At 36.0% G+C, this 69,518-nt stretch overlaps 2 protein-coding genes across 3 annotated transcripts; one reads left to right on the top strand and one right to left on the bottom strand.

The window, feature by feature from the left end:
* Window positions 1–18,427: 18,427 nt before the first annotated feature.
* On the bottom strand, window positions 18,428–22,284 carry LOC107648619 (serine/threonine-protein kinase PCRK1). Of its 2 annotated transcripts, none has more exons than XM_088491675.1 (5): window positions 21,945–22,284; window positions 21,222–21,622; window positions 20,218–20,478; window positions 19,858–19,980; window positions 18,428–19,233 (listed from the first exon to the last, which is right to left on the bottom strand). In XM_088491675.1, exons 2-5 carry the CDS (start codon window positions 21,606–21,608, stop codon window positions 18,718–18,720), a joined length of 1,287 nt encoding a protein of 428 aa, XP_088347801.1. In that variant the 5' UTR covers window positions 21,609–21,622; window positions 21,945–22,284; the 3' UTR covers window positions 18,428–18,717. The 2 variants fall into 2 exon arrangements, with proteins under 2 accessions (XP_088347801.1, XP_088347800.1); XM_088491674.1 differs by having other exon boundaries at window positions 21,222–21,625; window positions 21,945–22,273.
* Window positions 22,285–41,901: 19,617 nt separating this feature from the next.
* Window positions 41,902–49,631, top strand: LOC107646784 (putative white-brown complex homolog protein 30). The gene is made up of 14 exons (XM_016350942.3): window positions 41,902–42,122; window positions 42,253–42,326; window positions 43,197–43,469; window positions 43,902–43,965; window positions 44,070–44,216; window positions 44,327–44,361; window positions 44,967–45,040; window positions 45,279–46,123; window positions 46,285–46,581; window positions 47,376–47,867; window positions 48,216–48,364; window positions 48,476–48,765; window positions 49,046–49,179; window positions 49,415–49,631. The coding sequence occupies exons 1-14, from the start codon at window positions 41,902–41,904 to the stop codon at window positions 49,569–49,571; spliced, it is 3,252 nt and encodes a 1,083-aa protein (XP_016206428.3). The 3' UTR covers window positions 49,572–49,631.
* Window positions 49,632–69,518: the final 19,887 nt, after the last annotated feature.

Below are 69,518 nucleotides of genomic sequence, written 5' to 3'. Positions count from 1 at the left end.
TAAGTGTGTTGACTCTCCTTCAATCCTTGGCTGAAATAGCATCAGAAATGAGTTGGATTGGGCCTAAAGTGCTTCAGAAATCGCTGGGGACGAATTCACCTTAATGGGCCATGACAGCATCGGTGCGCGCGCGCAAAGTGCGCGTGTGCGCCCCTGAGCGCGAAGTAACATATGGGAAATTTTATATCATTTCGAAGCTCCGAATGTTAGCTTTCCAATGCAACTGAAACCGCCTCATTTGGGCCTCTGTAGCTCAAGTTATGGTCGATTCAGTGCGAAGAGGTCGGACTTGACAGCTTTACGGTTCCTTCATTTCTTCATGAGTTCTCCCACTTTGCATGCTTTCTTTCCTCATTTTTTCCATCCGATACTTGCCTTATGGATCTGAAATCACTCATCAAACACATCAAGGCATCGAATGGAATTAAAGTGAATTAAAATCACCAATTTTTTGGCCTAAAAAACATGTTTTCACATTTAAGCACAAATCAAGGGAGAATTACAAAACCATGCTATTTCATTGAATAAATGTGAGAAAAGGTGATAAAATCTCCCAAAATAAGCACAAAATAAACCATGAAATTGGGGTTTATCAAATCTCCCCACACTTAAACTAAGCATGTCCTCATGCTAAAGTCAAGAAAGAACAAAGGGTATCAACATTTATTCAATGTAAATAAACTATATGCAACCTAAACTATATGAATGCAACTAAATGCAAAATGATTCTACCTACTTGGTTAAAAATAAATCAATCCTCCAAGAGCATGTATAAATGGTTAGGGCTAAGGTCATATGACGACTCATGAATCCCACCAATTCAAGTATAAAAATGAAGTTCAAGTAGACTTGCAAGAAGAACACTCATGAAAGCCGGGAATCATGGAGTTGAGCATCGAACCTTCACCGGAAGTGTTTGCACTCTAGTCGCTCAAGTGTATAGGGTCGATTCTCTCAATGCTCTCCTAATCATGCTTTCCAAGATTTATTTTTCATCTAGCAATCAACATTTATTTCATGCATGCATACAACTATCATGAGGACTTTTCATAGGTTGTAATGGGGCTAGGGTTAAAGTAAGGATGTATATTTGGTCAAGTGGACTTGAAATTTGAATCTTTGATTACCTTAAACTTCCCACCTAACCTGTATAGCAACCTATACAATTTAGGCTATCTTAACTACCCATTTTTCACTTTTTCACATACTCATGCATTCTTTTTTTAATTCACATTCCATATGCATTGATTTTTATTAAACTTTACTTTGGGGCCTTTTTGTCTCCTTTTTATTTCTTTTTCTCTTTTTTTTTCTTTTTCTATTTTTTTTTTGTATATATGTTTTTTTTCTACATTTTTTATTTTTTTGAAAAATATATACAAACATATCAATGCATATGATTTTAGATATGGTGCATGAATATGTACCCAATTCCCAATATTTTCAACAAAAATAAAAATTACACTTTTACCTCAACCAATGTCCCAAGTTTCCCATACCCAAATGATACACACTCTCACTAGCCTAAGCTAATCAAAGATCCAAATTAAGGACATTTATTGTTTTTCATTTAAGGCTTGTAATGTGCTAAAATTAAGAACAAAGTGGGTTAATCGTAGGCTCAAATTGGCTAACAATGGATGATAAGAGGTAGGGCTATTTGGGTAAGTGAGCTAATGAAACAATGGCCTCAATCATATAAATGCATGAATACACAAAATAATGGACATAGAGAATCAAACAAATCAAATATTACAATCATAGAAAGAGAATACTGCACACAAGAAGGAAGAATAAGTGGTTATAAAATGTAACCAGGCAGTTAGGCTCAAATCTCACAAGCTTGTGTTCTTAGCTCAAAAACCATGTTCCAAAATAAATTCTTTCAAGCAAGTTCAATAAAAAAAATTTTCCAAATTGGTAGGTTGCCCTAAAACTATAATTTCTTAGAAGAAAATCATCACCATAACCAAGTAGTCCTAATATGAAAGAAGTGTTAAAAATATGTACAAATTATAACTACATGCAATCTATCATGCAATGCAACAACTAATCTAACAAAGACAAAAATTGAAAAATTGGTGTTGAAAGGAAATTGTTACCCATGGAGATCGGTCGGACGACCTCCCCACACTTAGAAATTTACACCGTCCTCGGTGCATGCAAAGAAGAGCAAGGTGGACGGGTTGCTACAATTGATGAGTTTCTTCAAAAGGTTGTGCGGATGGACGTGTTTATTGCCCCATTTAGAAGTCTTTCCAATCCTTTCCTTCTTGGTGGCCAACCTAAAAGGAAAGAAAACGAAAGATAATTACGCCTACAACAAAGATAGCAAAGCAGGTATAACATAGGCGGGGGCTAATGCCAAATAAAATAGGGTTTTCACTACATGTTAGCTACGCATGTGAGTGAGAAAGCAATATAGGCAAAGGGCATATCAACTAATACTTGATGCAAGAACAAATTAAAGCATGAAGAGCATATTGAGCATCAAGCTTAATCAATAATTGACACAAACAAGATTAGTGGTAAGCGTGAGAGCATTTGGTCCCATCCTAACTCAATGATGATGAAGTATAAAAACAAGGGATCATGAGTCAGGAAGGACTAAAGCACTAATCTTGTGTGTAGAGCAAATATTACAATTAATGTCAAACAAGTCACAAAGCACCAAGATTAACCAAGAAATCCTCAACAATTGAATATAAGAATCCAACACCATTATTAAAACAAGAACTTAGAAAAGAAAATAAGAACAATTTATAAAAATAAAATTAAAATGCAATGGGTGATAATATGCAAATGCAACATATAAAAGAAGATGAAAATAAGAAAAATAAAGAGTGAAAATTTTGAAAAGAAAGTAAGAAAGGAAGAAGGAAGAAGAAAGAAAGAGGAAGAGACTAGAAGGAAAAGAAGAGAAGAAGGAAAAAAGAAAATAGGGCAGAACAGGGAAAAAACAGGACGCGGAGGGCGACGCGTACGCGTCACGCACGCGTGCGCGCGGGTGGGCAAACGGGACAAGCGACGCATACGCGCATAGCACACATACGCGTGGATGTGAAGATGGCGACCGACGCGGACGCCTCATGTACGCTGGCGCATCAGGTTGCGGCGCAAAGTGGGCACAACTTTGGCACAACTCTCTGGTTTTTGTACCAGGAGTGCGATATGCACCGCCGGCGCGCGCGCGCACAGTGCGCTCGCGCACGGATGCCCTTTTTTTTTAAATAGGGCACTCCCCTAATCTATAAGCATTCTAAAATAATCAAAAATCAAATTTAACAACAAATCTTTTTAGTTTTGAAAAATTTTCAAACATACTAAAAACAAAACTTATACTACAAGCAAAACGCAATTCATCAACAACTAAACTAATAAAAACAAACTAAGAAACAACTAATCAATCAAAGAAAAATGTATAAGAGTATAGAAAATAACAAAAACTACCTACAATGGCAACTCCAATCACTTATTAACCAAATCTAAAAGAGAGTGGAAAGAGATTTACCATGGTGGGGTGTCTCCCACCTAGCACTTTTAGTTTAAGTCCTTAAGTTGGACATTTGGAAAGCTCCTTGTTATGGTGGCTTGTGCTTGAATTCATCTTGGAACCTCCAGCAATGCTTGGTTTTCCATTATGCTCCAAAATTTCTAATGAGTTGCAACAAGTCTAGATGGAGTCCTTCACAAGCTAAGGGTTCCCAAAATTGATCCTCATATATACCCGGATCCCAAATCTTGTTTCTACACCCATCTTCAAGTTGATCAAGACAATTCCATTTGGGTGGCAAGTGATCCGAATTCTCAAGTAAACACCAAAGCACCTTCCTAGACCCCTTTATTTGAGAACTATACCAACCATTGCACTTAGACTTTAAGCTTCCAACCATAAGGAATCTTGATTGGCATTTCCACCCACTACTCAATTTCCTTTTGTTCTTAACCCTACAAAGAGCTCTAAGTTGCCCATCCGTCTCAATCAAACCATATTCAAGTGGGAAAGTAAAGATTAGAGATAAGGATTTTACCCACTTGAATGTTATGTTGGATGGGGACTTAGGAAGGGACATCTCCAATGGTCTTGTAAGTTCCATTCCCTTGTGCTCTTCTTTGACTACCTCCACTTCTTGGCAAGCTTTTTCAACTTCAATTCTTTGCCCACCAACTTCTTCCACACATTCTTCATTGGTGGAGCTTGCCTCTTAATCACCCTCTTCCAATCTTTCATCATTCATACTATGCCTTGGAGGTTGCACATTATCCTCCTCAACATCAAATTCAAGCTCATTGGAAGAAGGTTCAACAACTTCCACAAAATCATCAAAAATGTCACTTGGTGTGGAAGTGCTCTCAAGTTTGAAATTCACCTCTTGTTCAGCTTCCTCTAACTCTTCAACCACTTCTTCTTCTTTAACAATCTCTCCCTCCTCCACTTGTTGCAAAACATACCCCATCTCCTTGTCCTCATGTTGAGATTCTAAAATCTCCTTCATGCTCCTTTCTTCGGTTGATTTCTCACATTCATCCGTGGAGATGCTTTTCTTGTTGCATGAGTCCCATGAGTCCAAGTTGGCTTTAATTTTGGCAAGGTTAGCCTCAATAGCTTCATAATTCTTTCTTTGGGCTTCCTCTTGCTCCTTTTGACAGATTATTGCTTGAAGCTGATCCATTTCTTCCTTGAGACGATCCGTTTGCTCTTGGATGGATGGATATGGGTGTTCTTCCATGGAGGGTTATGGTGGTAAGGGAAATTCATTATGTGGTTGAAAGTTATCATACATGGGAGGTGATTCATCTTGGTAATAGTATGGAGGTGGTGGTTCTTGAGGGTATTGGTGGTGGAATTGGGGTGGTTCTTCATATGGTTCATATGGTTCACAAGGTGGTTGGTATGGTGGATATGGGTTGGGATCATATGGAGGTGTTTGGTGATATGAGGCTTGTGAGTATGGTTGTTGAGGGCTATGTTGAAGGAAAGGGTCATATGTATATGGTGGTTGTGGTTGACAATCACAATAAGGGTCATCACATACATTAGATTGGTATGCATTAGGATTAGGATTATACCCACAAGAATCCGGAGGAGGTTGTTGCCAAGAAGGTTGTCCATAAGCTTGGGGCTCCTCCCACCTTTGATTGTTCCATCCTTGATGCACATCCTCATTGTAGCTCCCATTTCCTACAACATAATTTGAACCAAACTCATAGCCAAAAGGATGAGAATTCATGATAGCAAATAAAAACAAAAACTAGCAAAAATAAGCAACAAAGTTCTAAGACTAACAAAAACTAACAAATAAGCAAAAAGCAAACATATTCACAATATTCACAATAGCCAACAATATAACACCATTGCAACTCCCCGGCAACGGCGCCATTTTGATGAACGAATTCTTGACAGTTTAGAATTTATCTAATGAAGTCTTGTTGTGAAGTATAGTTTCCAAACCAATCAAGAATTCTTTCATACAAAAATTTGGTTTTGTCACAAATAACAATCCCCAATAAGAATTAACCGAAGTATTAAGACTCCGGGTCGTCTCACAAGGAATTGCAATGAAGTGCTTAATTATTGGCTATGAAGATGTCAAGGGGGGTTTTGTTGATATTGGCAAGAAATTTAAATGACAAGGAAAAGTAAATTAAGCAAGTAACTAAAGAAAGCGATTAATAAAGAGAGACATTCATGGCAATGAATTGAGGTCATAGGCTTTCTATCCTAGTCATGCATGATTAATTCATCTTATCTAGTCAACTCCAACAAATAGGGAGAAAGTCAAACAAGATTAATCAATCATATCGCAATAATAACAAGAATTTATCTCATTATGTCATCTCATGAGAGAAAGTCTAACAAGACTAGCTAATCTCAATCCAAAAGTCCTAACTAACTTACTAATAAAATTAGCAAAAGATTAGCATCAATGGAAACAATATTCCATAAATCCTAATCAACTCACTAATGAAATTAGCAAAAGATTAGCGTCAATGGAAACAATACTAGCTAACAACTCTAGATCACCAACATAGGTTGGGTTTTCATGACTCAAGATTGCCTAATTACTCTTTCCAAGCCAAGAATGCTCAAAATCTACTCTAACATCCTACCAAGCATTTTGTCAAACACTTGGAAGGCATAAAAGCAAAGCATAGTAAATTGATGACAAGAGTAAAATCTAACAACAATTGAATGTAAGAAATCAACAACAACAATCAAAGGAAACAAGATCTAAATGAATTACTTCAAATTACACTAAAAGAAAATAGGATGAACAAAAGTAGATCTACAAACAAAGTAGAAGAAAGTGATAACAACAATGGAAGAATGATAAATGTAACAACAAGGAATTAAGAAGAAGGAGTAGAATAAAACATGAATTAAAACTTAGATCTAAGAGCTAAACCTAATCCTAATCCTAATTCTAGAGAGAAGTGAGAGCTTCTCTCTCTAGAAACTAAGCTAAAGCATAATGAAACTAAACTATGACTAAGTGTGTTGACTCTTTTTCAGTCCTTGGCTGAAATAGCATCAGAAATGAGTTGGATTGGGCCCAAAGTGCTTCAGAAATCACTGGGGACGAATTCACCTTAATGGGCCATGGCAGCATCGGCGCGCGCGCAAAGTGCGCGTGCGCGCCCCTGAGCGCGAAGTAACATATGGCAAATTTTATATCATTTCGAAGCCCCGGATGTTAGCTTTCCAACGCAACTAGAACCGCCTCATTTGGGCCTTTGTAGCTCAAGTTATGGTCTATTGAGTGCAAAGAGGTCGGACTTGACAGCTTTACGGTTCCTTCATTTCTTCATGAGTTCTCCCACTTTGCATGCTTTCTTTCCTCATTTTTTTCCATCCGATACTTGCCTTATGGATCTGAAATCACTCATCAAACACATCAAGGCATCGAATGGAATTAAAGTAAATTAAAATCACCAATTTTTGGGCCTAAAAAACATGTTTTCACATTTAAGCACAAATCAAGGGAGAATTGCAAAACCATGCTATTTCATTGAATAAATGTGAGAAAAGGTGATAAAATCCCCCAAAATAAGCACAAAATAAACCACGAAATCGGGGTTTATCAAGGAGAGAATGAAGATCTTTGTGCAAGCAGTAGATTACAGACTTTGGAAAATTATCCTGGAGGGTCCTCAATATCCAACCATCACAAGTGCCAAAGGAGTTGTCTCTCTTAAACCAGAAGCAAGCTGGACCGAAGAAGACAGAAAGAAGGTTGAGCTCATCGCCAAGGCCATCAACTTACTCAACTGTGTTATCAGCTTCAAGGAATACCGACGGGTATCACGATGCACAACGGCAAAAGAAAATCTGGGACAAACTTCTAGTTACTCATGAAGGAACCACCATTGTAAAGAAGACCAGGATATATATGCTAAACAAAGAATACGAAATGTTTGCAATGAAGAAAGGAGAATCTATTGATGAATTGTTTGAGTGATTCAACATCATCATTGTCGGCTTGGATGCTCTGGGAATCAAGTATCCTGAATCTGTGCTTGTGATAAGAGTGTTGAGATGTCTCACAAAAGAGTGGAAAACAAAAGCTTTAATAATTTCTGAGAGTAGTGGTCTTGACTTTATGACATATGATGACTTGAGAGGAAATTTACTTGCTTTTGAAAACACTTATTTGAAAAAAGATTCAAAAAATAAAGGAATAGCTTTTTCATCTATTACTAACCCCAGAATGATGAATCCAGTGATAACTCATCTGAAAATGAATTTGTGTTGTTTGCAAAGAAATTCAGGAAAATGGTGAAGCTCAAGGAGAGAGGCAAGGGAAGCAGTTCAAGAAAACAAAAGAAAGATCTCAGCAAGGTGACATGCTACAATTGTAAGGAAACGGGGCATTTGAAATCTGACTGCCCTAAGTTGAAGTAGGAAGAAAAGCCGAAGAAAGGAAAGAAAAAGGGATTGATGGCGTCATGGGAAGACCTTGAAAATGACTCAGAAGATGATGAAGATTCTGAAACAAAGTATCAACCTTGTCTCATGGCAAATCACATTGAACAGGTAGTCTTTCATAACCCAAACACTGAAGATCTTCATCTTATGATAGACCACCTTTCTGAAAAAATAAGATGTTTTTTGCTTGATAACCAAGATCTTGAACAACAAATCACCATCCTTAAAACTGAAAATGGTTTTCTCAAAGAAAAACTAAGGGAGGCCGAAACTGCTTGTGAACTTTTTGAAGAAAATAAGCAGTTAAAAGCCCAACTTAGAAGCTGTGAAAGTGATCATTCTGTTGTTGCATATGTAAACTGTTTTAAGAAAAATGAAGAGTTGCTTAAAGAGGTCAAAAAGCTTAAAGAAGACTTAGCCAAGTTCACTCAAAGTTCTAAAAATCTGAATCAAATCTTGGCTAGTCAAAAACCTCTTTATGATAAAGCTTGCTTGGGATTCTATAAATCTGTTGAGAAACCTTATTTTGAAAACATTGCCTCATCTTCTAATAATACAAGGTTTCAAAACCCAACAAGCTTTAACAAAATAGAAACTCCAAGATTTTGTAGATTATGTAACCGAAATGGACACTTTCCCATTCAATGCTTTTTTGGTGAGAGGATGATTGGTGATAAAGTTTACAAAGTTGTTTTTGATTATAATGGTTTAGGACATAAGAGATGGTTTAACGTGAAAGGATCCAAGAAGATTTGGATACCTAAGGTCACTTGAGCTTGTTTTGTAGGTGTGCCTAGCATCCAAATGAAAGGAGAATATGTGGTACATGGATAGCGGATGTTCTAGGCATATGACCGGAAAGACAACCTTCTTCATAAAGCTTGATGAGTATGATGGAGGATTTGTCACTTTCGGTGATGATGGTAAAGGAAAGATAGTGGCCGTTAGGAAAGTTCGTAAAAGCTTTTCATCTTGTATAAATGATGTTCTTCTTGTAAATGGTTTGAAACATAATTTACTTAGTGTAAGCCAATTGTGTGATCTAGGATATGAAGTTGTTTTTAGAAAGTTTGCGTGCTTAGTTGTTTGTGAAAAAATTTGGGATATTTTATTTGAGGCTAGAAGGTGCAATAATGTGTATGGATTGACTCTTGAGGACTTGAAAGAACAAAATGTAACATGTTTTACTTCTCTTAAATCTGAAAAATGGCTATGGCATAGAAAGTTGGGTCATGCTAGCATGTACCAAATTTCTAAGCTAGTTAAGAAAAATCTGGTTAGAGAAATTCCAAATATCAAATTTGATAAGGATCTTACTTGTGATGCTTGTCAATTAGGTAAGCAAGTAAAATCCTCTTTTAAACCAAAAGATGGAATTTCAACCAAAAGGCCATTAGAGATGTTACACATTGATCTTTTTGGTCCAACAAGAACTTAAAGTTTAGGAGGTAAACACTATGGTCTAGTGGTGGTAGATGATTACTCTAGATTTGGTTGGGTACTTTTTCTTGCTCCTAGAACCCCTCAACAAAATGGGGTGGTTGAGAGAAGGAATAGAAGCCTTCAAGAGATGACTAGGGCCATGCTTTGTGAGAATGAGATTCCAAAATTTCTATTGGCTAAAGCTGTAAATACAGCTTGTTATATTTTGAATAGGACCATTATTAGAAAAGGGTTGAAGAAAACTCCCTATGATCTATAGAAAGGAACCCCTCCAAATCTTAAGTATTTCCATGTTTTTGGATGCAAATGCTTTGTACTTAATAATAGAGAAAACCTTGGTAAATTTGATCCAAAATCCTATGAATGGATGTTTGTTGGATACTCCACCACTAGTAAGGCCTATATGATTTATCTCAAAGATCATAGGACCATAGAGGAATCCATACATGTCTCTTTTTGTGATTATAATTTAATTCCCATTACTGTGATAGATAATGATTCAGATTGTGAAGAAGCTGTCAACAAAGGAACAAGTGAAGAAAATTTCAAGTCTGCTCAAAATGAAGAATCTGCCAGTCCAATTTTATCTCGTCAGAATGGAGGAGACATTTCCATTTTGTCTCCTGAGCCAGCAGGAGAACTGGAACAGAACAACCCACAGAAACTCATCAAAGCTCAACACTACTCCGAAAGCCTAGAGAATGGAAGTCCATGAGGGGTTATCCTCATGACTTTATCATTGGTAATCCCTCACAAGGAGTAACAACAAGATCCTCATCCAAAAGGCAATCCGAACAAGCAATTTTGCTCTCTTGTCACAAATAGAGTCCAACAATGTAAAACAAGCTCTTGAAGATCCATCATGGGTCAAAGCCATACAAGAGGAGCTTGCTCAATTCGACAAGAATGAGGTTTGGACAGTAGTACCTCATCCGAATGGTAAGAAAGTTACGGGTACTAAATGGGTGTTCAAAAATAAATTAGGTGAGGATGAAAAAGTTGTTCGTAACAAGGCTAGATTAGTGGCCCAAGGTTACGATCAAGAAGAGGGGATAGATTTTGATGAGTCTTTTGCTCCGATAGCTAGAATGGAAGCAATTAGGTTGCTTCTTGCCTATGCTGCCCACAAGGGTTTTAAAATGTTTCAAATGGATGTAAAATGTGCTTTTCTTAATGGCTTTATTGATAGAAAAGTGTTTGTGGCACAACCCCCCGGTTTTGAGGATAAAGAATTTCCAAACCATGTTTTCAAACTTTCAAAGGCTCTTTATGGCCTTAGACAAGCTCCAAGAGCTTGGTATGAAAGGCTTATTGCCTTCTTGTTGGAAAATCAATTTCAAAGGGGTACCACCGACACTACTTTATTTATTAAAGCATCTAATGATGATATCCTCCTAGTTCAAGTCTATGTGAATGACATTGTGTTTGGATTGGCCAATGAGTCCTTGTGTGAAGAGTTTGGAAAACTCATGACTAATGAGTTTGAGATGAGTTTAATGGGAGAGCTAACTTTCTTTCTTGGCCTCCAAATTAAACAAACTCTTAGTGGTACCTTTATTCACTAAGGAAAGTATGCAAAGGAACTTATCAAAAAATTTGGCCTAGAAAGTTCCAAACCAATGGGAACACCTAGGCATCCAAACACAAAACTTGAAAAGGATGATAATGGCAAAGATGTGGATGAAACAAGGTATAGAGGAATGATAGGTTCACTTATGTACCTTACCTCCTCTAGACCGGATATTGTTCAAAGTGTGGGAGTATGCTCAAGGTTTCAATCTCACCCAAAAGAATCCCATCTTTCAACCGTTAAGCGCATCATTAGATACATTAAGAGAACTAGTGATTATGGCTTGTGGTATCCTAAATCTGATGACTTTTCTGCAATAGGGTTTTGTGATGCAGATTATGCGAGAGATAGAGTGGATAGAAGGAGCACCTCCGGCATGTGTTGCTTCCTTGGAAGCTCACTCAACATGTGGTCAAGCAAAAAGCAAGCCACAGTGGCTCTATCCATAGCTGAAGCTGAATATATTTCTGCATCTGCATGTTGTTCACAATTAATTTGGTTAAAAATACAGTTAGAAGATTACAAATTAAAGATCAATAGTATACCCTTATTTTGTGATAATATGAGTGCTATAAACATCTCAAAAAATCCTGTTTTGCACTCAAGAACTAAGCACATTGAAATTAAATATCATTTCATAAGAGAACATGTGCAAAAGGGTACTATTGATATTCAATTTGTAAAATCTGAAGACCAACTTGCTGACATTTTTACAAAACCCCTCTGTGAAGACAGATTCTGCACTTTGAGAAAAAGTCTGGGAATGATTGATTTAAGTTCTATTGATAACTTGTGAAATTTTTTATTCTGCTCAGTTTTGTCTCGTAGGAAAGCAGGATATAAAAATCAGGGTGTGTTGGAAGGGCTATGATCAAGGGGGAGACTGCGCAGAAATTAATACTTATGGGCCCCACCAAATTTCTTTGACCCCACTCTGACCATTTTGTTAGTTTCTCTTTATGTAAATCACAATCTCTTTTTGTTGTCTCATTAAATCTTGTTGGAAGTGGTTATTGTCAAATCAAATCTTTTTCCTCCTCTAATCCCTTGATTCTAGGAAACCACTTTTCAGTTTATTTCAAATAAAAGGAAACTCCCTTGGTTAATAACCGCCCACTAATGGTCATTAAACTCCCTTCAATTCTCTCTCCACTTCATATTTAATGCGTCCCTAACCTCCCTCCTCCCTCACCCAATTCAGTTCTCTTCAACTCTCCCTATTCCACTTCTCCATTTTCTTTATCATGAAAAGAAAATTGCCCCTAGAAAAAGTGAAAGAATTCTCTTCTCTCAAAAACCTTCCACACCTCAAACTCACACCCACATACATATCCGTTCAAGGAAAAGGAAGGAGAAGGTTCTCGTGGCGGAAGAAGAAGAATCACACACTTCACCCATTCCATCACCACCACAATCACCACCAAAGAAGACCACACCCAGACGGAGTACTCAGAAGGTTCACCTTGCATAACACCAGGGAGCCAGAAAACTTGGAGTCATTGGATTTCAAAAACAAGTTCAACAACTTACATTCTCATTTTGATCCGGCCAGGTTCAACTCTTGTGCCTCTTATGAGTTCCATAAGGAGGTTTTGGAAAAACTCCACCTTTGTGCCACCTATCTAGTCAATCTCGACTCACTCACAAATAAAGGTATCAACGTTGCTCCTCTATTTGAACTTCTTCAATGGACACCACTGCTTCATATTCAGAAACCGGTCTACCCCGGTTTGGTACATGAGTTCTATGCCAACATGCGGCTGATTGATGGCACCATCTACTCCTATGTCAAGAAGGTTTACATAACTCTGAACACTGAGGCAATTAGAACTGCCCTAGGCTATACGGATGTGGGGCCAAGAGCTTATATGACTGAGAAGTGGGACTCCCAGGTTGGAGTCACCTACAAGATTGTCCTACAACACATTTGTGAAAACTTATCTGGATTGGACGGCACAATTCCAACCCACAAAGCCCTCGGCCCTACAAACTCTCTGCTTCACAGGATCATCACTCACATCCTGACCCCTCAAAGTGGTTCCCATAATAGAGTAACCTTTTATGACTCTCTCATACTTTTTGCTCTTGTTACATCTACTCCTATATCATTTGGTTACCTTATGATCAAACACATGTGGAAATCAGTTAAGAGCAACAAAAAGGTGAATCTGCCTTATGGCATGTTTTTAACAAGTATTTTCGAATATTTTAAAATTGATCTCCTAAATGAAGTTGTAGAAAATAAGGTATCTATGATCAAAGGAGGAGGAGCCATGAAGGGAACCAAGGGGAAGAAATCTGTAGCCTCAGATAGTGACTTTGAGGGTCGGCCTGAGTTCTCCAAGATAACTGAATCAATCAAAGAAATCCTCACCGAATTCACCAACATGTCGGAGCTAATGGTACAATCCTATAAGCCAGCACGTAAGCAAGCCTATGAACATGAGAGGTCTTGGATGAGGTGCAAGGATAGGGTGAGTCTGATGTTACAGAATTTTGAGGAGGAGTTGGGTGCTGCTAGTGAAGAAGAGGCTGAGGAATCTGAGTTCCACTTATCTGATGATTAATCCCTGTTTCTTTTCTTTTCATTGATATTTGGCTTGTTTCGGCTCAATCTAATACCGTAGTAGTTTATTTTGGTACTATAGACATATGACACTGTGAAACACTCTTGACATTTTGGGTATATTTTGGATATTTTGTTTTCTATGTCATCTTTTGCAGGTTCCCCTTGATGCCAAAAGGGGGAGAAATGCTGGAAAATTGAAATTAACAAAACAGTGGATGAAATCCTTTTAAGGATTCATGATCTTCCTTGTTTCAAGTTTCAATATCTTGTTGTGATGATATATTTGTTTCAAGTTTCAATATCTTGTTGAGATGATGTGTTTGATGTTGATAATGCATCTGTTCCATCTTGGTAAACTTGATTGCTGCTGCTTGATGTTTGTAATTTATTTGATTTATCTTGGAAAAATATTTGTTTGCTGTGTTTGTGATGCATTTGACTTACCTTGATAATTTGTTTGCTGTTTTGAATTTATTTTTGGCAGTTCCTTTAAGCCGTGATATAAAAATAAAGTTTGATTGTTGCTATGGTTTGAGTTGATCATGCTTGATCAGAAATATTTTTCTTACTATGATTAATTTGCTTTGATTGGTTAATTGGAAAATATTTTCAAAATAGCTTGAACAGCAACCTCTTGAAACATCAAAATTTTTTGGTTGATATGAACTCAATTTCTTTGTAAGAGATTGAGCAGAAAATCAATTTATGATAACAAATGAGTTTTGTTTATCAATCCAATTCTGCTCATAAATCAAGCATTCAACAATTTCAAAAATAATATGTTGAATAACATAGTTGCCTCAAGCTTGATTTTAAAGTTATAGGTATAAAGCTTTCCTTGGAAAAATAGCATATATTAAGGGGGAGCCATGTAACATTTGGAAAGGGAAGAAACACTAATCTGCAAAGGGAGTACTCTATACTCTAATCTTTAATTTCTTTCCATTTCAATTTTAATAATGTTTGTCATCAAAGGGAGATTGATGAGTTTGGAAAGATCTAATTTAATTTAGTGATGATCAAACATTATTAATATGATTAATTGTAAAATTATTAGTTGATTTTAATTTATAAATATTGATTTAAATAATTTTGCTATGCAGGATTTTACATTTGGGCCGAACATGCTTTACATTTGTTGCTATGGTTGAGTTGATCATGCTTGATCAGAAATATTTTCCTTGCTATGATTAATTTGCTTTGATTGGTTAATTAGAAAATATTTTTAAAATAGCTTGAACAGCAACCTCTTGAAACATCAAAATTTTTTGGTTGATATGAACTCAATTGCTTTGTAAGAGATTGAGCAGAAAATCAATTTATGATAACAAATGAGTTTTGTTTATCAATCCAATTCTTCTCATAAATCAACCATTCAACAATTTCAAAAATAATATGTTGAATAACATAGTTGCCTCAAGCTTGATTTTAAAGTTATAGGAAAAAAGTTTCCCTTGAAAAAATAGCATATATTAAGGGGGAGCCATGTAACATTTGGAAAGGGAAGAAACACTAATCTGCAAAGGGTGTACTCTATACTTTAATCTTTAATTTCTTTTCATTTCAATTTTAACAATGTTTGTCATCAATGGGGAGATTGATGAGTTTGAAAAACTCTAATTTAATTTAGTGATGATCAAACATTATTAATATGATTAATTGCAAAATTATTAGTTGATTTTAATTTATAAATATTGATTTAAATAATTTTGCTATGCAGGATTTTACATTTGGGCCGAACAGAAAAGAAAAATTGTTGCAAGCCCAATTGTTTTAAAAATACATTTAGCATTGATACAAAAATGTTTTGATTCTTGTGGCTGAATTGTTATCACATTATTTGGGCCAGATTGGATTATTATTGCTACTAGCCCAATTATAATCTTTGCTAAAAGATCCAATGCTTGGTCCGAATCTAATTGAGAAAGAAAGCAAATGTTTTGTTTCAATACTTCCAACGGATCCCATTTCTTATTTTGGAATGGATTTCAAAATTTAATTTGCTAGCATTGGAAACATAAATGAGAGAGAAAAAATGATTTGATGGCTTTAATGTAGCTTACACGCTACTACACAAAAGCATAGGGAGTTGATCTTAATTAATTTATTTGTGATAACACTCATTACTCATAGCTTTGCCTTTTCTCTTTTCTCTCTCTACTCTTTCTTCTTCAAGTTTCGGTCACTTCAACAGAAATTATAGAAGCCATCAGAAGCTACCAACAAGAAGAAGAAGAAGCTAGTAACAAGACCATCACAATGATGGCAAGAAAAAGAAAACTAAAAGTATGTTGTGGTTGAGATTCTCATCACTTATGGTAAGATTTTGTGAAGATATCTTGGCTTCTCTATACCCAAAAATGGAAGAGAAGATCTCGGTCAAAGAAGAAGATTCTTGGAGGGATGGCTTGACTCTAATTCTGCTCAACCACCACAGGAGGTAGCTACAGTGGCTACGTGATGGAAGAGGCAGAGATTGGAGCAGATGAAGCTATCATCATCAAGCATGCATCAAGGGCCAGGAATCCATCTTGGAAAGCAAGGCAAGGATGGAGGGCTTGGATTGATGAAGATTGGTGACCAAGGAAGGACTAGAGGTAATTGCATGTTGGGTTTTGCATTGGTTATCTCTTCTCTCTCTCTGGCCGAACCGATTCTAGTTTGAAGAAGAAGAAGATTAGTTTGGTTTGTTTGGTTTCAATCGTGGAGGCTTCTCCCTATAAATAAGGGTGAACAGCCAGGGCTTGAAGCAAGGAGTGAGTGTGCAAGGCACAGAGTTCTCATAGCTACCTAAGCTAACATAAGTTCTTCTCCTTCAATATTTTCTATATTGTATTTTTCTGTTTAATTTTGTCTGTCTTGAGTCTCATGGAAAAAGGCAAACAGTGAGGTTTGTAAGAAAAAGCCATAGAACGGAAAAAGGCAGAAAGTGCAAAATTAAAAGAAAAAGCCATAGATGTCCTTAGAGGTCCTTTGTACATCTGTGTTGTGTTTCATGATTCTGTGGGAATCCCCTTGCAAGTTAAGTTAGCACTTTGCAGTTGAAAGCTAGGCAGTGACCAAGTCAAGTTCAGGATTGGGGTTTAGATTCTGGACTTGTCCCAGATAGGAAGGATAGTTCTTTGGGAGAATTGGTGTTTGTAATCTGATTATAGTGAAATTCCATCATCTTTGTGATGGAGACTGGATATAGGCTGCACTGCACTTAGCAGCTGAACCAGGATATATCTGGGTGTAATTTTTGTTCTCTTCTACTCCATTTCTGTTTCTGTTGCACAAGAGATAAAACTGAAAAATATCTCGTGCTGATCGACGAGACAAAAAGAAAAGTCTCGTGGCTGGGTACGAGACAAAAGAAAAAGTCTCGTGGCTGGTTACGAGACAAAAAGGTAAAAAAGTATCCAAAAGTTGTTTCAAGGACCATCAAGTGTTACTGAAGTGAAAAAGGGGCTAAGATTCAACCCCCCCCCTCCTTCTCTTAGCCACTGAAAACCATCAGTGATCAACTTCAAGATTAAGCTCAAATAAAACTTTTTTGATTCTTCTCTTTCATTCTTAATAAGTACTTCTCAAATTCTTTGGCATCATCTTGTTCAGAAACATTCCGTACTTTCCTTGTAATGTAATTTCTCACATTTTTTTAATAAAACTTAGTTTACGATGATCACCCACTGGTGCTACAAATGACTGATATGTTTTACTTGATCTAATTTCGGCTTTCTCATTATTTTCATTGGTACGACGTACAAACATGCTTAGCTCCCTGTGTTGTTTAAGCATCTCTGCTCGATCTCTACAGCAAGGATGTGAATAATTCAAAACAACTTTAGAAATGATCCAAAGATCAACGTCCTTCAATGTATGTACATAAATTTTGGCTGGACAATTTATTCCTGCTGAGAGGTTTGTCTTTAGAGATATCTTGGATTTCCATTTTCCCTCTCTACTACATGTAATTAATTGATTCTTAATTTTATCTCCCTTCCGAGTGGTGTTCCTTATTTCCGTAGAAAAACCAGCAAGTTTGGAATAATCTTTGTAGAATTTTCTAACTTCTTCAAGTATCTTGAAAGTCATCCCAATCTTTGAGACACATTGTTCATCGACAACACACCTAGACTGCAAAATGAACCGAAATATTTCATAATAACACCATTGTGCAATAACAAATGAACCAAAAATTGTGCATTCTATAAATTCAGAAACCTTGCATTCATCCAAATTCAATTTCATAAACAATACTGATTTTAGCAAAGAATGATGAAATTATTCATTATCACTTTATTCGATTGCATTAGATTTCATTCAATTCAAAATTGTTAAGGAACAAACCGAAATATTATCAAAACAACACCATTGTGTAATAATAAATGAACTGAAAATTGTGTACATAAACAACACTAATTTTAGCAAAGAAGAATAAAATTATTCATTATCAATTTATTCAATTGCATTAGATTCTATTCCATTCCATTCAATTCAAAATTGTTGAAGAATGAAACTAGATAAAATTAAGAATGATCCAAACCTCGTCCACTTGATTCGATTCAGAAGAATAATCTAAATCGCTGTCACTTATTTGAACATGAATCATTTATTGTTTTGGAACACGCAAAACCTAAACGATTTTAATTACACTATTCGATTTCAAAAAAACAAATGAGATCGAAATCTAAAGAGAAAGAGAATAAAATCAGAGGAGAACACAACGAAATTAAAGAAGAAAACGAAAATATGAAGAAAAGTGACAATAATCAGACGAAAATACAGAGAAATCAAAGAAGAATGGATGGTTTACGTTGAAGAGGAACGAAAAAGAGGAGGTTTACGTTAAAAGTCTATTATAAGTGGCGCGGTGTGTGACTCTAAATCACTTGATTGGACTTGGTTAGTGAAATCACTTGGATGTAGAGCATTATTGTAATAAGAAAATTTTTGAGTTAGAATTTTATATGTACAATAATAAATCATTCAGTTTTCTCATCAATGAATATAATCGTATATTCAACTGTCTAGTAACATAGGATCATTCCTAGTCCTCTAAAATTGTTGACAGAATCCCTGAAAATTTCCTAAAATAACTTGAAAAGATAGAAGGCAAGATTTTCATTAACTTCTGTGGAGGAAACTTCGGACATGTTTTGTTAAAACATGGCATATTGGAAAAATATGCATGAAGTCTTCTTTGCTTATCATGAAGACCAATGATCAACATGATTTTACCAGCTTTTGTCTAAAGATCCTAACAAACCAATTGCTCTCACCAGATTTCATATCCATGGTCCGTTTCTTGTTATGTATTTCATTGTCCTCGGAAGCTTTGTTTGTTTTCGCCGCACTCTTCAAGGGTACCTGTGGACTAGCACCGGATGAAGACTCTACTAAACCATTCACCATTTGCAACACCTCGCTCATCTTCGGGCGATTCTTTGGGTTCCTGACAAGGCATCGGTTAGCTATTAAAGCGAGTTTTTGTGCTGGCTTGAAGACTTGCTTCTTGTCGAGTCTTGGATCCAATATTAGTTGAAATTTCTTCCCATCTGCTAGGTATGGCCTTATCCATTCCAACATCTTCTGCTCACCCCTGGGGCGATTTCGATCAATAGGGCGCCTGCCAGTAATGAGTTCATAAAGGAAGACGCCGTAGCTCCACACATCATTCTTTGATGTCAGACGTCCGGTTTGGATGTATTCAGGAGCTGCATACCCCATTGTTCCGACAACCTGATGAACATAAATAGCCATATTAACACAAGTACTATACTTGTTAGAACCTGTTTGGAAAATATGCTGCATACTTTAACAGAAAAAGGGAGATCGAAAAAACTGGGGCAGTTTAACTAGCCATCTGCCATTGTTGAAATAACAATGATAAAATGAAAACGAAAGCAAACTTTTATGGACAAGAAATGAACCTATTTCGTCTAAAAGATTAATTTCAATACACTACCAATGTAAAACAGTTTCGTATTGTTGATTCACCATTGTTGATTCACACTATCAGCCTAGAGAATTGACAAAAAGTGAGAAATCACGGAGGGTAATGGGTAGTTATCTATGTTGATTGGCAATTTTTGTAATTTACTTGGTTGATAGTATTAAAAAAATGTATAGAAATTGATTTGTGTTTGTCATATGTATTGAGCTCAAGAGATGTCTGTCAAAAGGAACAAGACAACTCTTACGATTTCCTGCTCCAGACAAGAACATGTTTGACACGATAAATTATTCAGCCGCTCTTAAACCATCAGCACTATCAAGTGTTAAATTGAAAAGAAAGTAATTATCTGTCTGAATATGGTAACAATATCTATTTGAGTAGTCATAGATCAATAAGGGTAGGCATACCGCTGTTGAGACATGAGTTAGTCCATCCGATGGTCCCAATCTTGCTAACCCAAAGTCCGATAGCTTTGCGTTCCACTTTTCATCGAGAAGGATATTCGATGATTTGAAATCTCTGAAAATGATCTAAAATATTGTGTAGACAGAGAGGATGGCATTAATCAACTACACCAAACCGAAGATATGAATAACAGATAAAGTACTCTCTAAGCATTCAATTTAGATCCTCCAAGGTTCCTTTTTCTTTCTATTTTGGGGAGTGGGATATGTAAATGTGCAGAAAACAAAACATTAGGCAAGGCATGCATCAATTAATTAAAGAGGAACTGGGAAATAGTGCTATACATATATATACTGCTATACCTGAAAATCCATTTCCTCATGTAGGTATGTTAATCCGCGGGCAGCATCTTGGGCTATTTTCATTCTCCTACTCCACGAGAGAGGAGTCTCAGATCGATGAGACAAATGGTGTTCCACACTTCTGTTTGGCATGTATTCATAAATCAGAAGCCGCTGGATTCCTCTTTCATCATCATCGGCACAATATCCCACTAGTTTCACAAGATTGGGATGCTCGACAACACCAAGAACATTCACTTCTGTAACCCATTCTCTATGCCCCTAGAAGTTAATAGTAAAGTAACAAATTCAATCTAGAGGAGAGAAAAAAGATAATATTAAATAAGCACAAAAAAATTATAAAATATAAATTCCTATATCACGTCGCAATCAGAATATATTCATAACAAATATCTAACAGCTTAATTAAGGTTAACAAAATGAAAACAGCATGAAAGTTGCACACCAAGAGGAACTTGGGCCCTGTTTTGGCTTGTGGTAACAATATCAGGATAGAGTACAGAGATATGGGTAGATACAAAGCTGTCTGGAGAATGAAACAAATATAGAAACAATTAAAATATCTCAACCTCGAACAAAGTTTGCCCAATTTCCTGTCCACTCAGAAACTAAGGACAAAAGTAGATATATAACTTTTATCTCTTGTCTTTGTAGCTATTGTCTCAGTTTCTGTATTTTCTGTCTTGAGACATTTACCAAGAGGCTAAAAGCCTTGGGTATAGAAGATGAAGTACATGTTTCTAACGTTTGGTCATGTTACATGACAGAATTTGTGTGATAAGTCAAGGTAAGTTTTATAACAATATAATGTGACAATATAATGTGATAACACTTATCATAATTTGTGTTATGATACTAAGACTATCATTGGACAAAAGGGGGGAAAATAGCATATACATAAGTTCACGGCAACACCCTTTTAACATTTTGCTAAGGTACCAAGCAACTAAGTAATTTCTATTACTTCAATTCTTCAAATAGAACATAAGCCGAAAAACCCTCACCTGCATTCCCCTTTTACTGAGTTGTTTAACAGCAACTTGAATTTTTCTGGAAGGATCCTCTAAACTCTTGATCAACGCATAGTAGACACACCCAAACCCGCCCTCTCCAAGCATAACCGAGCGGCTGAAATTCTTTGTGGCAGATTTGAGTTCGGATACGGTGAAGACTCTAAGGTTGCTAGGTCTTTGGGAGAAACTAGGAGTGGAATTCCTCCTGAGGGAATCTGAGCTGCCATTCTCGGAGACATCCTGCGAATTCAACTCAGAACCAGATCTTCTAACCTCAGCCTCCACATAAGTAGAGCAGTCTGATCGACCTGACATTGATTTCAAGCCTTTTGGTTCATCCTTCTTCTCTCCACCATAGTGGAATGGAAAGCACACCATTGCGCCCGGTTCGACTGCTGCTTTTCAGAAGGAACAAGGGAAATTGATAAACACATATCCATTGAACAAGCAACATGGCATCTAAAATCATATTCACAGATGGTATGAAGACATCTCAAACTGAATTAAGGAAAATAATAAAAATTTGCATCAAGCAGTTTCATAAATATCCTAATTCCCCTAGTCAACATTCCAATTTCAGAAAATTTCAACTGACGACATCGCTCTTTCCCTAACAAAATCTGAACAAGTCAACAGCATTCAGAGGAACCAATCATAGAAGTAGAAACTAAATTATAAATTAGAAGTAAAAAATGGAGAGATTCTGGAACTGACCTTATGCAAATGGAAACTTCTGATCCAATAAAGTCGTTGTTGAGTGAGAATAACAAGATTCTAGGAGAGCACTCTTAACCCATAGCCTCAAAAAGTTGAAGACTTGAGAGAAGTATGAGTCCAAAGTTCAGGGGAGGAAGAGAAGTCCCTACACGGCAGCTTTTGGGGATTCTGGTCACCTAAAAAAGTCTACAAAGAAGAAAACGAAGATCAAGGGAAAGAAAGAAGTAACCTTTATAAGGGTGGAAGAAAACGCAGTGTGAAAAGGGAAGTGAGTGTAATTAATATAAGCAAGAAAGTAACAGGCTTGGGTTATGCAATGTTAAAATGAGATGAAGGTAACTGTTAACTGTATTAACTATTAACTATTAAGGCTAACGATGTGTCGGTTTGTGGCCATTGGGCAAAGTCAAGGTTTCATTGGATTTGGTTCTTTGGTGAAGGGACAAAGACAAACACCGCGTTGTAAATGTAGGTAGTTGTAGTAAGTAGTAAATTGAATTATTGAAGTGATGTACTGAAAAGGGTGCTAAATATGAGTAGTTAGTGGTTTAATATACTTTTTTTTAAACAATGCTAGTGGATACCAATATTAAATATATGTGTAAAATAGGAAAATTTACGTATTTAAATTGTTTAGTCTCCATATTTATCCATTTACAACTTTTCAATCTAGGAGACGTAAATACATTATTTTACATATCTATAGAAATCGCTACTGGCAGTAGCGGTTTATAGATACACGTAATCCGCTATAGGCAGCCGCGGATTACGTGAGGGAATCTGAACACAGAAACTGCTAGAGGCTGTCGCGGTTTCTGTTGAGGCTGGGTTGTGTGTAAACTGCTACTGGCAATAGCGGTTTATGCGTATGGGGATGCGTGCGTAAACCGCTGGAGGCAGCAGCGGTTTACGTGTAGTGTGGGTGAGCGTGTGATGAGTGGATTTTTGACGGTTTAGAATTTCATAAATGAAATCTCGTTGCAAGTATAGTTTCTAAGCCAACAAACAATCCTTTCATGCAAAAATTTACAAACCCCAATAAAAATAATAACCGAAGTATTCAAACCTCGGGTTGTCTCTCAAAAGAATTGCAGAGAAGTGTTCTTGTTATTGGTTATGGATCGTATATCTTTGGGGTTTTGAATAAGGAATATGAAGGATAAATGGCAAGAAAGTAACTAACAACTAAGAAATCTCTTGGCAAGGAATGAGAACTAGAAGTCCTATCCTCATTATCATTATCAATTGTGATGAGAATTGTCCAATGCTCTACTTAGACAACCTCTAACTATGAAGGAAAATCAAGTAGAGATAATTTAAGTCCACAAGTCCTAGTCAAATCCTAAGGAAAGACTAGAGTTAGTGTCATTCAAATCAATTAGCAATTTCCAATTATCAATCAACAAAAGAGTTTGATAACTCAAGAGTCTCTAATTACTCAACCAAAGCCAAGAAAAGAAAAATCTACACTAACATCCTTCCAAGCATTTAATCAAACACTTGGAAGGCACAAAAAGAAAGCAAGATAAAATTGCAAGAAATGTAAATACAACTACTAATTGCAAGGAATTAATAATAACAATTCAAATCAACAATAAAGGAAATCAAACATAAATTGCATTAAAGGAAAATAGAAGAAACAAGAGTGCATCAACAAAGTAAACAATTACAAAAAGTAAAGTACAAAACTAGAGAGAGCAAAGGTAGAAGAACAAGAAATTGAAAAGGAAAAGTAAATCAAAGCGTGAATTAAACCTAGATCTAAGAAGTCCTAATCTAGATCTGACCTAATTTAGAGAGAAGAGAGAGCTTCTCTCTATAGAAACTAACTAAAGCATGATGTAAACTAAACTATGTGTCCCCCTCCCCCTTTGACTCCTCTTGATTTCTGCATATAGTAGGCTCAGAAATGAGTTGGATTTGGGCCTGGGAAGCCCAGAAATCGCCCCCAGGGTTTTCACTTTAATGAAGTCACGTGCGAGCATCGACGTGTACGCGTGGGTCACGCGTACGCGTCGCTTGGCATTTTTGCTTTCCACGCATACGCGTCATGTACGCGTATGCGTCGCCATGCGACTTCATATTCCACGCGTGCGCGTCTGCTTGATGAACGGATTTTTGACGGTTTAGAATTTCACAAATAAAATCTCGTTGCAAGTATAGTTTCTAAACCAACAAACAATCATTTCATGCAAAAATTTGGTTGTCACAAGTAACAAACCCCAATAAAAATAATAACCGAAGTATTCAAACCTCGGGTCGTCTCTCAAAGGAATTGCAAGGAAGTGTTCTTGCTATTGGCTATGGATTGTATATCTTTGGGGTTTGTGATAGGAGACATGAAACATAAATTGCAAATGAAGTAAACTAATAACTAAGAAAGCTCTTGGCAAGGATTGAGAATTAGAAGTCATATCCTCATTATCATCATCAATTGTGACAAGAATTATCCATTGCTCCCACTTAGTCAATCTCTAACTATGAAGGAAAGTCAAGTGGATAAATCAACTTGAGACCACAAGTCCTAGTCAAATCCTAAGGAAAGACTAGCTTTAGTGGAATTCAAGTCAATTAGCAACTTCCAATTATCAATCAACAAAGGAGTTTGATAACTCAAGAGTCTCCAATTACTCAACCAAAGCCAAGAGGAGAAGAATCTACACTAACATTCTTCCAAACATTTAATCAAACACTTGGAAGGCATAAAAGGAAAGCAAGATAAGATTGCAAGAAATGTAGATCTACAACTACCAAAATCAAGGAAATTAATAACAATTCAAATCAACAATAAAGGAAATCAAACATGAATTGCATTAAAGAGAAATAGAAGAAACAAGAGTGCATGAACAACAAAGTAAACAATTACAAGTAATGAAATACAAAACTAAGAAAGCGAAAGTAGAGGAACAAGAATTAGTAAAGGAAAAGTGAATCAAAGCATGAATTAAACCTAGATCTAAGAAATTCTAATCTACCTCTAACCTAATTCTAGAGAGAAGAGAGAGCTTCTCTCTCTAGAAACTAACTAAAACATGATAAAACTCAACTATGTGTTCCCCCTCCCCCCCCCCTTTGACTCCTCTTGATTTATGCATGTAATAGGCTCTGGAATGAGTTGGATTTGGGCCTGGGAAGCCCAGAAATCGCCCCCAGCGTTTTCACTTTAATGAGGTCACGTGCAAGCATCGACGTGTACGCGTGGGTCACGCGTACGCGTCGTTTGGCAATTTTGCTTTCCACACGCACGCGTCATGTATGCGTACGCGTCGCCATGCGACTTCATCGTTTCCACGCGCGTGCGTCTGCTATGCATGCGCGTCGATGAATGCATCCCAAATCCTTGATTTCCCATGATTTCTCCACTTTGCATGCTTTTCTCTTCACTCCTTTGATCCTTTCCTAGCCTTTTCAACCTGAAATCACTAACAAACACCTCAAGGCATCTAGTAGAATCAAAGGTGAATTAAAATTAACCAATTAAAGGCCTAAAAAGTATGTTTTCACACTTAAGCTCAAATTAAGGAGAATATACAAAACCATGCTATTTTGGTGAATAAGTGTGAGAAAATGGTGATAAAACCTCCTAAATTCAGCATAGAATGCACCACCAAATAGTGGTGCATCAATGTGCGTGCCTATATAAACCCCTGAAAGGCCAAAGGTGAGGAAGAGTGTTGTTTATCACAAATGGAGGGTGAGAAAAGTTTTGTTGCTCTAGTTCATTGCTCTGGAAAAATTCAAAAGAGCAAAAGGCATGGTGTGAAATTTACAGATAGAGAACCGCTCAGTATTTTTATCCGATCATCCAGTACGTTGGCAGAGATTAAGCTCAGCATATTACGGAAGCTCAGTGTGTGTGCTTCGAAGTGGGTAAAAAAGTTATTTTACAAGATTCTCATCACCGTTGTGTCAACTTGTGTAAGATATGAGACCTTTGTGATAGGGTCCGATAAAGACATGCAGGTGTTGTTTCACTGTAGGCGGAGTTTTTCGGAGGTCAGAATACCCGAGCTGCTTGCGAAGTTGGAAAATGGTGTCGACAGCTCCGGGGCATCGGCACCGAATCCTCAGTCGACGATGGTGGGTGGTGCCTCGACATCGATGCCTGTGGTAGTAGCAGCAGTTCTGGTTCCTGATTCTCAGCATGTTGCGGTTGTTCATGCCATTGTGCCTCCTGGTGATCCTGATTTTGATTTTGAGACTGAACCGGATCGAGTTGAGAATGCGATACGGGACGATGGTTCGGATGACGAGCTGGTTGCTATTGGTGGGGACAGTGATGATGATATTCCGAGCGATACACCTACACCACATGGAGGTTCTGGTTCTGGAACACAACAGTATCCTCCGCACCTGTCATTGTTGAACTTGGAAGCCGTCGGCCAACACCAGAATGTATAGCCAACCTTCGCCGGCCAGGGTATGCATGATGGGAATGCTTTGACAGAGTTTCAGGTTGGCCAGTTGTTTCAGAGTAAGGAGGAAGTTGTACTTTGTGTTAAAGATTAAATCATTTGACGTGGAGTTGAGTACAGAGTTATGGAGTTTGGTAACGGGTGCACGTGGTTGATTCGTATCACATTGCGAAAACGGAAGAGCAACTGGGAAGTTAGGAGGTACAACGGACCACACACGTGTATGGCCACATCAATATCAAGCGACCACAGATAGCTTGATTATCATGTCAGTATCAACGGCACACACCTGTATGGCAAGTATGGAGGGACGTTGTTGTTGGCGATTGCTCAAGATGGATGCCAGCGGAAACGAGAAAACCTTAAACCCAGACGGCCTCAGCGATGGAAATCGCCAGAATATCCAACTCTATAGCAAGTGGAGAGGACCCGCAAGGTTGCTCACATTCCTGTTCGCAACCCAACACATGCATTGATACAACCACGCCAAAGCGGCCGACCCCAGCTATACCTCCACATGTTGTAACGACCCAATTTTTGGTATGTCTAGATCATACCGAAAAATGAGCGTTACCAACTTGTCTTCCTAATTATTATCTATTACTTATTATATGAGCCTGATTCGTTGTTAAGGCGTAGTTATTTAGCGAGGTATTATTATTTTTTTTAAAACATTTGGACTAATAAACGGAATCATTCACAATCAATTCTCAAATAATAACAGAAACAATAGTTATAAAGAACCACACTTATACACATTTCAAACAGTTAACAACATTCAGTTATCCAGCCTTTATTAGAGTAAAGATCTTTAGTTAGAACACTCCTAGATATAGCTAGATAATACTATATATATATATATATATATATATATATATACAACATCCCATGCCCTGACCTGTTCAAGCAGTCCCTAAGCTGGCACCCAGGCTAGCCTAGACTCTATACTCACCTAGTCCCTCTGAACTACTAAAGCGAGGAAAAGTACGTTCTAAGTCTTCAAAACTCAAGTCAGGTGGAACGTCATCAAAAGGTAGAACATCTTCTACTACTCCTCTGCACGGTCAGACATTGCCACATGACGTCTCTCTAGTACCTCATCAAGTAGCCACATAACAGGAGTCTCGTACACGGGATTTAAGTTAAAGTTTGCTTACAAACGGGGTGTAGATGTTGGCTGGTCTCATAATATATACATATAAACAGATAAGACGGAGTTCACTCTAGACTCAGAAGACTACCTAGAGCGGAATCCTCTTTGCGAAATGATCATCAACGAACTACGAAAGGGTACTCTTACTTCCATTTGAAGGGGAAAGGGAGAGAGAACGGGTAAGAACTGTGGAGTTCTTAGTAGGGCCGGGGTTATTAGTTAAGTTCATTAATTTTGTGTTGTTTAGCAGATAAATAGCAGAATACAGAGAAGCAGTAAATAGAAGATACAAATAAATAGAGAAGATAGAGAAAACAGATAGCAAAACACAAACAGAAGAATACAAGAAAATAACACGAACACAGACACAGAGAATAGAATACAAACAAAGAAAGCATACATTTATGCAACAATCATAATAGAGAAAATGCACAACCAAGTATGATGCATGTCTAGCCCTAGTGCAGGTAATGAGCTCATCTGTCGGTTTCTACCCGCTCCTGATGTAACCCAGCATTACTAGCCGGATATGGCTTTCCTATTGGCTATACCCCTGTGTACAGGAAATAACCCCTCTACCACCACAGGGTCCACTGCACGCAAGAAATAACACATCTGCCACTGCAGGGATGTATGCCGACACACCTTCTGTATACAGGAAATAACCCCTCTGCCACTACAAAAATGGAACAGATGGTCACGGTACTTCTGTAGCAGAAAATAACCCCTCTGCCTTACAGAAATGAAATATGGATCTGTACTGCAGAAAAGCGTTCTCAGTGGTTGCACCACTATCTATCTGACTGCCTCAATGCAGTATATGAATATATTAACATCTCTGAGGTTGCCTTAATGCAACAAATGACGTCTCAATAGGTCCTCTGCTCTGATTTCTCTGTTTAACGTTAGTATTTAAAGCTTATGTAAATTTCGGTATGAATAGTTAGCCTGTCCCAAGTATAAGTTCATTAAGTCTATACTGAAACAGTTTAACTTTTCATACAATACCTAGCCCTAGTCGCAATTCAAGGACTAACTATGTTGCCCTAGTTCGTTCGCTAATCTCTGTCTATTTTTCTGTCATTAATATTTTACAGACTTTTCCTTCAATTTTTATCTTTTCTTCAACTTTTTATCTTTCTTTTATCTTTGCCTCACTAATATGTTCTTACCACTCCCTAAATATTTTATGAAAGTAATTATGAGATTCTGCGCTTAAAGTTGTCTTTCTAAAGCTTTTACGAAAAACTGCTTTTTTCGCATTATTTTATTATTTTTATTAAAATATTATTTTTAATTAAATATTATTATTTAATATTTTATTATTATTTATTATTTTATCATTAAATTTTTTAAAATTACCCTACTTTAACTTTTAACCTTTAAAATTTATTTTTTACCACCCGTAGCTTTTAATATTTCTACTTTAACCACCCTAACTTTCAGAAATTATCAAATAACCCCTCAAACACTAAAATAATTACAACCTTGCCCTTTTTAAGATCTAAAAGGTGTTCTTCAATGTTCTTCACCACACTCTTCGTGTTCTTCGTAAATTTTTCAGATTCTTTCTTTGTTTTCACCCATTTTTCAATCTTTTCAGTAACCGATTTTTACCATAATTCAAAATAAAATTGCAGCCACTAAAGTCCCTTATTTCCCACTTGATTTCAACACAAATTCAACCCCAATTTAAGTCCTAGGGTTCGTTTTTTCAGCATCCATGAAGAACACAAATTCAAAGTTGAATATCATCAAATTTCATCAAATTTTCACTAAAATTTCAACAAGAATCACTCATATAAACAATCAATTTCAAGCACAGCCAAACCATATCATAATCACACAAATTAAACACAATCAATAAAGATTAAATTCGTTAAACCTTACCTGGTTTTGCTGCTCCTAATTCGGCTATACTTTCAGGTGGTCCTTAAGCACTTTTTCCTCCTAAATCACATCAAGAACAACTTTAAATCCAAAAACCCTCAACTAAAAAAATCTTACTCAGCACGTTAGGAAGGGATATTTCACCTTAGCCTTGTTGGAAATTAACGTTTCTTGACCCTCAAGTCAAGTTAAGCATGATTCCTAAGGAAGAACATCAAGAAAACACATGTTTAAGCATGTTTCCTTGAAAACCGAATTGAAGAGGGAGGAAGACAACCATCTCACCTTATTTCCAGCCTTGATATGTTATATGGTTATGTAGAGGAAGAAGAGAGGATCATTTTGGTGAAATCGGAGTTTTGATTTGAGTTTTAGTTCAGCAAAAATCAAGCATTGAAATTTTGGAACTAAGAACTTTTCTCTCCTTTTTCTCTTGATGATTTTCGTCCACAATGAGCAAATGAGGCAGCCTTGGGGGTTTTGGGGGTGTAGGGTGAGTTGTGATTGGTTGGCTTGGAGGTGGATTAAAATAATATTAAAATATCTCTGGTGTATAACTACTAAAACTAGGTGTATCGGAACACTTGTAAAAACATCTCTAAAAATTATTTTCTGAGCTACTAGCATAAATGACACTAGTAATATATTTATTATGAGAATAGAACATGTATGATAAGGCCTTAGCATTACTAAAGTCATCAAAGAGTGCTGGTGCTAAGCTGCACTAGTAAACTGTGAACCCGGTTAAACTGATTCCTATTTTTAACTAAAACTGACCAGGTAACATTATAATATCATTCTAGCAGCTTCTAATACTCATATAATGATAATATTATACTATTATCTCTCTTCTCTCATGAATCAATTCTGGTTTGTCAAACTGAGACTATTTACGAAAATCAAAATCAAAACTCCTAACCGATACGGTTCAAAAACTAGATTCTCTGCGATTGCGTTATTGATATATCAAAGGATTGAGATGCTTGATGATATATCAGAGGTTTTCCCTTTACTAATCTTCCGGAAAAATCCGTGCCTTCAGAAAAGATCTCTCGTACTCGAAAAACAGGGTTGTTACACATATCATCAAGGTTCGCCACAAATGGCAACCACCGTATATGTACCCGGTTCGCACTCTTGTCCCCAAATAACTGAGTGGATAACAGCATCATGATGTAGGCACGTGCGTAAATGAAAACAGTGTCCTCGATCGCATCTGCTGGTAGACCCTAAACCTCTCATGGAACCATGTAAAGTGGACTGTCATCTGCTTGACCTTATTCGGTGGTGGCAGCTCACCGAATAGATCCTGAAACCACTCCCAAGCTGGTCGGGCACCCTCCATGAATTTCTCAAACTCACTAAGACAACCACTCATGGCCTCCCCATCGACAGGCAACCCAAGCTGAAACGCCACATCCTGCAATGTCACTGTGCACTCTTCGAAAAGCATATGAAAGGTGTGCGTCTCAAGACGCCACCTCTCGATGAACGCACTGACCAAGGGCTCGTCCAACCAGAACCAGTGGCTGTTTAACCTGGCTAAGTGGTACAATCTAGCCCTCTCTAAATACGGGATGATCCTGTCATACATGGGCATATTTTGTTGCCATCTCACACTATAGATACACTTAGCAGGCTACACACACAACGCAAAAGACATACCGTAAATAATTAAATTCTGCTATCTACAACAAATCTCCCCATCTAATAACAACAAATAACTTATAGCATGATGAAATAGCGACACAAATTAAACAACTAAACAATTAAACTATTAACCTATTAGTCAATCGTCAAATCAAAATGCGAAAAAAAACTTGTTTTTGGGCCTAATACGAAAAAAGGTTACACAATTAAAAAAGCCCTTCAACAAAAATTGATTTAACACAATTTCAGGACCTCGATCTAATCCCTTTATTAGGTTGGGCTCCATTCAGCATGGATGGATAGATGCCATACGGCCGTTAGCTATTAAGTATTTCGTATATAGCATGACTGTTACCCTCCTCCCAAAAGCATTTCGGCATCTGTGTTATTCTTGGTCTCACCTCTCACCCTGTGAAGCAAAGCTTGTTAAGGAAGGCGGCAAGGGGGAAAGAAATTGGCAACTCCCTTGGGGGAATAAAGAATCGATCGTCTTTGGTTCCCACCAATCGATCTTCTGTAGAAGCAGGAGGTAGCGCGAAAGAAGAATTACAATTGCAAGTCGCCTTGACCCGGTAACCATTAACATTGTAATAATAAAAATATTTCTTACAAAATACAATATAAGGAAACTAAATGAACAAAAACCGCTATACAAACCGATTCCTATATACAGCCTCACTACATTCCACATCCTAACATGCAATGCCAAATTCCAAACTATAAGGGTTAAACTATAAATTCTACTTCCTCTACCTAACAAACCATTTTTCTAATTAATAAATGCCAAGTCCTAAAAAAAATAAATGCTAATACTAAAAAAAAAATTGCTAATGGTAAAAAAAATATAACATATAACTAACCTCGTCAGCAATGACACCGGCAACATGGGTAACACCATTCAGTTGGTACAGGCTCCTTTCTTCTGCCATGGTATCTAACTAGAGGTCGCACTAGGATACTTCGGCCCCGCTCTCCAGTTGCTCTGCCCTCTCTCTAGAATTCTCTCTCTAGAAAAATACAAGATCCACTCTAAATGAAAAATCCGCTGTTGCCTACAACGATTTATATAGGCACCCACACTACACGTAAACCGTTGCTGCCTCCAGCGGTTTACGCACGCATCTCCATACGCACCAGTAGCGGTTTATGCACAACCCAACCTCAACAGAAATCGCAACAGCCTCTAGTGGTTTCTGTGTTTAGATTCTCTCACGTAATCCGTGGCTGCCTATAGCGGATTACGTGTATCTATAGACCGCTACTGTCAATAGCAGTTTCTATAGATATGTGAAACAATGTATTTACGTCTCCTAGATTAAAAATTTGTAAATGGATAAATATGGAAACTAAACAATTTAAATACATAAATTGTCCTGTAAAATATATATATTAAAATATAAAATATATATTAAAAATAAATTAAATTATATATATTTATATATAAATACATGATGAATAATTTTTATAATTTATTTTAATGTATATTTAATATTTTTATATATTTTTTTGTTTTTTATTTTTCTTAATATATTTTAACATGACGTATTAAGAATTGATTTATCCTAGATCTAAATTTCATTTAAAAATTTGACGTTAAACTCTATTTAAATATTTAATATTAGCAAATAAATTATTATATACATAGAACGGAATCCGAATTTCTGATAAATGTTTCAACCAATCCAAGTAGTTAGTTTAATATCTATTATTAAGAAATGAGCATTTACTATATATACGTTTGCTGATTTAAATTTTGAAATTGAATTAAGCCTTTTCATTCTAATATTTTATATATATTTAATTATACTATGGACATATAAAAAAAATTAATACTAAATCAATAATTGGTATAAAATACATTTTAAAATATAAAATATTCGATCGAAATAAATTAAACACTATATATATTTATGTATAAATATATATTAGTTAATTTGGTGATTTTTTTATGTGTATATAATATTTTTGTTTTTCTTTTATTAGTAATACATTTTATTTTTAGATTTTTAATTGTAATTAATTCGTACATTATATCAAACTAAATTCCCAAAGATAACGAAGACCATACCATGAATTTTTGTTTTAATGATGACAATTAGATTTTGAGAAAAAAAAGTTACATAAACAAATATTCTTGCGCCAAGTTTCAACTATGTCTCATTTTTTAATTCTTATTTTAAAGCCCAAGTACCTAAAAATTCTCTGTCATTTTCACACCTAATTTAGTTAGGAACTTCTCTTAAATTTCATACTAAAATTTTGGATGGTTTGCTATGGAGTGATTGAGGAATAAGGGCTTCCGAAGCGTGGCGCTCGTTCCTGCTGAGTTATTGTAGTCCTTAGTGGCTTTGTTTCTCGCTCTGATTTTCTTTTCTTTTGTTTCATACTTGATATAAAATAAAATAAAGTTGATAAAATAAAAAAAAATGAAAAGAATAGTAAAACAACAGATAAACGGTGAACTGAATTTTTTTTTTGGTGCGAAATTTTATGAAGCTTCGTGGACAATGGCGAGAGTTGACGGAAGTTGTTCCAATTTCCACGTTGCAGGTCGGTCCAGTCTCATGGCTTGACTCACTGTATCCCTGGAAATTAAACTGTGCTGGTGGAGTGGGGGAGTACACCGTATAATCATAATTTCATTAGCGTTTTTCTTAAGTTTTTTTTTCTCATGAATTTGAATGACGGTTCAAAAATGATTACAAAGAACAAAAATAATTAAGAGTGTCTTTGACAACTACGTTTATTTTTTTTAAAAAAATAAGCTTTTTAAAATTTCAATTTTTTTATTTGGTTAATTTTTCTCTTTATAAACATAAAAGTGATTTTGATCACAAAATTACGTTTGCAAAAAACAACACTTTTTAACTTTTTTTTTTGCACTTTTAACTATCTTTTAACTATTAATATTTAATATTTATTTTTCTTTTACCAACTTTATCCTTCATATATATTATTGTATTATTTATAGGATTCTTATTATTTTTTTTATAGGAGTTCTTTTTTCTATTATTTATTATTTATATTTTTTTATTAATTTTTATTTGACATTATATATTTTTATAATAGTAATTTTTATGCATTATATTTATTATTATCTTTTTATAATATAATTTATTGATCCCATTAGAAAAAATAAATTAAACAAAAAAATTAACTATAAATAATAATAATATTAAAAAATTATAGCGTACTAAAAATATATTATATAAAAACATATAAGAAAAAAAGTATAAAACAAATTAAACATGTATAAAAAAATATCATTATAATTTAATGTCATGTCTTTTTTAGTAATTATATATCTATCCAAAAATAATTTTAACTAATATTATCTAAACAATATTTATTTTATCAAAATAAATTTTAGTATAGAATTACCAAACATAAATCATATTGACACAAATTTACTTTTATCCAAAATCAATTTTATAGAATCACTTTCATTCAAACTCTAGATTGACAAACCACAATCCAAACACACACTAAATAGTTGCCTTTATGGCAACGGATTCCTTACTCTGTTTTTGATGAACATTAACCGTCATAGAAATATTTAAAATCTGGCCCTGTAAATTTGTTTTTAGAAAATTTAGTAATTAAAATTTTGTTTTTTTTTTATTTTAACACATTCCTCTTTTTTAATCACAATTTTAAAAAAATAGACTACTTTTAATCACAAATTAAAAAAGATGAGACAATTGTCTTTGCGAAGCTTCTTACCTCTTTATACCATGGTCACACCATATATTCAGGTTTTTTTGTGTTGTTGTGTTTTGTATATGTCCCTGTAACATCACCGCTCTTACTCATCTAGGATTCCAGAAGATCACTGCTGCTTCTATCGCCAAGGCTACTGCACCATGATTATGCCGCAGTTGCTGCATATCTAGTCCACCTTTGTGTTAAGTTTCGACGTTACCACTATGTTCCTCTTGGTCACCATTAACTTTAATCTCAGTCTTTTTTTCTCTTTGCCTTTGCTAACAACTCCTTTAAGGTTTTATTTTTTTTAATTTTATTTTATTTCCTTCTCTATGAAAATGATGTGAATTTGGATGCTCTTGTTCTAATAGAATTTCACAGTAAAATTATTGAATAAACAATACTTGTCAAAGTAAGTATTTATGAACAAATATTTTTAACCAGTAAAGATTAATGAACTGCTCAAAATTGTTCTCTTTAGGTGACAATTATGACTTTCACTTGGTGAAGCATCTATCTTTATTTTTGAAATATGAATTTTATCGTTCAACAAGAAAGCAAAATATATTTTCATGATAATCATAATCCTTGTTTTACTTTTGCATGGAAGATTTTAATAGCCTATTGCTTAGACTATTTAAACCTTAACTAATTTTTCTTTAGATTTATACACTATCTCGTTATATATAGTGATACACAATTTATAGTAATTAAGGATTAGAAAGAAACGGTTTTATTCTGTACTCATCTTGAAAAACTTTCTTATTTTGACATTTAAGTGAAAAATAGTGTCGAGATGTAGTCTCTTTTTTTTACTTTGTTTTAGATTTGGTGGATGGCCAACAAGTTAATTGCATGAAATCTATTATAGGCTAGTACTAATTCTTCTTGGTGTTGAGGCTTTTGCCGATGCACTTCTTGTTGTGCCAAGACATTCGCAGGGAACTCTGGACTGACACTTAATATGTGATTATTGCGCTCATGATATGTTTCTCCTTTTTTTTTTTTTGCACATGTCTTCACTTGAATGTTATTTTGTTGATGTTTATTATGAAGAAGCTAGATTTGTATTATTATTGTACCACCCTCCAGTTATGAAGTTGTACTCCACAAAGAGTGATACAATGATTTTTCACTCTAATGACTTTTAATTTGTAGACTCAAGGGTGGGTTGTGCATACCCGAACTAGCGCATTATTTGATTTGCAGGGTGTCATTCGACACATTTAAATGACAATAATGGCACCATTGTATCACACACATCAAGGTGTCAATGTAACTCATCGGGTATGATAAGTCCTTCGTACGGCCAACCAAACAAATTACAACATATTATTAGAAAATTAGAAAATTACGATCGTGTTGAATATTAACATACATAGAGCAAAAATACTAACCTCTGTCATATAATCTATTTCCTGCCTAAAATTGATCTTCGATGTCTGATGGAAGATTCCGAATTATATATCACTTATTCAAAACTAGAGACAATTGAAAATTATAAAGTTCGCACACTTTTTAAAATACTATTCCTAGTTAAATCAAAAAGTCATAAGAAAGAGTTTTTAATTAAGCTAATTCCAATATTAAAATTTTTAAAGTAATACTAGAATCCAAAATAGTGTTAGAATATTTTCCAACAATTCTAATATTTAGGATGAAGAACAAAAACTCAATCATGAAATAGATCAATGGTGCATGAAATTGTGATTCACACTTTTCACAATTCCGCACAACTAACCAGCAAGTGCACTGGGTCGTCCAAGTAATACCTTACGTGAGTAAGGGTCGATCCCACGGAGATTGTCGGCTTGAAGCAAGTTATGGCTATTTTGTAAATCTTAATCAGGAGATTAATGATGAGAGTGATTGTATTTATGAAAGATAAACAACATGAAATAAAGGATACTTGTGATTCAGTAATAGAGAACAGGTTGAGGTTTTGGAGATGCTTTGTCTTCTGAATCTCTTACTATCTTCTTCTTCACACACGCAAGGCTCCTTCCATGGCAAGCTGTATGTTGGTGGATCACCGTTGTCAATGGCTACCATCCATCCTCTCAGTGAAAATGGTCCAAATGCGCTGTCACCGCACGGCTAATCATCTGTCGGTTCTCACTCATGTTAGAATAGGATCCATTGATCCTTTTGCGTCTGTCACTACGCCCAGCACTCACGAGTTTGAAGCTCGTCACAGTCATCCCTTCCCAGATCCTACTCGGAATACCACAGACAAGGTTTAGACTTTTCCAGATCTCAAGAATGGCTGCTAATAATTCTAGCCTATACCACGAAGACTCTGATCTGAATCAGGAGGCTAAGAGATATGCACCCAGTCTAAGATAGAATAGAGGTAGTTGTCAGGCATGCGTTCATAGGTTGAGAATGGTGATGAGTGTCACGGATCATCACATTCATCAAGTTGAAGTACGAGTGAATATCTTAGAATAGAAACAAGCGTGATTGAATGGAAAACAGTAGTAATTGCATTAATTCATCAAAACACAGCAGAGCTCCTCACCCCCAACCATGGGGTTTAGAGACTCATGCCATAGAAGATACAATATGAAGTGTAAAATGTCATGAGGTACAAAATGAATCTCTAAAAGTGGTTTTTATAATGAACTAGTGATCTAGGATTACAGAAAATGAGTAAGCTAGAATAGTTAGTGTAGAAATCTACTTCCGGAGCTCACTTGGTATGTGCTTGGGCTGAACATTGAAGCTTTCACATGTAGAGACTTTTCTTGGAGTTAAACGCCAGCTTTTGTGCCAGTTTGGGCGTTTAACTCCAGCTTTTATGCCAGTTCTGGCGTTTAACGCCAGAATAGGGTAGAAAGTTGGCGTTCAAACGCCAGTTTGCGTCATCAAAACTCGGACAAAGTATGGACTATTATATATTTCTGGAAAGCCCAGGATGTCTACTTTCTAACTCAATTGAGAGCGCACCAATTGGGCTTCTGTAGCTCGAGAAAATCCATTTCGAGTGCAGGAGGGTCAGAATCCAACAGCATCTGCAGTCCTTCTTCAGCCTCTGAATCAGATTTTTGCTCAGGTCCCTCAATTTCAGCCAGAAAATATCTGAAATCACAGAAAAATACACAAACTCATAGTAAAGTACAGAATTATGATTATTGAATTAAAACTAGTAAAAACATAATAAAAACTAACTAAAATATACTAAAAACATACTAAAAACAATGCCAAAAAGCGTATAAATTATCCGCTCATCAATCAATGTATAAACCTCAAATATAATAAAACACTTAAATTAATAATCCATAAAAGAGATAAACAGAGCTTCTAACCTTAACAGGGGAGATTAATTGCTCATGGTGCAGAGAAACCAAGAATTAGGATTGTATAGTAAAATGTCCCCCTTCGAATAACTCTTTGGACTTATTTAAAACCTAAACAAAAACCTAAAATTTAAATTCAAACTAAATCAAACAGAATCAAATCAAATCATATCTTTTCCTAATCAATCTTAACTAATAATGATCTTCCTTGTAATTAGGATTCAAAACTTGGTGTGTTACTTCATTGGAATCATGGGCTTGCAACTTGATCTTGGGTCAACAAAGTATGCACTTGAAGTTAGAGAGATTGGTGAAGGATTGGGATGCCATGGGAATTGGCCCATGAAGTGGCGTTGGACTTGAGGGAGTAGCGTTCAACGCCAGACCTTATTTATAGTTCTTAAGGCCTCTATCTGATTGGCATTGAACGCCAAGTGAAGTGGCGTTAGATGCAGATGGAGTGGACAGGCTACTAGAGTGCTTCTGGAGGAGTGGCGTTGGGCACCAGATTTTTGGGCGCTGAATTTTGTGACGAAAAGATGATAGTCGTGTGCCCCTCAAACTCGATGTCCACGATAGACATATGCATATCAATCTGAATTTCCGGATGTTAGATTTTTAACGCTATTAAAAATGCCTTATTTAGACCTCTATAACTCAAGTTATCATCACTTTAATACAAAGAGGTCAAGTTTGACAGTATCACTAAGTTTACTGGAAGTTGGTTTTATGATTAGCATTGAACGCTTGGCTTGTGGTGTTAGATGCCACCTTCTTTCCTTACTCCCAGTGCTTCTCTTGCTTGCCTTTCTCCATCTTTGTTCTTGCTCAATTTCTTTTACAACTTCCTAGCTAAACATATCAAAACTCAAAACAACTCCAAAAAATATTAATTAAAACACAAAAATCTCAACTATAATAAGGAGATCACTAACTTTATTTAAAGAAATAATAAAGAAAATAACTAAAGATGCTCATACATCACAACACCAAACTAAAGATGCTCATGCTCATGATGAATTTGATGATGATAATGAGTTTGGTTGATAATGATTATTGATTGGCAAGCGCGTGAATTTTGTCCCGCTTGCATTATTGATGTTGTGGGATGGTGGTTCGTCCCGTCCATGGTGAGGACGATGGCGTTGTCCCGCTCACGAATAAACAAGTTGAGGATAAAGAATTCTCTCTCTTGCTGCGATAGACAAGTTGAGGATGAAGGATTCCCACTCTTATTGTGGTGGACAAGTGGGATTGAGAATTTCCTCTCTTATTACATCGAAAAATTAGATGGAAAGTTAAGGATTCCCTTCGATTCAATTTCTGGCTGTAGTGTGAATGAGTTAGAATGAACGATTCCCTATAGTTGCATCACAGTCTCTTTTTGGTTTCAAGATGAGAAGGCACCCTTCTTTGAGTGAGACAGTACTCTATTATTTTTTTTTATGGCACAGCCAATACCTCCAGGAGAAGGTGAGAATGCACTCTCTTTTGTTTCATATCATTCCTCGATTTAATTCCTCCTGGGGATGCGCAACTGAGAGATGATATTCAGATTAGCTACTAGTTGTGTTGGATCTGGCAGTGCAACTGACACGCGAGCACACGGCTAATAGGATAGAGATGCATCATACTGCAGTTGTTTGAAATTGCTTGGGTCTGCATAATTATTTTGGCTTGTCTATTTGACATTTTGTTAATTAACTGTTAACTGTATTATTTATTGTAATTGTTCTCTAACTGTATTTGCTTTATATTGCTTATTGTTTGTGTTTGACTTCATTAATGAGACTTGGGAGTAGGATTAAAGATGATGACTGTTGGAAATGGATGGGATTAATGGTAGTTCAAAATATGTTTAACTGAGCAAATTAATCTTGTATGGATTAGTTAAAACCTTAGGCTTAGATTCCTGTGAAGTTGGAGATTAGAATTATCTAGTGGGTTCATATTTTTTTATGTAGTTTTTATTTAAACCGGTTATTCTACTGAAAACTTTCGGGTTCTCACCTATCGTGGATTTGTTGTTTTTCAGATACAGAATGCAATGCACTTTGTTGAGGGTGCAGAATTCTAGATGATGAAGCGAAAAAGATCCTTTTGAGATTTATTTTGGCTTTAGAATTCTCTCCACTTTTAAAACTTTATTATATATTCTGTATATTCTTCTTAGAGACTTTTACTTTGGAGAAACAGGTTTTCTATTTTGTAATATATATATATATATATATATATATATATTCTACTTTTGTATCCAACTTTATTCGCTTTAACACGTTCATTGTGGGTTTAACGATTTTCGATATTTATTTTTTTTTCACGGGCTCCTAGTTATGATATTATTCTTCTATATTATGTATGCATATCTCTTTTAAGTGTATCTTAACGTTTTACCATCTTTAATTTATGAGTATATATAGCGTAAAGCTCGGTGTGTTAGAGTATTACATATTTTATGATGAGTTTTAAATATGGATAAGATTCTAATTGATTATATTTCAAATTAAGTTATAATTCGATTCATAAGATTTCAATTTGAAATAAGATAAGATAAGGTTTGGTCAAGAAATTGATAATAAGGATCAATCTTAGTGTGAATATACATAATATCTTCATACTATTAAAGAAAAAAGTTTTATTCACTAGCATATTTAGATATTGGCATCTAACCCGTCTTATTTCGATAAAATTTTAAGTACAAAATTGATCAATATTACTTTCTCTGCATGATATAAACACTTTGTAATCTTTTACTAGTGTCCTGATACAGTCAAAGAGAAATTACCCTACTGTATTTGAGATATATTATTATTTGATTTGATTTAATTTTTTTATTTTATTTAAATAATTTAAAATTTTAAAATATAAAATTTTTAATTTAAAATTTTGATAAATATAATTTAAATTAACAATTTAGTTCAATTTAATACAAATAAAAATTAACTAAATCTAATACAAATAAATGTAAATCGATATTCATATTTTGTTTTATTATATCTTGAATCGTTAAAGTGATTGAAATATTATATTTCGAAAAGGATATTGCCATATGTGAATCTCTTCCAATAGTATATATTTGATATAAATTCTTTTACTACATGTAAAAAAAAAAGGTTTTACTATGTCAATAAATAAAACTAAATCCTTCTTAATTTTATTGTTTCGTGTTGGATTGTAGACAAAATTGTTCCTATTTATCTTTCTCGATAAATTAGTAACGAAAATTTGATAAATTACTAATATTTGATCTATTAAAATATTAGATAAATTATTTTTTAATAAATTTTGTTTAAAACATAATTAATTAATTTTAAAATTTTAGAAAACTTAATAGACTAATTTATCTTTTTATTTTATTGGAGAATAATGTACTTATGTTTTTAAAAAAATGTTAATTTTACTTTTTAAAATATAATCTATTTATTCAACACACAATTTATTAAGAATTAATTTAAGATTCAATATTTGTAAATGATGAATGGGCTTGAGTTAGCGTGACATGTCATGACTACAAATCATGAAATCAATCAATCAACGAGGCTAGCTGAAGAGTATTAATGCACGTTGTTTTAAATATGTTCTCTTGAAATGGAAGCCAATTAAGTTTTGAGTTTTGAGAGCAGAAATAAATAAACGAAAGCATGGCATTGTTGCACATCCTTCAATCTAGCCTCCCATTTCTCTCGGCCATTTAATTTCTTAAATCCAAAATCAAAAGACCCTTTTGACCCAATTCAATCCAAATGCATGTTGTTGTTGTTGAAGAACAATATTGATGCCATGCATGATTATCATCATCATCTTAATTCCTTGAGTTTGCGGGCGGGCTTCAAATTATGGAAATGAATTATGGAATGAGGAAGAACATTATTATTAATAATGGCGTATTCCTCGTTTTACTACTCTCATGTTTTCTACCACGTGTTCAATCTGCGGACCCGCAACCAACTTCTGCTATGATACCATCATTTTACACGGAAGAAATTTACAAGGAGATTGAAGCTCTTGCCACAGTTTTAACGATAGATATCAAGAAAAACCTAGGCTACTGCATTAAGGATATGTGCGTTGTCTTAGCTTTGATCTCTTGTGTGTGTGTGTATCTATATAAATAGATATAGTATTACTTAATTAGTCACATCTTTGTATTATTTATGAACATGCAATTCATTGCAATTTCCCATCTTTTTCAGAAAAAAAGATTGGCTGGAAGCGTTTGATTTCAAGGGCAAGTTAGATTTCGTCGATGGTTGTGTTAAGCAAAAAGGTATGACAACTCTCCTAATAATAATATATTGAGACGTATTTTATTCTTGTAGTGAAATTAACATTTGTTTTTGAGCAAAAATATTCTCTAACCTCCAAAATTTAAGGAAAATCTGGTCAGGTGTATATATTAGGAATAGTGCAGATAATCTAACTCCGACCGTTATTTTGATGTTCATGTAGCGTTGCTCATTTCTTAAATATTGGAGTTATTTGTGCAAGTTGTATAGACTATAAAACTTGATTATGGGTTTTTTTGGCTAGCATCCATACCCTACTCTTTTCAGTGCAATTAGCTAATAGTCATAATTTTTCGAAGTAAATACGCTGTATAACAATAACGAATAAAAAGTTGTAGAGATTTAAAAACTTGAGATGAAGGGTTTCTTGACTAGTATCCATACTATTTTGAGTGCAAAGAGATTTAGATATTAGTCATCATTTTCAGAAGTAAGTACCCTAGACAACAGTAAAAAAGAAAAGTTGTACAGACTCCAAAGCTTGAAATGGAGAGTTTCTTGGATAGCATCCAACTATTTTGAGTGCGAAGAGATTTAGTCATTAGTCATCTTTTCCATAAGTAAATACCCTAGATAACAACAAAAAGAAAAATTGTATAAACTCTACATGTTGACATGTTTCCTAATGAGAGCTTTCTCAAGTGTTGAATGCTCAGCATGTGAGGGAAGTGGGAGAAAATGATGGTTCACAAAAGTCTAAATGTTGAGCATTGTATACACTGCTGAGAGTAAAACATTCTTTATGTTCTAAGAATTCCTGAAAAGTGAAAGGCATATTTTTGTAGTGTGAAGGAAACTAATGGATTCATGGCAGTGGCATAAAGTAGAATATAATGCAATTGAATTGACAGGGGATTTCAGAGATCGGATGTGCACAGCAGCGGAAATAAGGTACTACTTCAGGAGTTTGTTGCAAGGGGGTTCAGATGGGAATTATGTGAAACCAAACAGGAATTGCAACTTGACTTCATGGGTTCCTGGTTGTGAACCTGGTTGGAGTTGTAGTGCTGATGAGCCTATTGATCTCAAGAAGGATAATAAGGAGGAAATTCCTTCTAGAGTTTCAAATTCCCAACCTTGTTGTGAGGGCTTCTTCTGCCCTGAGGGCTTGACTTGCATGATAAGTAAGTGGAATGTGATTATATTTATTATAAATTACAGTTTCTAGTCTTTCTCTATATTTTGAAGTTTTTAATTAAGTTTTTACTCTATTTTAAATTTTGTAATTAGGTTCTTATTGACTTATTGTGCATAAAATATTAGAGTTAACAACATTTTTCTTTTCAAATTAAAGATACCTACATTTAGCATTAAATCTCTAATTCTGAACATCTTATTTTTAAAGTATTCTGTTAACTCTAATGATTTTTGCATAGTAAAGATCTAATTATAAGATTTAAAGCAATATAAATATTCAATTGAAAACTTTTAAATGATAGGGACTTAATTATAAATTTAGTAAAATCGTAGAAACTGAAAATGTAATTTAACCATCCTATGATGATTTCACTTAAAATTCTCAAACTATTTTCTAATTGATTTTCCTCTTAATGAAGCTTGCCCCCTTGGTTCGTATTGTCCAATTTCAACACTAGATGCACAAAATGGAGTATGTAACCCGTAAGTTCTAATTAATCTTACATCCATAGTGTATGAAAAAAAGAAAGTTTGATTTGATAAAAGTTTGATTAATGTTTCAAAATACACAAAAATTTGCATGGCAGATATGGTTACAAGGTCCCTGCAGGGGACAAGAATCATAGTTGTGGTAGTGCTGATACTTGGAGTAGTGCTGTCAACAATACTAACATATTCTGTGAAGCAGGACATTATTGCCCAACTACAACCCAAAAGTCTGTTTGCAATAAGGGGTATTCAACTGCATATTTATTTTTGGCTACTATCACTGCCTATTCCACACATTTGCTACTATTAATCGGAATCCACACTCACTAGTACAATTATTGTTGCGCAATTTCAGATACTATTGCAGGGCTGGATCAACTGATCCAATTGGTGAGTCAAATTTTATGCCATTATGTGTTCTTAAACCATAGATACACGGAACGGACTGCGTTCTAGTATGCAATATGTGGTACACGGATATCTATAAAATATTTTACATAAAAAATATACATATAATATTTTGATATGCAGATAAATTGGTATGCGATACGCTACTTAATTCACGGTAATATTTTATGTAAAAAATATACATATGACCTTTTGATATGCAGATAAATTGGTACGCGATACCCTACTTAATTCACGGTACAATATATATAAAATATTTTATGTAAAAAATATACATATGACCTTTTTGATATGTAGATAAATTGGTACGCGGTAGGCTACTTAATTAATAAATTCATGTAACTATATCTTAAATATATTGCAAGAATTTGTAATGTCTCTAAGATTGAACTGAATATATTCTATAATTAGGAAGATTCTACAATTATCTACCAATAATTGGACATTTACTTTTCTATCCATTTGCAAGCTCTTCTTTGTTTCATGAGAATAGAAAATATCAAAGTAGGCATCAAAAGATCATCTACCAATAATATTTTATTTTCTTTTAAAAAAATTATTATATTTAGTTCTTTATTATTTTTCAGCATGCTCCAAGTTGAGTACCTGTAATCCAGAATCTGAAAGCCAAACGATGCATGCTTATAGTGCTTTGCTCATTGTAAGTAGATTTCGATCAAGTACTGGATGAAGGTCATCTTGAAGTTCCTCTCTATTCATTTTGCTTCACTAGCTATGCTGTATTAAAATCTTTCATTCAAGTCTAATTAATTTGTCTTTTTCATTCTTTGCATTTTCTCTACAAATCTTCTACTTATCTTGTAAGAGAAGAAAAAAAATACCATGAGATCAACATATAAGTTCCGCTAATATTACTTTCTTTTTGAATTTATGTGTAGGTGGCTTTGAGTACACTCCTAGTCTTCATTTATAATTGTTCTGATCAAGTTCTTGCGACCCGAGAAAGAAGGCAAGCGAAATCCAGAGAACGTGCAGCAAAGCATGTTAGAGAAACGGTGCAAGCACGTGAAAGGTGGAAGATGGCAAAAGATATTGCCAAGAAGCGTACAATGGAGTCGTTGAATCGCACCTTCTCGCGAAGGAAGTCACAGAAGATGTCAGATCTTCCAAATACCATGGCAAATGTAGAGAACAACAAGGAGCCTAGCAACCTCTCCAAGATGATGGATTCCATTGAGAATGATCCCAACAGTCAGGAAGGCTTCGACGTGCAGATTGGAGATAAGAATGTGAAGAAGCAGCAGATGACAAAGGGAAAGAATCTGCATACACATAGCCAGATTTTGAGGTATGCTTATGGCCAGATTGAGAAGGAGAAAGCTCAGCAAGAGAAGAACACTAACTTGACATTCTCAGGAGTGATATCGATGGCCACCGAACAAGGAGAGGAAGTGAGAAAAAGGCCTGTGATTGAGATAGCTTTCAAGGACATAACTCTCACTTTGAAAGGGAAGAACAAGCATCTTCTTAGGTGTGTGTCCGGCAAGTTCATGCCAGGTCGAATTTCAGCTGTCATGGGACCCTCAGGGGCAGGGAAAACCACATTCCTTTCGGCTTTGGTAGGAAAAGCCAGAGGGTGCAATATAACAGGTGAAATTCTTATTAACGGAAAAAATGATTCCATTCACTGTTATAAGAAAATCACTGGTTTTGTGCCACAAGATGATATTGTCCATGGAAACTTGACAGTGGAGGAAAATCTTCGTTTTAGTGCAAGATGCAGGTATTTGTTTGATTTTTTCCTATAAAGCTTAGTTTATGAATTTTTTTTATATTGGAATTAAATAATTACAAATTCATTTCATTTTATATTTTGCTATCTTCTAAGCTATTTTTCTAATTTCTATCCTCATTTCAATCTTTGGTTTTTTCTTAATAATGAAGACTATCGGCGGACTTGCCGAAAGCAGATAAGGTTTTGATTGTTGAGAGGGTAATTGAGTCCTTGGGACTTCAGCCAGTGAGGGATTCTCTAGTCGGCACAGTAGAGAAGCGAGGCATCTCCGGAGGACAGAGAAAACGTGTAAATGTTGGCCTGGAGATGGTGATGGAGCCTTCCTTGTTAATCTTAGATGAGCCTACAACTGGCCTTGACAGTGCATCTTCCAGTTTGCTACTTAAGGCTCTTCGACGCGAAGCTCTCGAAGGCGTTAACATTTGCATGGTACTTCATCAACCAAGGTAAAGCATTTCCTTTTTGAGTTCAACTGGTTTGTAGCAGCTTTATTCAACTTGAAATAGAGTAGTTGAAATCTCTTTGGATTCATGAATTTCAGTAATTGCGAATAACACAATTTAAGCCTATGTTACCAATACACTAAAATCAATCACTAAAGCACATGTTAAAATAAAAATATACATTGAAAATAAATTAAATCACAGATGTACAAATAATATAGCACAATTTTAGTAGTTAAATCACATTGATTTTAGTAGTTAATTTTAGTGTACAAATAATATAGCACAATTTAATATAGGTTAAATTACTTAATCCTTATAATTTTACGAAATTTATATTAAACTTCTATATTTTAAAAGTTTTTAATTGAATTTCTACACTAATTTAAAATTTGTAATCACATTTTTATCATTCTTAAAATGTTTAACTTAACCAAATATGTTTTGATATTTTTTAGTGATGTGAAATGAACAAAAATATTTTTGTAACGTTTATTATTAAAAAAGATCTAATTATAAATTTTAAATTGATGTAGAGACTAAATTAAAAAATTTTGAATGTAAAAAATTAATTATAAATTTTAAAAATTTATAGAGACCGAAGAGTAAAGAGTAATTTAGCCTTTAATATATTCAAGAAAAAACGATATAAATAATAATTGATTAAAGGATAAATTTTGATGGATACTTCGTCGCACCTATATCTTAATCTTCTTCACATTCTGCAATCTTATTCTCTTTTAATATTCCAACTTAAACTTGTCTTGCTTCCTTTCATTGGTTTTGTTGTGATGCAGCTATACTTTGTTTAGAATGTTTGATGATATAGTGTTTCTAGCCAAAGGTGGCCTTACTGCATATCATGGCCCTGTGAAAAATGTAGAAGAATACTTTGCCAGCATTGGGATTCCTGTGCCGGACCGTGTGAATCCTCCAGACCATTTCATTGACATTCTAGAAGGTTTGGTGAAACCGAGTGCAACAGGTGTAACTCATGAACAACTTCCTGTCAGATGGATGCTTCACAATGGATATGCAGTGCCACCAGATATGCTTCATTTTGTTGATCAAATCGCAGCGGCTTCTGGTGGCGCAACTGTGGTTCCTACAAGTCAGTCAATAAAGGTTACTGAGAATGAGCAATCTTTTTTCTCAGAGTTTTGGGAGGATTTGAGGGATAATATTCAGAGCCAACTAGATCGCCTTGAGGCGATCTTTATGACGTCGAAGGACTTATCGAACCGGAGAACTCCTAGTATAGCCAGGCAGTACAGATATTTTATTGGCCGGTATGAATTAGTGCATATAAATTTGTGTATACATCCATTTAATCAATGCATGTGAATTTCTACATTCTTCATTTTTCTAATCAAGTTTGTTTAGCATTTCTCTTCACACCACACTAGACAAAAAGATTAAATATATTTTACACATACACACACATTTATTTAAGCTAGTCTATGGATGCAAAATGTAGTTCTTTCAACATGAACATATGGCCTTTTTGGTAACTGCCTCACAATATAAATGTAGGAAAATTGAGAGAGACAAACGTGATTTGAAATGAAAATTATACAAAAACAAGCAAATTTTAAATTCCAGTTGTGTTGCTTGTACTCAAATTAATCTCCTTTCAGGGTCGGTAAGCAGCGGCTGAGAGAGGCTAAATTACAAGCTGTAGACTATCTCCTTTTACTAGTTGCTGGTGCTATCTTGGGAATGCTCACTAAAGTGAATGATAACTCATTTGGCTCCCTTGGTTATACATTTACAATCATTGCCGTCTGTAAGTCAAAAAGAAGGGGGAAAACATCTTATTAAGCATGAATTTCCACATTGGATAAATCTTTTTCCAACTAATAATTTCGCTTTCACATGTATAAAATTATATTTGCAGCTCTACTCTGCAAGATTGGTGCCCTAAGATCATTTTCTAATGACAAGTTAAATTACTGGAGGGAGAGCGCCTCTGGGATCAGTAGCCTGGCCCATTTTCTATCTAAAGACACAGTTGATCTTTTCAACACAATCATCAAACCGGTTGTTTTTCTATCCATGTTCTACTTTTTCAGCAATCCGAGGTCAAGCTTTGCAAGTAACTATGTAGTGTTGCTTTGTTTGGTGTACTGTGTGACTGGCATAGCTTATATATTCGCCATCTACTTCGCCTACAGTCTTGCACAGCTGGTATGGATAGTGTCGATGAACAAACTCATCCCTTGGTCATTATTTGGTAATTATCTTTGGACAGAAAAGACGTGACTTTTTGTGTTGTCATGTCTTTATTTCTGTATTTCTGTCCTAAGACAGGTACCAAATACAATCTTAATGTTTCTAAACATAACGATCGAAGAAAGAAAAATTCTTCTAAACATTTGTTTTCTTGATAGTAAATCGCATTTCTTTCTTCATTCCTTTTTTTTATTTTTTTTCTTCATTTTGTTTTTTCTTTTTGTGTCACCTATAGTGGTCAGTGTTGCTTCCTGTGGTTATGACCCTCATTGCAAAACAAAACGACGATTCAATACTCATGCACATTATAATGAAAGTTTGCTACCCAAGATGGGCTTTGGAGGCCTTTGTCATTGCAAATGCTGAAAGGTCTGTTTTAACTTCTAACCATTGACTTCTTTTTTTCTCATTTTCCTCTTCTTGTATGTATATAATTCCATCTTAGCCTAGCAATATATATTATATGGGAAGTTTCTTCGACAAGGCAAAGTTAAAAACATTATAAGTTTATAATTGATATAAAATTTATATACATTCTTCTTCTTTCTTTCTTTTGCTAAGCCAAATTTGCTAAATTTTGAATGTGGCGATGTGTTCTGATCAGGTACACTGGGGTGTGGCTAATAACACGATGCACTTCACTGCTGGTGAGTAGGTATAATCTTGGGGACTGGGACTTTTGTCTGATTGCCCTTGTTGTTTATGGTATCGTTGCCAGAATTGTGGCCTTCTTTTGCCTTGTTATTTCCCAAAAGAGGTGATTTATCAGTGTACATTACATTACGAATCATAGATTTTGTTCATAAAATACCCTTGTAAGTTGCAACTAGAGTTAGTTTCCAATTTGATGTAAGATAATGCTGCCAGTTAAAGTGGCATTAGCAGTATAGGTGTATATGTGTCATTATCATTTAGCTTCTTAGGAATTTAATATAACTCTATTTTTTTATCTTCTCCCCCTTATTTGCTATGGATTACTTGGAACTAATTTGTGAATTAACGAACTTTATGTTTCGGGTTCAGTGGTTCAACATTTGCTTTCATCTGTTGATTTATATAAATGGCCGGAAAACTTTTGCTAGGATTTTGGATATTTTGACTTTGAATAATACCTTTACTCTAAATAAACTTACTTTCTTATTAAAGGTAAATTACAAAAAAAGTGATGAATACTATCGAATTTAGCGTCGTCTATTAGTAGTAATTTTATCGTTGGATTTTCTTACAGTTGAAACAATAAATTTGTTAGCGTAAAAATTTGTCATCGGATTTCTGTATTCGACAAAAAATTCGCTGATAATAATTAGAGAAAAAATAAAAAATACACGCTAAATTTAGGTGGGATTTATTAATCCGACGGTAACCTGAATTAGTAAAGCACTGCATTTTGGCAACTACCATCTATTCGTTATCATCAGATTTATCCGCTGATAAATTCGACAGTAATATTGCCCTAAATTCAAAACAAGAAACCCTCCCCCTTACTTTTCGAAAGCTCTTCTTTATCCATTCCTCTCCTCTCTCTTTCTCTCTCCCATGTAACCATTATAACAATCCAGATTTTCAATGACGAACTTCTCGAGTTTCAAACGTTAGAAAAGTCGTAAAATACAAGTGACACGAATAGACACTATTTGACGAATCGATTTTGAATATGCAGAAAAATAAATTATAATATTTCAAATATAAGAATATTTTCAGATAATAATGCTTGATTATATTAATATTTTATTCTATTGATATTTTAATTATGATATTTATGATAATAATATAGTAACCGGACCTAAAATCTACCGGTACGGATTAATGTCGTCATTCTTATTACTAGTATCATTTATACTAGTAGCTCATATATTTACTCTAGAAATGTAATTACTAGTGATATAATATATCTAACTTTAATAATTATCCTCTTAATATATTTTATAAATTTACTCGGGGACTAATCACCCTTGGAATTCGGGCTGTGTCGATTCGAGCCACCTCCTACTTGTTTTTCAATCTTCGTATATAATCTTGAGAGCACATCCTGCTTCCTTTTCTTCTTTGTACGTGACTTGGAAAAAGGAAAAAAGTTGAAAAGTTCATAGTTAGAGAGCTTCTGAGGTTCGATCCTTTTGATTCTAAAACTTTAACAAAGATTCCAAATTAATTAAAGTATTTGTCTCTTTCTCCTCTTTACAAACATACTAGATTTGGAAAAGTGAGAAATCTCTTCCTAAATTTATGATGAATACTTGGTCATCATGAGTTATATGTTTAAAAGTTGTTTTGGTTTTAAAACTAGCAAGGAAGCGAGATAGAAATCATCAAGAGAAAATCGGTTTTGTGAGTTAACAACAGAAAGGTAAGGTTTAGTAAATTTATTATGACTTGAATGTGTTTTGATGTGTGGCTTATGATTGATTGTATGAGGTTTGAAATTGAATGTTTGTGTGACGTTTTTAACGTATCCTGGAGGCTAAAAATTTGGGCACCGTGCGTCCTTCCGTTGAAAGTTTTTGGGCGTTGGGTGCCTTCCCCTTTGGAAACTTGGTTGTTGGGCGCCCTTCATATATGATTAAGTGGGTGCTTGGCGCCCAACCATGCATGCCCTTGAAGGTGCTAAGCGCCCAATCAAGAAAGAATGTGGGCGCTGGGCACCCAACCATGCAACCTCGTAGGCATCGGGTGCCAAGAGTTGGGCGCTAGGCGCCTGTGTCATCTGACAAATTTTCATGATTCGAAGGCACTAAGCACTGGTTTGGGCGCTAAGTGCCAAGGTACAATATAACGAAATTTCATAAATAACCAAAAAAATATAATTTGATGAAAATTCAAAGTTAAAAATGTAATTAGTTAAAAGCTAAAGGGTTAGAATATAATTAATTACAATTTAGGGATGAGAATATAAATAATTAAAGTCTTGAGAGTAAAGTTTAATATTTAAAAGTTAAAAGGATGGCAAAAAAGCAAAATAAAAGAAGAGTACATAAAGGCAAACGACGTAAAAGTTTAAGAAATACAACGGTAATTATAGAAAAAGATGTAGAAAGATAATTACAAAGTCTAGAATCTAAGAATTTCTTCATAAAAGACCTAGAGTGAGGTAAGAAAAGTGACGAAAGATTAGTTAAGATACGGAAAGAAGAAAAATACTAGATGAAGTATAAGGTGTTTGAAAATAGTTTGAATTAAGATTGTTAAAGGTGAAGACTATGAAATGAATATGAAGGTTAAGATTTTAAGGAAAGAATGCTTAAAGAAGGACATAGAAGAAAGAAATGAGTAATGAAAAATAGTGACCTAATATGTTTAGATATGAAGAATGATATGGAAATGGCAAGAGAGAAGTAAAGGATTAAATGTTCGCCTGGCAAGGACAAGGGTTCTGTCCCGTTTGCTCAGTGCACGAATTACTAATATCTAAAGGCGGGAAAAACCCACGAATGGAATGATGAATGAATTTGGGAAGTACCCACAAATTGTTAGTGATCGGAATTCTGGGAACCCACGAACTGTTTGATCATCAAATACAGGGAAACCCATAAACTGTTTGAGTATTGATCTCGGGGACGCCCATGAACTATAGGATCACTATTTTTCCTTACATGTATATTATGGCATCAAGCTTTGCAACGATTGCCGGTGGCTACGAACTGGTGGTATTCTTAATCACATCGACACATATGCACGAACAGTACATAAAGGGAAACCATATCTGAGACTGGTTCTTAGGTAATATCGGGTTGCAAGGTATAAACTAACATATAAGCTTAGGACCTTTATAGGACAGACATGCATCATGCTTATTTATGCATATTTTCTCTACTATTTAATGTGTGTGTTTTCTATATGATGTTTTTCTATATTTTCGCTATTTATTTATTAAATATTAAAGAATCAATGAACCTAACTAATAACCCCCAATCTTACTAAGAACCCCCAAGTTCTTACCCTTTTCTCGCCTTCAGATGGAGCAATGGCGGCCCAATAACGATATATGATTGTGTGGAGGAATGGTGGATAATATTTTGCCTTTTGATGACGTTCATCTTGGTCTGAGTTTTGAAGACCTAGAGTATCCTTCCCTCACTTTTGTAGTCTAGAGGGATTACGTGAGTATAGAGATTAGGCTAACTCAGGTGCTAGCTTAAAAACTTCTTGAATAAGTCAGAACCTGATTTAATTACTTTGCAGGTTCCTATAGTTTCACCGAATTTTCAATTAGATCCTTATATTTTTTTTTCTTTTCAATGGGTCCCTAAACATTAAATTTTTTTTCTCAATTTAGTCCCTGCCGTGAAAAAAATATTTAAAATAATAGAATATTATGTTTAAAAAATGAATATTCTCATGATTGGGTTAGAATAGTTAACTGAAGACATCTCCATTTTTTTTAAAATACCAAAAGAACCCTTGTTATTTTATCCCAAAGTGAGATAACCCTAATCAACCTTAACTTGTTCTCGAAAGTTTTTGAGCAGCCATTGCTCCTTTGTCGCTTGGTGTCATCATCCATCTGCATCGTCATCCGTGGAGTCGCTCGGTGGTCGTTGTTCGTTGCTTGGTGGTCGTTTTCCTTGCTCTGCTCTGCTCTATTCGTGCGTCACTTGCCTCGCCGCCACTCATTGTGCCTCGCGAACTCCTTCCTCAACCAACTCTCTCCTTCCCTCCACTCTTCACTTCCCCAAATTGCCCTCAATTGCACCCTAGCTGCCGCCATTTTTCGACTGGGCCATGGTGCCTCCTATGCCACCGTGGTGCACCACTTTAAGATCTCCCTCACTGAGTCCTACCGTGCTTTCTTCACGGTCTACAAGGTTATGTCTAATAAACTAGGGCACCTCTTCACGCTACGCATTGATTCGGAGAAGGTTATGGTGAGTTTCGGGTGGAGCTTGCTCCCCATTGTTTTGGCATTCTAGGACTGGATAAACTCGCAATTGAAAGAAAAATTTTAGGTGAAGATGGGTTCTTGATGGTTCTGGCATTGGTGGATTCCGAAGGTAGGTTATTGGATGTTTTAGCTAAGTGGCCTAGTATGTTGAAACCCGAAACTGATTTGCATCAGAGTAAGCTCTTTTTTGAGATTGAGGAATTCAGAGAGTTGTTGGAAGGACCATCTTATAAGCTTAGTGATGGTAGTTTGACTCCTCAGTATGTGTTGGGGGATTCGTGTTATCCCCCTTTGTCATAGCTTTTAACACCTTATAATAGGGTGAATGAGAAAGATAGTTTTGGTTCTGCTAAAATAGCATTCAACTGTGCACACGCACGTGCAATGAGGTTGGTTGGTGATGCCTTTAGGAGGCTAAGGATTAGGTGGCAGCTCCTTTCAGATTCAAGGAAGTGGAAAGGGGAGTGTGTTGAGTATTTGCCTTATGTGATTGTGACTTATTGTTTGCTGCAAAATTTCTTAATTAAATGTAACGAGCCAATGCCAGTTAAAGAAGTGAGAATTGTTGAAAAGGAAAGAGCGGATGATGTTGCTTCTAATGGAGTGGTGGATGAGAATGCAATAAGGATAAGAGATGCACTTGCCATGCATTTGAGTAGGGTAAGCTTAAGAGGATGAATCAATGAATGAATGCTTTGGAACAAGAAAAGGCTAATGTCTATAAAACCTTGTAGGGGCTACCACTTCCATTAAGTTAGTTGGCTTTCGATGCCCTTTTTATGTGTAGCATTTTTGTCATGTATACCATGTGAATTTTCGCTGTATCAATCACAATAAAAAATATGAAGTCTTTATTATAGGTGGAAGGCAAGGTATATAAGTAATTTCACAACTCATTAACTTTTTTTATGCTTAACGTTAATAGGGACTAAATTGAAAAAAAAAATTAACATATAGGAACCCAATTGAAAAGAAAAAAAGGTTAAGGACCTACAAAGTAATTAAACATATATATATATATATATATATATATATATATATATATATTATCTAGCTACTTTTAAAAGGAGTCATAACTATAACTTACGAACAAAAAACCAACTCCATTGTAGATCTGTATTCTTCAGATGGTCACCAAAGTGAAAAATCCTAACATTATAAGTTGTGAATTAACATAACTATCATTGCCACATTTGAGTAAGTTGAGGTATAGATTATGCAATATAAAATTTTTCCCTTGGATGTCTCTCTTATGATAGGAGTAGATGGCTAATTTTCTTAACGGCTTTGTTATCAATTCAATCAATTTGATTCCATTGTGTGAATGTGATGAGCGGATATTGCATACACTTTTTTGCATCATTTTCATATAGTTTTTAGTATGTTTTGTTTAATTTTTATTAAGTTTTCATAGGTTTTAGTGTTAAATTTACATTTTTGAATTCTACAATGAGTTTGTGTGTTTTTGTGCAATTTCAGGTATTTTTTTGCTGAAATTGAGGAGTTGGAGCAAAAGTCTAATTCAAAGACAGAGAAAGCACTACAGATGCTGCATGGATCTGACCTTCTTGCACTCGAAAGAACGTTTTTTGAGCTACAGATGTTCAAATGGAGTGTTCTCAATGGCTATGGAAAGCTGACTTCTATAGCTTTCCAGTAATGTATAATAGTCCATACTTTGCATCAGAATATAAGGCACAAAACTGGCATCCAACACTAGCCTCCTGCCCCATTCCAAGGGTCCAGCGCCCAAAGGAGGAGACCAGCATCCAAACGCCCAAAGAGGACCTCCTAACCAGTGTTTAATGCCCTAGAGGCCTCCTAGCATGTGGATCTCAATCAAGATCAGCCTAAACACTCACCAAGTGGGTCCCAGAAGTGGATCTTAGCACTAAAAAGACTATTTTACCCTTCTTATGTAATTCTTAGTCATTTGTTAGTATTTAAAGACTTTTACACCTCTCATTCAAAGGGGAGGCACACCATATTTTGTTTATCATTGTATTTTCCATCAGTATGAGTTTCTAAACCTCCTAGGTTGAGGGGAGGAGCCTTGCTGAGTTTTATGGATTAATAAAAGTATTACTATTTCTCTTTAATCTGTATTTGATTCTCTATTCTAAGACGTATCTTCATTCTTTGTCAATATGAATGTGTTGAACTAACATAAGGTTATCACATTCTACATGGGTTCAGAGTGAGTCTTTCATCGGACAATGATGAACCATCAGCTTGATTATACATCTCTTAGATCGCTAATGCACGACTTCGTTGGGGACTTCTCAAGACACCAGTTCAGCCGAAGTATGGGGAGATTAGGGTCTCTGTGGTAGAGGCTAGAACCAAAGGCACAACATCCTCTGATCCGAAAGATTCGACCTTGTCTGTGGCATTTTGAGTAGGATCACCAAGAAGAATGAACTGCAGGAGCTTTACCCTCAATTAGAATGGATCCGCACTAACCCTGGGGTTCATCCGCAATTGAAGAAGACAGTAATACCAGAGTTAATCCAGAAAGACAAAGTATCTTCAATCCTTAACCACCTTCTTATCATAGTTTACACGACTTTTAAGTTCTGTTACCCTTTTTCTTTATTTACTTTTATGCAATTAAAAATAACATACCAACATCTCCTATCCGCCTGACGAAGACCTGCAAGATAACCATAGCTTGCTTCAAACCACAATCCTCGTGGGATCGACCCTGACTCACTCAGGTATTACTTGGACGACCCAGTACACTTGCTGGTTTAGTTGTACGAAGTGTGAGAATTCGTGCACTAGCATGACTGATATTTTAACCTTTTCTCAACTCATTCTTGCAAAATGCATAGAAGTATATAATCCTATATTAAGTCAACAGTGAATATGGCTTTCCTGTTTCTTTGTATGTTTCAGATCTACACATTTTCTATACTTTTCGATTGATTCAATCTTCTTTTTCCAATTTTTATTTTACTTTATTTCATCCTCTTCAATTAAGATTTCTCTTCTCCTAGAACATTCCTTCAACCATCATTGAATTTTTTGTGTGTGTGCTTATGTGATGGTTGTAGCTGAAGCATGTGATGGTTGAGCTTCTCTGGGATTCATCTATTTATTTGCTAAGGGGATCTATTTTGAGCTTATATTCCTGATCTATTTGTATAATGTGCTTATTTCACCCCGAACCATACCATATTAGGAGGAATTGGATTATTATGTAAATCTCTGCAACAAGGAATTTTATAACAATTAGCAATATTAACAACACAAGGCAGACATAAAGAATATGTACTATAAAAATTAGAATGCCTAATCACTATTTGTTTTACCACACCATTTTATTTTAATAAAATAATTTTATTATTTTATTCTTTTGTTGTGACATAGACTCATAGCTGACAGTTGTCCTGATGCCAACCACTATCTAATAAAGAGAATTACTATGCTTGTCAAGCATTGACCCAATAATGGATGCACTATTATTTTGAAGAGGATATATATTTCATCTTTAACGATAAGTAGTCTTAAAAGTATAGACAGGCATATGCAAACATAAAATGGTTGCAATCTTAGCTTCTTATACTATCACGCCAAAAGAGGAAACTACCAAGGGTCTTCTATGGTTATCAGACAATGACCAACTCTGGTGTGTTAGAGTCATACACCCTTACACTACATTTACAAGGCAAAGCACAACAACCTAGATGTTGTACAGGACTTCGCTGGTACAGGTTTTAAGATGGATCAGGGACTCGCTGGTCGAAGTGGTGATGGGATCGGATCTCTGGAGCGGCGAGGAGTGGTACTTGTAAAGACACTCCAACGCTCAAGTCAGAATGGACCTGAGAAGTGTAGGTGAAGGTTAGAAATGTGTAACATACCTAAAGGAACCTCTGGCTCCCTATAAATAGTTTATATTGTTACCTTATCTTATCTTGTTGGCTAAGATAAGGCAAGTATTTAAGTTTGAATGTTGCTTAGAGATTCGGGGTTGGCCAGTTTGGGCTGCAAAAATGCCCAGGCTCGGGAGATCGGGTCACTATTTGACCGCTTGGGAACCTAGAGCCCAGGTTCGGAATAGTTGCCCCTGGAGCAAGAGAGTATGCTTGCTTAATCTTGTCGTGGGGTGAGTTCATCATTCCATTGATGGATGAGAATTATGTCGGTTTAGAATCCCTCAATAGAAATAGAATTGTTTCGTTGCAAGTATAGTCCAAACCGACAATTAACCCTCTCAATCAAAGTTTAAAATACAAGATTGTCACAATCCAAAACAAATAGAAACTGGGAGTTTTAAATCCCGGGTCATTTTTCCTCGGACTAGCAATTGAGTGCAAACTTTTGGTTGTAAAATTGGAGGTTGTCAATCATATAACGGAAATTAAAAGAACTAGAAATCAAATTGAGTAAAATAAGAAAATAGCAAGAACTAAAGATAGCAACAAGCAAAAACTAGTGAAGATATGATTTAGTGCATAAAAGGGCCTTGACTTGGGAATGAGAATTAAGGAATCCTATCCTTGTCATAACCACAATTATGGCAATTATGATGAGTTAATCTCACTTCGTCAACCCCTAACATCGAGGAGTAAGTCAAGCAAGCATAATTGACCTTAATCCACAAGTGCTAGCTAACTTACTAATTAACTTAGTAAAAAGCTAGCGTTAGTGGAAACAAGAGTCAACTAACAACCCAAGAACTACCACTAAATGTCAGACATTATAATTCTAGTATCCTAGGAACTCATTTTCCAAGCCAAGGTATGAAAATCTACTCAAAATGTCTAAGTGGCATTTTCACAAACACTTGGTGGGCATAAAAGCAAAACATAGGAAATTACAAAGAAAAATGAAAACTATAACCAAACTATGCACAAATTCAACAATAGAAACTCAATCAAGCATATATAAATATAAAACATCAAAATCATTAACAAGAAACTCAAGAAATCAAAGCTGGATATATTAACAAAGTAACTTGAACTAGAAGAAAATGTAGCAAGAGTACTGTAATTAAAGAGCAAATTAGAGATTACTTACAATGAAACAAGAAAAATCCAAGATCAAAACTGTAATTATAGAGTTCTACTATAAACCCTAATAAAACCCTAAGAGAGAATTGAAAGAACACTACTCTACACTATTCCTACTCCTAATGATGTTGTTCTCATGTGTGTAAAATGTATTCTCCTCTTTGATATGAAATGACCCCCCTTTGATATAGCACTCCAATTAGCTTCAGCACTTCCGAAATTGGGCCAAGAGGCCCGCAAAATCGTGAGCCACATGCTTCATTAATTGAGTCACGCACCCAGACGTGTGCGTACGCTCAGGAAGTTGTGCATACGCACACTTGAGTGTGTGCTTTTCCTTTGTTTTCTTCATGTGTTCTCTCCTTTTGCATGCTTTCTTCCACTTCTATCAAACTATTCTTGCCTAATTGACCTGAAATCACTTAATAAAACATATCACGATATCTATCGAATGGAATAAAAGTGGCTTTAAATTGATCAATTTAAGCACAAAAATGCATGTTTCACATTTAGGTGAAATTTAGAGAGAAAACTGATAAACTGCTATTTTACAGTTTATTTTGTATTGAATTGAGCAGATTTTATCCATTATTCTCACACTTATTCATATAATTTGCATGTTTTATATTTTCCTTCCTAATTTTGTGTTATGATTGAAAACATGCTTCTTTGACCTTAAATTTGCTAATTTTAATCTTCTCTTATTACCATTCGATGCCGTGATATATGTGTTCAGTGTTTTTAGGTTTTATAGGGCAGGAATGGCTTAGAGGACAAAAAGGAAGCATGCAAAAGTGGAAGGAACGCAAGAAAATGATGTTTTGAGAAGCTGGAATCGACGCGCACGCGTGGACTACGCGTACGCGTGACCAATGCAGCAGGCAAGCAACGCGTACGCGTGGATGACGCGTACGCATGACCAGGGTTTTGTCAAGCAACGCGTACGCATGGGTGACGCGTACGCGTGACAAAGTGTCATGTGCTGCAGATATCAGAAAATGCTGGGGGCGATTTCTGGGTTGTTTTTGGCCCAGTTCCAAGCCCGAAAACACAGATTAGAGGCTGTAGAGTGGGGGAATGAATCATTCACACTTCATTCACAAAATTTTAGGTTTAGATGTAGTTTCTAGAGAGAGAGAGGCTCTCTCCTCTCTCTAGGTTTAGGGTTTTAGTTTTAGTTCTTCTTAATTTCATAATTCTATCTTACTTTAATTTAGTTTCTATTCTACATTCTATTATTCTAGCATCTTAGTTTATCTTCTCTTGTTGATTTCTCTATTTTTCTCAATTTAGTTTGTAAACTCTTCATGTTAGATTCAATTTCGTTTTTAATACAATTTGAGGTATTTCATGTTTATTGCTTCTCTCTTCATTTGTTTTTATTGATTCCTTGCAATTATTAGTCTTAGATTTTACATTCCCTTGTCACTTTTCTATGCTTTTATTTTGTGCCTACCAAGTGTTTGATGAAATGCTTGGTTAGATTTTAAATTAGATTTTTGTATTCTTAGGTTGGATTGAGTATTTAGAGACTCTTGAGTTATCAAAAGTCTTTGTTGAATGGTAATTGAAAATTGCTAGTTGGCTTAAGCTTCACTAAATCTAGTCTTTGATTAGGACTTGTGAACTTAAGTTGATTTTGCTCACTTGACTTACCTTCATTGTTAGAGGTTAACTAAGTGAAAGCAAAAGGCAATTACCATCACAATTGATGATGATAATGAGGATAGGAATTCCAATTATCAATCCTTGCTAGGACTTTTCTTAGTTGTTATTTTATTTCCTTTTTATTTACATTACTTGTTCCTTATTCCAAAACCCAAAAATATGCTTTCCCATAACCAATAATAACTACACTTCCCTACAATTCCTTGAGAGACGACCCGAGGTTTAAATAATTCGGTTAATTTTATAGGGTTTGTATTTGTGACAAACAATTTAAATATTGATTGAGATTTAACTGTCGGTTTAGAACTATACTTGCAACGCGTTATTTTTGTGAAAATCTTTACCGACATTTTTCCTCCGTCAATTTTTGGCGCCGTTGCCGGGGAATTGCAAATGTGTTTCTTAGTATTGGTTATTGTGAATATTGTGAATAATTTTACTTTTTCGTTTCTTTGTTAGTTATTTCTAGTTTTAGGAGTTTATTTTCATTATTTCTTATTAGTTTTTGTTTTTATTTTCTTTTGTTACCATGAATTCTCACCCCTTTGGCTATGAGTTTTGTTACAATCATGTTGTAGGTAGTGGAGATTACAATGAAGGCTTGCATCAAGGATGGGACAATCAAAAATGGGAGAAACCACAAGGATTTGATCAACCCTCTTGGCAACAACCTCCTCCAACACACTATGAGCAAGAACCACCCTTTGATGGATACCAAGACAAAGGTTATGGTGGACCTCTTCGTGACAATCAACACCCACCACAATATACCTATGAACCCCCTCCTCAACATAGTTTTGAACCATCGTACTCACAAGCCCCATGTTACCAAACACCCCATATGACCCTAATCCTTACCCACTATACCAAGAGCCTTATGAGCCCTATCCACCTCAATTCCAACCCAATTACTCCCAAGAACCACCACCTCAATATACACCACCTCCAATGTATGCGAACTTTCAACCACAATATGATCCTAATTATGTTAGCCAAGCGGAACAAGAGCCACAGGATCATTTTAAGGAAGCAATGGATCAACTTCAATCAACCATCCATCAAATGGAGCGAGAGGAAAGCCGAAAAGTACACAAAACTCTCATGGATAACAAATCGCAACTTGAGAACAAGGGACTAGAGCGTGTTGTGCAACAAGTGGAAAAGATAGAGAGTGTTGAACCACCACATCCTTATCATGATGAACCACCCTCCTATTATGAACCCCTTCCCCCAACCGATGAGCCCTCATATCCACTCTAATCTCCAATGGATGACACTCTTGGTATTCTTCTTCAAGGACAAAGAGAGATATAAAGGGAGGTACTAGAATTCATGACTACCTTGACCGAGGTAGTAAACAATTTAGTCTCCCCACGTTTGGACACTCAAAGAACTCCCATGGCTACATGTGGAGAATCTAATGAAGAACGTAGCATGAAGGAGAGACTAGGAACTCCGGTGAAAAATGAAAAATGTGATTTTGTACTGAAACAATTGAAGGAAGCTATAATTGTTGAAGAGGAAGAAGTGGTTGAAGACTTAGGAGATGTTGAACCTCCAAAGGAATCTAGAGTGGTAGAGTATTCCTCCAAGAAGCTTGAGATAGATGTTGAGGAGGCTAGTGCACAACCTCCAAGGCATGTTCCCTATGAGGAATTGGACAGAATAGAACAAGAAACAAATCTCTTTGGTGATGAAGATCCTACATCACATCCTCCTAGTGATAAAATTACATCTGCAATTGAACCCCTGAGTTTGAAGAACCTTCTTCGAGCGAATCTGAAAGTGATGCTGAGGTAGACTTTTCTCAACCTCCAAATTATGACTTGAGTGACGGGGAAGAATCAGAAGAACTTGATAAGGGAGCAGTTGAAGTTGAAGAGGTGAAAGAATTCAAAGAAGAGCACAAGGGAGTGGAGCTTGCAAGATCATTAAAAACACCTCTCCCAAAACCATTACCATCCAACACAACATTCAAGTGGAGTAAGAGGGAGATGGTTTATGGTTGGAGTTGTCATGCAAGGTTCAATATGGTTGCATGCTCCAAGTTGAAGTGCAAGGATTGGTGTAGAGCTCGATTGAATGGGTCTAGGAAGTTATTTGGATGTCTCAGTGAGGATTCAGATCGCTTGCCACCCAGTTGAAAAAATGATGATCAACAAAAATACAGGTGTAAGAGCAAGGTTTGGGACCCCGGAATTCATTCCAACAATCAACACTCTTGGGGCCTTATCACTTGCTTTAACTTGCTTGAAGGTTTTGTGCACCTAGTTTGCGATCCCGGAGGCTATTGGAGTTACAAACATTGGTGGGGTGGTGCACGAATTGCGAATCACACTTTTCACAACTCGTTCCACTAACCAGCAAGTGCACTGGGTCGTCCAAGTAATACCTTACGTGAGTAAGGGTCGAATCTCACGGAGATTGTTGGTTTGAAGCAATCTATGGTTATCTTGTAATTCTTAGTCAGAAAGTAAATTATATTTATCAGTTGAATTGCGAATAAACAAGAGAGCATGGGTTAAAGGTTACTTGTTATGCAGTGATGGAGAATATGTTGGAGTTTTGGAGATGTTTTGTCTTCTGAATCTCTGCTTTCCTCTGTCTTCTGATTCACGCATGCATGTCCTCCTATGGCAAGCTGTGTGTTGGTGGATCACCGTTGTCAATGGCTACCATCCATCCTTCCAGTGAAAATGGTCTAGGTGCGCTGTCACCGCACGGCTAATCATCTGTAGGTTCTCGATCATACCGGAATAGGATTTGCCATCCTTTTGCGTCTGTCACTACGCCCAACACTCGCGAGTTTGAGGCTCGTCACAGTCATCCAATCCCAGAATCCTACTAGGAATACCACAGACAAGGTTTAGACTTTCCGGATTCTCAAGGATGCTACCAATGGATTCTAGCTTACACCACGGAGATTCCGATTAAGGAATCTAAGAGATACTCATTCAATCTAATGTAGAACGGAGGTGGTTGTCAGGCACACGTTCATAGGTTGAGAATGGTAATGAGTGTCACGGATCATCACATTCATCATAATGAGGCGCAAATGAATATCTTAGATAGGAACAAACATGATTGAATAGAAAACAGAAATACTGGCATTAACTCATCGAGGCACAGCAGAGCTCTTCACCCCCAACAATGGAGTTTAGAGACTTATGCCGTAAAATAAAAGTACAAAGTTCAGATCTAAAATGTCATGAGATACAAACTAAATCCTTAAAAGTTGTTTAAATACTAAACTAGTAACCTAGGTTTACAGAAAATGAGTAAACTATAACAGATAGTGCAGAAATCCACTTCTGGGGCCCACTTGGTGTGTGCTGGGGCTGAGACTAAAGCTTTCACGTGCCTGGGGCTGTTTTGGGCGTTCAACGCCAGCTTTGGATCCTTTTCTGGCGTTGAACTCCAACTTGCAACTTGTTTCTGGTGCTGGACGCCAGAATTGGGCAGAGAGCTAGCATTGAACGCCAGTTTACGTCATCTATCCGTAAGCAAAGTATAGACTATTATATATTGCTGGAAAGCCCTGGATGTCTAATTTCCAATGCAATTGGAAGCGCACCATTTGGAGTTCTGTAGCTCCAGAAAATCCACTTTGAGTGAAGGGAGGTCAGAATCCAACAGCATCAGCAGTCCTTTTTCAGCCTGAATAAGATTTTTGCTCAGCTCCCTCAATTTCAGCCAGAAAATACCTGAAATCACAGAAAAACACACAAACTCATAGTAAAGTCCAGAAATATGAATTTTTCCTAGAAACTAATGAAAATAAACTAAAAACTAACTAAAACATACTAGAAACTATATGAAATTAACCCCAAAAAGCGTATAAAATATCCGCTCATCACAACACCAAACTTAAACTGTTGCTTGTCCTCAAGCAACTAGATAAATAAAATAGAATACAAATAATTTAAGAAGCAATAATATCTCAGAGTTTTTGAGTGAAGCTCAGATTCTAATTAGATGAGCGGGACTAGTAGCTTTTTGCTTCTGAACTGTTTTGGCATCTCACTTTATCCATTGAAGCTTAGAGTGATTGGCATCTATAGGAACTCAGAATTTAGATAGTGATATTGATTCTCCTAGTTTAGTATGTTGATTCTTGAACACAGCTGCTTTATGAGTCTTGGCCGTGGCCCTAAGCACTTTGTTTTCCAGTATTACCACCGGATACATAAATGCCACAGACACATAATTGGGTGAACCTTTTCAGATTGTGACTCAGCTTTGCTAAAGTCCCCAATTAGAGGTGTCCAAGGTTCTTAAGCACACTCTTCTTTTTGCTTTGGACCTTGACTTTAACGGCTCAGTCTCAAGTTTTTTACTTGACACCTTCACGCCACAAGCACATGGTTAGGGACAGCTTGGTTTAGCCGCTTAGGCCGGGATTTTATTCCTTTAGGCCCTCCTATCCACTGATGCTCAAAGTCTTGGGATCCTTTTTATTTACCCTTGCCTTTTGGTTTTAAGGGTTATTGGCTTTTTCTGCTTGCTTTTTCTTCTTTTTTTTTTCTGCAAGCTTTGTTCTTTGCTGCTTTTTCTTGCTTCAAGAATCATTCTTATGATTTTTCAGATTATCAATAACATGTCTCATGTTCATCATTCTTTCAAGAGCCAACATATTTAACAGTCTTAAACAACAAATTCAAAAGACATATGCACTGTTCAAGCATTCATTCAGAAGACAGAAAGCATTGCCACCACATGTTACTAATTAGAATTTTTTCTTATTAAAAACTCGAATTTTATTGCCTCTTATTCAAAAGATCTACTATTTTATTTATGTTTGCTGATGATGAGAGAAATAGACTATAACTTAATTGGAGGTAAAATCAAAATAGACCCTAATTACTACTATATGACTCCTAAGGTAAACTCCTATAACGACAACTATCACAGAGTTAAAGCAGAAATTGGAATTTAAACAACCTTTGCTCTGGAAAGTGGATGTTCCTCGGATCTGTGGGGTGCTTGGTCCTTCAAGAGATAACTTCTGGCGCTTCAATTCCCTCAAGTCACGCTCTTGCTCCTCTTGTTCTTTAATCAAATAGCAAAGAATTTGACTTTGTTCCTTCTGTTCTTTTATTATTTGTTCCATAGCTTCTTGCATCTTGGTAATGGATGTTTCAAGATACTCCCAGTATTCAGATTGAGGGATTTCTGGGAGAAATTCCTGTGTTTTCTTCTTGATGGGATCATCCTGTGCTTGTTGTTTTTCCATTGATGCTTTGGTGATTGGTTTCTCAACTGAGATATACTCAGTTATTCCCATCCTTACTCCAGCGTCCTTGCAGAGCAGAGAAATCAAGCTTGGGTAAGCCAACCTGGCCTCTTTAGAATTTTTGTTAGCAATTTTGTAGAATTCAGTTGAAATCAGTTGATGAACTTCCACTTCTTTTCCCATCATGATGCAATGGATCATCATTGCTCTTCTAACAGTGACTTCAGAACGGTTTCTAGTGGACAGCAGAGAATGCCCAATGAAGTCCAGCCATCCTCTGGCGACTGGTTTGAGATCTTCTCTTTTGAGTTGATTTGGGACACCCTTCGTGCTGGTGGTCCACCTGGCTCCAGGAATACATATATCCTCTAGAATCTTATCCAGGCCCTTGTCTGTTCTCATCATTCTCCTGTTGAAAGAGTCTGGATCATCTTTCAGCTGAGGTAGCTTTAAGATCTCCCTGATCTTGTCAGGGTTGGTATGAACAATCTTTCCTCTGACCATGGTCCGATATTCATAGAAAGCAGTCCCAGATAGTTTTTGCTTGTCTGTCTGCCACATATTAGCATAGAACTCCTGGACCATATTCCTTCCCACTTTCGTTTCAGGATTAGCTAGGACCTCCCAGTTCCTGATTTGAATTTGCTCCTGGATCTCCGGATATTCGTCTTCTTTCAGATCGAATCTAACTTCTGGGATCACTGATCTTAGACCCATTATTTTGTAATAATGGTCTGAATGTTCTTTAGATAAGAACTTCCCTTGATTCCAAAGTGGTTTTGGAATGCTCCCTTTCTTGCCTCTTGAAGTGGGTTGTTTTCCCTTAGGAGCCATGATCTTAGTGATCACGGATAAACACACCAAACTTAGAGGTTTGCTTGTCCTCAAGCAAAAGAAAAGAAAGGAGAGGGAGAGAAGGAGAGCTAGGTGCAATGGTGGATGGGAGGGGAGGGAGGCCGAACCCATATTTAAAGGGAGAGGGGGGTGGGTTTTCGAAAAATAGGGAGAAAGATAAGATAAAAGATATGATTTTTAAGAAAAATTTAAGTATGATAAGAAAAGATATTTGAAAAAGATAGATTTGGATTTTTGAAAAAGATAATATGGAGATTTGAAAAAGATATTGATTAGTTGAAAAGATTTTTGAAAAGAGATAGATTTGTTTTGAAATTTTTGAAAAAGAGTAGAATTGGATAAAAAGGATTGGTGCTTATGGATTAAGATACATTTGATATTTTTAAAATAGGGTTTTTGGAAATTAGGGATTTTAGAAATCAGGGTTCTTAACATGTTTATGCAAGAAATCATGAATTGAAACATGAAAATTAAGATTAAAATGAAAAATATGAAAAAAAATGAATTTACCTCCTCCCCACCATCCTGGCGTTTGAACGCCCAAACGCTGCATGTTTTGGGCGTTCAACGCCCAAATGCTGCCTCTCCTGGGCGTTCAACGCCCAGCTGCTGCTTATTTCTGGCGTTGAACGCCAGGAAGTCCCTTGTTACTGGGCGTTTTTTTGAATGCCCAGAACGCTGTAAATCTGGCGTTGAACGCCCAGAAAGAGCTTCTTTCTGGCGTTCAACGCCCAGATGGCTATCCTTACTGGCGTTCAACGCCTAGTGGATGCCTCTGTTGGGCGTTGAACGCCCAAAACAGACTTTTACTGGCGTTTTCTTGCCAGTGAGCTCTTTTTCTCTGTTTTGCTTGCAGAATCCTTCTGTAACCCTGTGAACTTATACAATTGACTCTTTACCTTAGGATCAATGAACTTTATATAAACAAATAAAAATAAAAATAGGACAAAATGCTTAGAGGATTGATGCCCCATGGCTGGGTTGCCTCCCATCAAGCGCTTCTTTATTGTCTTTAGCTGGACCTTGCTGAGCTTTTAATCTAGCTTCAGCCTTGAGCACTCTTGCTCAACGTTGCCTTCAAGATAGTGTTTGATTCTCTGTCCATTGACAATGAACTTCTTATCAGAATCAATATCTTGAAGCTCCACATAACCATATGGTGATACACTTGAAATCACATACGGTCCCCTCCACCGGGATTTCAGTTAGAGTTAAACAGCAGAACCTTCTGTCCTGGTTCAAAGATTCTAGATGACAGCTTTCTATCATGCCACCTTTTTTATTTCTCTTTATAAAGCTTGGCATTTTCGAAAGCAGTGAATCTGAATTCCTCTAGCTCATTTAGCTGGAGCAATCTTTTTTCTCCTGCTAATTTGGCATCAAAGTTTAGGAATCTGGTTGCCCAGTAGGCTTTATGTTCCAGTTCCACGGGCAGGTGACATGCCTTACCATACACAAGTTGGTATGGAGAGGTCCCTATAGGGGTCTTGAATGCTGTTCTGTAAGTCCACAGAGCATCATCCAAGCTCCGTGCCCAATCCTTTCTACGGGTACTTACTGTCCATTCTAGGATTCTCTTTAATTCTCTGTTAGAGACTTCAGCTTGCCCATTAGTTTGTGGATGATTTGGAGTAGCCACCTTGTGGCGAATCCCATACCGAACCATGGCAGAGTAAAGCTATTTGTTGCAGAAGTGAGTGCCCCCATCACTGATCAGTACTCTAGGGACACCAAACCTGCTAAAGATATGTTTTTGGAGGAACTTCAGCATTGTTTTAGTATCATTGGTGGGTGTGGCAATGGCCTCAACCCATTTTGATACATAGTCAACTGCCACCAGAATATAAGTGTTTGAGAATGATGGTGGGAAAGGTCCCATGAAGTCAATTCCCCATACGTCAAACAACTCAATCTCCAAGATTCCTTGTTGAGGCATGGCGTAACCATGAGGCAGATTACCAGCTCTTTGGCAACTGTCACAGTTACGTACAAACTCTCGGGAATCTCTATAGAGTGTGGGCCAATAGAAGCCACATTGGAGGACCTTGGTGGCTGTTCGCTCACCTCCGGAATGGCCTCTATATTGAGATCCATGGCAATGCCATAGGATCCTCTGTGCTTCTTCTCTAGGAACACACCTACAGATTATTCCGTCTGCACATCTTTTAAAGAGATAGGGTTCATCCCACAAGTAGTACTTTGCATCAGTGATTAATTTTTTCTTTTGTTGCCTGTTGTACTCTTTGGGTATGAACCTTGCAGCTTTATAGTTTGCAATATCTGCAAACCATGGTGTTTCCTGAATGGCAAATAAATAATCATCCGAAAAATTCTCATAGATCTCAAGAGAGGGGAGGGGCATCCCTTCTACTGGCTCTATCCGGGACAGATGATCAGCCACTTGGTTCTCTGTCCCTTTTCTGTCTCTTATTTCTATATCAAACTCTTGCAGAAGCAACACCCATCTGATGAGCCTGGGTTTTGAATCCTGCTTTGTGAGTAGATATTTAAGAGCAGCATGGTCAGTATACACAATCACTTTTGATTCTACTAAGTATGATCTGAACTTGTCAATGGCATAAACCACTGCAAGTAATTCTTTTTCTGTGGTTGTGTAATTTTTCTGGGCATCATTTAAAACGCGACTAGCATAATAAATGACATGCAGAAGCTTGTCATGCCTCTGTCCCAATACTGCACCAATGGCGTGATCACTGGCATCACACATTAGCTCAAATGGTAATGTCCAGTCTGGTGCAGAAATAACTGGTGCTATGACCAGCTTAGCTTTCAGCGTTTCAAACGCCTGCAGACACTCTGTGTCAAACACAAATGGCGTGTTAGCAGCTAGCAGATTGCTTAGAGGTTTTGCAATTTTTGAAAAATCCTTTATAAACCTCCTATAGAATCCTGCATGCCCCAGAAAGCTTCTGATTGCCTTAACATTGGCAGGTGGTGGTAATTTTTCAATTACCTCTATTTTTGATTGATCCACCTCTATTCCCTTGTTTGAGATTTTATGCCCAAGGACAATCCCTTCAGTCACCATGAAGTG

Source organism: Arachis ipaensis, chromosome B6 (assembly GCF_059453495.1).
Source record: "Arachis ipaensis isolate K30076 ecotype BB chromosome B6, ASM5945349v1, whole genome shotgun sequence".
NCBI lineage: Eukaryota > Viridiplantae > Streptophyta > Magnoliopsida > Fabales > Fabaceae > Arachis > Arachis ipaensis.
Note: the sequence above shows the minus strand (reverse complement) of the source record. Positions and strands in the feature narration are given on the sequence as shown.

Excerpts from the sequence above, each read along its gene's own strand:
- LOC107646784 (XM_016350942.3), top strand. The coding sequence starts at position 41,902 with ATGAATTATGGAATGAGGAAGAACATTATTATTAATAATGGCGTATTC. Across the intron at positions 46,124-46,284 it reads CGTTTTAGTGCAAGATGCAG|ACTATCGGCGGACTTGCCGA; the intron begins GTATTTGTTTGA and ends TTAATAATGAAG. Across the intron at positions 49,180-49,414 it reads GTCATTGCAAATGCTGAAAG|GTACACTGGGGTGTGGCTAA; the intron begins GTCTGTTTTAAC and ends TGTTCTGATCAG.
- LOC107648619 (XM_088491675.1), bottom strand. The coding sequence starts at position 21,608 with ATGGTGTGCTTTCCATTCCACTATGGTGGAGAGAAGAAGGATGAACCA. Across the intron at positions 20,479-21,221 it reads TCAGTAAAAGGGGAATGCAG|GGGCATAGAGAATGGGTTAC; the intron begins GTGAGGGTTTTT and ends ATTAACTTCTAG. Across the intron at positions 19,234-19,857 it reads TAACTCATGTCTCAACAGCG|GTTGTCGGAACAATGGGGTA; the intron begins GTATGCCTACCC and ends TATGTTCATCAG.